This window comes from Astyanax mexicanus, chromosome 3 (genome assembly GCF_023375975.1).
Source record: "Astyanax mexicanus isolate ESR-SI-001 chromosome 3, AstMex3_surface, whole genome shotgun sequence".
NCBI lineage: Eukaryota > Metazoa > Chordata > Actinopteri > Characiformes > Acestrorhamphidae > Astyanax > Astyanax mexicanus.
This window is the reverse complement of record NC_064410.1, coordinates 16,712,097-16,784,185: the sequence shown is the minus strand read 5'-3', so window position 1 is coordinate 16,784,185 and position 72,089 is coordinate 16,712,097. Positions and strand designations below refer to the sequence as shown.

The window sequence follows — 72,089 nt, the reverse complement described above, 5'->3', positions numbered from 1 at the left end:
GACATCAAAAACAGGTTAAGTACATGCGATATGTTTCATCCTTTTCTTGGAATATTATCCAATCTTTACACATGTAATATTAATATTAAACAGTATGATTATACACATTCCACTTTGGTGAAAGAACAGAGCACAAGAAAAACACAAGGAACATAATGAGAAAGATAAAGCTATGTCTGTTCTGTTACAATTAGCTTGTGTCTTCTGACTATGATAACCACCCTATCCAGCTGGCTATGTTAGCCAATGTTAGCCAGCGACCAGCAGAACAAGCTTTTTTTTTTTTTAAATGTGCTTTTTTTTTGAGGGACACAAAATTTCTTTTCATAAAATAACTGAAAAGTTATTTGCTAATATTTATTAGCTTTAACACAGGAATGGTGCCAGATCAACACACTGCTGAAGTAATTATTAAAGTAGCTAGCCAGGCAAGGTAGATTGATTATTACATTTATTTTAGTAGCAGTAGAACACCTTAAACATGCACCTGGGAAAAAGGGAGGAAGGGAGGGGAGGAGATGGAGGCATGGGAATTAATACTGTACATAATTTGTATACAGTATTAGAATGTTTTATGTTTAGGGGTATTTATTTTCATGCCATTTAGATTTTTTATTTTACAATATTATGAACAGGGTTTTGATAAAACCTCAAGATAAGGTTTAAGTGACATATTGTGTATATTCTTTTGTCAAGCTACTCTTGGCAAAGAGTATCACTCACTTAAAGTCTTGGCACTTACACTATATTGCCAAAATATCTGCTGGCCTGCATTGTGTTTGGTAAAGTGAGGTTTGGGTGGAGCTGCTTAGCCATGGAAACCCATTCCATGAAGCTCTGTATGCTCTACTGTTCTTGAGCTAATCTGAAGCTAAATGAAATTTGGATGTCTGAAGTGATTGAAACTTGTTGACTTGTGGAAGAAAAAATGTTGGACATCTACAGTATACTACATTTTTAAAAACATTCTGAGAATATTTTTTATGGATGTGTTTTTTCTTGTGGGAAGTTTACACCATTCCATGTTTTTTTTGTAGCTCTCATCCAACACCTAGTTTATCTTATCAGTCCTACATTATGTTTATGTAGATTTATTTTAATGTTATATAGAGTCATTTACAGGTATACACAGTCAGAACACTGACTTCATGTTTATTTGGGTTTAATCCAATGCTATATAGACATTTACAGGAAAAAACTCTCACTGTTACAATATTCATGTTTTACTGTCTTGGTTAACCATCTGGGCTATCTTGTTTCTGTACTTCATACCAAGACACAATGTTACAGTGCTAATACAAACACTCTGGGGTCCTCTTGCTCAAAAATTACTTTTGCTATTTTCCAAGCCTGAGGGACAAAACTAATATAAAACAAAACATCTGATATAGGGGGTGTCACGTGACCCTGTGAGAAATGGCTGCTTAAATGCGAGCTCCGCTCCAGTAAATTTTTATTTCTTCCTTTTATCCCTGCTGCAATCCTTTAATTTGAGTTATTCTCCAACAGATATAATAAGATATAATGTGTGACATGTCGGAGGTGCGAGACTTTCCAGTTTTTGCAGCGTCTAGACGTCAACGAAGCGCTAAGAAAAAGAACATCGAGGCTAGGCTTGTCCCGATCCGATATTTGGATCGGATCGGCCGCCGATATTTACCAAAAATACGTATCGGTATCGGATCGAAAGGCACGTGAAAATGCCGATCCAGACTCCCGATCCAGTTGTTTTGAAAGTCCGATCCAGGTTTTCTAGCGCATCCATTTAGATAATCCATTCCAGTTTTTGTTGTATTTTCGCCAGTGAGAGAAAAATCCGGTCCGCATTTTCCAGCACACCTTCAGCACATGAGCATAGCATCTCAGACGGAGCCTGGAGTTTCTCTACAAATGTAAGTAATTTTCTCCTGTATTTCCACTCACCGCTGCGTGTGTTTCTCAGACTAGTATATTTTAGACTGTTTTAAGTTGTTTTCCAGTGTTTTTGCCTGTACTTTATTTAATGTAAGACCTGACCGGGTGACGCTACCGTTAGCTTGTTGGGCTAATTTACCGGGGAAGCTAACACGTATCTAGCCGAGTTACAGAGTACCAAACGCGGCTGCAGCGCTGAAGAAACCCTGCTAGGAAACTAAGATTACCCGACCGTCCAGTGTAAAACATTTCACTATTTTAAGTCACTGTTACGTATAATTACGTAATTTAATGTGTAAATAGTTTAACAGTTAGACTGAGTTACTGTGGATTACAGTGTTACTGAGTGATTTAATGTGTAAATAGAGGAATTAAGCGCTGTTAGTTCTGTTAATAATTCAGATTATTTTGTTCACAGGGATGAACACGGGCCGGTGAAGATGAACTCCGGTCAGACCGGCTGGAGGCAGCGTTAGCTCCCTTTATGAAGAGTTTTTTTCTTTGAATTTAATAAAGTTTTCTCTCTTAACATTATGATGTTTGCTTGTTGTGTTTTTAGTGTCATTATGCTTATTGTAGTATCACATCTCAACTAGTGGATATGGGTAAATTTCACAATTACTTGCAAATTAAGAAGTTTATGAAACATGTTATGTTTCTTATTTATGCAACGAAAAGGTAAAACTGTGTGAAACGTAGCTTAATTTGATAATTTAGCTTTGATGGCTTATACAAAATATTAAGTATATGATGGTTACATTACTAACACAGGAGCAGAAGCACCAACCATTCTGTATTATTCAAACACACCTAATTCAGCTGGCTACTTGTTATCAAGAGTAAAACGCTTTTCAACATGAGTTTGACAACAAAGTAAGTTGGCTAAATACATGCTCGGATAGGCCGGTATCGGTATTGGCCGATATCGGTATCGGATCGGAAGTGCAAATAAATATCAGTATCAGATCGGAAGTTCAAAAAGCTGGCTACACCGCAACCTACAGCCGCTAGCGATTTGCTCGCCGAGATTCGGGAGGTGAGTTCCCGTCTGAGTACAATCTCAAATCGCCTTGATGCTATGGACAGTCGCCTAGACGCTATAACTACCTCTTATCTGTACAAACATCACTTGATGGATTATCAGAGAGAGTAGCATCAAACGAGGCTCGGCTAACAGAAGCTGAGACTAGTGTTTCGGCTACTGAAGATGCTGAAGAGAATTGGTTCTCCAAGCGGCACAAAAGAAGCAAGATGTATTTCATAAAGACAACCGCTTACGTGTTTTCCAAGATCTCTCATCTGAGGTACTAAGGAAGAGAAGGGAGTTCAACACTGTGAGAAAGGCTCTTGTGGATCTCAACATGTTCCGCGGATTCATTTATCCTGCGAAGCTGCGCTGCTTATACAAAAGCGAAATGCTGGTGTTCCTGTCGCCAACCGCAGCACAGGCATTCTTGGACTCTATTAGGAATCCTAATAACCCATTAAAATGCTGATCTCAACAGTGGAGATACGTTGGAGCCACTCTGAACACAGGGAATTTCAAGTTGTCCAGACGAAATGATGACAGACTGAACCAGGTTAGACAATAAGCAGCTGATATGTTTACTCAGTGGTCTAAGTAACTATATAGATGGGGTTTTACCCATTGGCGTAGGAACCGGGGGGGATGGGTGGGACATGTCCCACCCAATATTAGAAAAAGGTGGATTTGTCCCCCCTAAAAATAAAATGGTTTCGCTCAGATCAGCTGTACTATTAATGAGGAGACAGGTGACCGCCTAGTAAATGGGAAATCTCTTAAGGCCAATCACGGAGCCGGTTCAGGAATTAAGTTCTGCCTCTCAATAGTAACAGCCAATCAGCTTGCTGGTTTTGCGGCGCGCACAGGAGAGTGTGAGGGAGAGTGGTGGTGGGGGGGGGTTGCTCCCCCCCCCCGCTGTGAGATTAAGCAGCGCGATCGGGATGCAGCAGATGATTTTAAACCAGGTATGAAAATACAGCGATTTTTCTAACAGAAAGATAACGGTAGGCTAACCATGTAAACTTCTATGTTTCTGATAGCTGGTTAAAAATGCACTAATCAAAACATACAGATCAAACCAACTCTGCGCTTAATAAAATACAACCTGTGACAGTCAGTTAGCTTAATTTTGGAATTAGCTTAGTTTAAGAAAAACAAAACTATATAATGTTCAGTTTACCCTGTACCTGACTAGCTAATAACTATTTAATTTTCATTAATGTAGATAACTAGTCAGCTAGAAGCTGGATGTAGGGGATAGACAGAATTTAGTACAACACTGGGTAATGTTGGTAGTTTAAAGCAGTTTCTTAACCCTGATCACTCCCCTAAAATTGTGTTTTCCACCAGATCTAACTGATTAGCTAATAAACAGTCCTTTACTAAGTTTACCTGTTAAAATCTCTTAGCCCCCTATGGATCATAAATCAATCATTATGTATGTCCAGCAGTGTATTAGACACATCATACCATCATACCACTTACTTTATTATGTTCATTTAAAGCAGGGAAAGCTCTACAATATGCAGAACACTGGGAGTATGCAATAGAATATGTAAGAACAAGGTTAAGAAACACTGATCTAATCTGACTTCTGTTTATTTGTAGTTTACAGTAAGAACACATGTCCTGACGTCTAACGTTTATATTAACTTCTGAGAAAAATCCCTATGAAATGTAAAGTTACATTCTTTTTCATAAAAGGACACCATCATAAGAAGTGCTTTCAGTAGAAACAATTAAAGGTGCGGGACACAATGCTAGTCAGTTTGGAGAAAATGTAAATATACAACATACAATACATAATAATAATAATAATAATAATAATAATAATAATAATAATAATCAAATCTGTTATATTATGTTAAATATTAGGTGATAACTGATCAGTTTTTGTCATATGTATATAATTCAGACCTTTCACATATAATTTTTTCTAGCAACAGTAAATGTAATGTGGAGTAACATGTTTAGGTTGTAAAATTACCTTTATTTGGATGTAACTAATAATAAATACAGAATACAGAAAAAAAGGATTATTTAGGATTAAAAGTAATTTCGCAAATGTTTTTCTAGGAAACTATAGGGTGGGCTTTGGTTCATATTAGCAAATGTGTCCCCCCCAATATCAAACCCACTCCTACGCCCTTGGTTTTACCCCACTTTTTACTTTTTCATTTATGGTCTCTAAATCTCTATTTAATTCAAGCTAAACCTTACACTTGAATGGCTGAGATATCTGGTTAGTGTAACCTACGCACCATTACTGAAAATACTGTTAGTCTAACCCCATGTTATGTACTGGACACTAATATTCTGATATATTTTTTTATTATTATTTTTTTTTTATATATATATATATTTTTTTTTTTCTGGAGTGAAATGCATTATGTTCAACCAAAAACTTTATTTAAAAGCGTCCCTTTTCCTTTCTTTTCAACATACTTTATACATACATACTGGTGGAAGTTACTTGTTTGTGGTTTGTTAGAGTAATACTCGAGTTGACGCTGGTAGGGCAGTGTGACCGGTTAGATTCTAGGGTACCTTGCTGTTCAAAAACGGGGCTGGAGTGGGGGAGGGAGGGAAGTTATTGTTACTGTTTTTGGTCTTACGATTTAAACTCAAAAAGCACATCAGGTTCTAAATATTGCACAGACAAATTTTCTCTGGTACATGTCAGTAATAGTTATAATATGTTTATGTATGTATGAATAGTTCTCATAAATTCATTACTTGAAATGTAAAAGGTTTAAAACAACGTGATTAAAAGGAAAAAAATACTTACGTCTTTAAAAAAGGACAAAGCAATGATAGAAAGATTTCATCAGGAGACACATTTATCAAGACAAGAACATCTCAAACTCCTTAAGGGCTGGGTTGGACAAATATACTTCTCTTCATATAGACCTAGTCCTCGGAGAAGAGGGGCAGCTATACTAATTCATAAAAATCTACCATTTATTCTCGAACATCAGATAGAGGATAGTAAGGGCAGATTAATTATAATCACTGGTCACCTGTATGGGCAACACATTAAAATGCTTAATGTCTAACTTTATGTCTAACATCATTTTACAATTCAATCAGTCTTGTAAAGGAATTGGGATTTTGGCAGGGGACTTTAACTGTGTGCTTGATCAAGACTAATAATGGATAAAACATCTATAACCTCTGTGAATGTTAGGTCTTCCTCTACTCTTAAACAGCTGTGTGGTAAACTTGGTATTACAGATGTTTGGAGAGAATTAAACCCCACGACAAAGGACTATACATTCTACTCAATTCCTCACAATTCATACTCAAGGATTGATTATATATTTATGCCAAATAATTATATACATTTAATTTCTTCATTTGAAATAGGTTCAATTGTGTTATCTGATCATGTCCCAGTACTCATGGATATTAATCTCACAAACCTAATATATAGGAACAAAGCTTGGAGACTCAACTCATCCTTGTTACTCAATCATGAATTCACTAACACTGTGCGACAATGTATTGTTGATTATTGGAATAATAATAAAAATTCACCAGTTTCATCTGCCACCCTCTGGGATGCTGCAAAAGCTACATTATGTGGACGTCTAATATCTTACACATCATTTTACAAAAAGCCTTCTATAACAAATCGCAGAGAATTGGAAACTGAAGTAAGAAACAATTACATAAAACAGTACCTAGTCAAGCTAACTGGATTTCCTTGTGCAATGCAAGAGCTAATCTAAATTTGGAGCATACTAATCATGTTTAAAAACCTTTAAAAATCTTTCTCAAAGCAAAAGTACTATCAATTTGGCAATAAAGCAGGCAAACTACTAGCACACCAAATAAAGAAGGAGCAGACTGAAAAATCAGTAACATCTCTGTCAAGTTTCGATGGTACTGTATTATACGATCCCATAAAATAAATGACATGTTCAGGTACTTTTATAAGTCTTTATATAAATCACAAACTAGACTTACCGAAAATGAGATATCATCGTTTCTGGACAATGCGCAGTTACCAGTAATCTCTAATTCAGATAGAGAAACACTTAATGCTTTTCCCCTGAAGAGGTCCTAGAAGCAATTCAGTCCTTACCTCCCAATAAAGCTCCTGGACCAGACGGTTATCCGATCGAATTCTACAAAACATTTTGGCCAGAGTTGCAGCCTATTTTACTTCCTGCTCTCCAGCACTTGTTAGACCAAGGCTCTGTCCCAGAAACTTGGAATTTAGAAACAATTTGTCTAATACTTAAAAAAAGATAAGGATCTGCAAGATTGCTCATCTTACAGACCTATAAGTCTGCTCAATGCAGACAAAAAAAAATTGGCCACAGTCCTTGCTAGAAGATTAGAGGTTTTTTTACCCAAGCTTGTCAACCCCGATCAGTATGGGTTTGTTTCAAAGAGATATGGATTTGATAACATACGTAGGTTGTTAAATATAATCGATCATACACAAAAATATAAAAGCCCCTCACTTATAGTTTCACTAGATGCTGAAAAGGCATTTGACAGAGTAGAGTGGTCATTTTTATTTTCTGTCCTTACAAAATATAATTTAGGGGATAATTTTATCAAATTGGTCAAACACCTGTACACAGATCCAAAAGCAGCTGTTACTACTAATGGTGTTTTATCAAAGTCCTTTAAAATTGAGAAAGGAACAAGAAAAGGGTGCCCCCTGTCCGCTTTGGTCTTCACTTTGGTTATAGAACCCCTGGCCCAGATTATTAGAATGCAAAAAGAACTTTCAGGAATAGTGGTGGACAAGGAAGAGCATAAAATCTCCCTTTATGCTGATAATGTCCTTATATATATGTCCAAGCCAGCCCAATCAATTCCTGTTCTGTTAAAATGCCACACAGTATGGTTGTGTCTCTAGATACAAAATAAATATCTCTAAATCTTCGGCAATGCCACTAAACATTAACACAAGTAACTTTTGCTGTCCATTCCCAATGGTACAAAATGGTTTCAAGTACCTTGGCATACATGTCAGTCCATTTCTTAAAGATCTTTATATCAATAACTATCTTCCCCTTATAAATAAAGTAAAGGTGGAGCTAAATAATTGGTGCTCCCTTCCAATTTCACTTTTTGGTCGGATAAATATTTTGAAAACGAACATCCTTCCACGATTTCTTTACCTATTTCAGTCAATACCCTGCTATTTAGACGCACCATTTTTTGCTAATCTTAACAAACATTTTTCTAAGTTTATTTGGAACCAAAAAAGGCCCAGGATCAAATTTGAAACACTAATGAAACACAGAGAAACCCAGTGGAGCTGGGGTCCCCAATTTTCGTATATACTATTGGTCTGCTCAGATTAAAAACATGCTCACCTGGTGTAGTGATAGAAGGGAATCTCTGTGGTTAAATATTGAGTCCACTGTCTGTTCACCTTTACCAATTAAGTCACTACCATTTATATATAGATTCCATAAAATTACACACATCACTGAGAGATTTGTAATATTTAACACGCTTTTAGCATGGAGAGATGTCAAGTCACATCTTAAAATTCCTTCATATTTTTCCATGCGATTTCCAATTGTAGGTAACCCCGACCTTCCCCACCAACTATCAAACATAGGACTCTCTACACGGAATTCTGCAGGTATTACACAAATATCTAATTTATTCTCAAAACACTTCTTAAAGTCTTTCTCGCAGATTCAAGAACAATACTAAAAAAGTTTTTCAGATACTTGCAAACTCTGCATTTTATTAAATCTATACAGGACCAAGAACAGCTGAGATTAGAACTGACTGAGATTGAAGAGCTCCTAGATTGCCACAGTAGTTTAAAAGGGTTGATTTCATTTTTATATAATTTACAGTCTAATGCTTGTGTCTCATCATTACCTCATATGAAGCGCTTATGGGAAAGACCTTGAAATAAGTATAAGTGATGATAATTGGAAAAGGATATGGCAGGGCCTTCACCCTATATTATGCTCAATATCTCTTTATGAAATTAATTTTAAATTTATGATTATAACTTATCTTACACCAGTCCGTCTTCAAAAGATCTTCCCAGATCACTCTGATCTTTGTTTCAAATGTAAACTGAACTGGTTTCTGGTCATGTGATAAGATACAATTCTTTTGGAAAGGGATACATCAAGAACTTCAGAAAATGCTGAAGGTCCGATTAGCCTTTATTCCTGCCCTTTTTCTTTTGAATTTTGATACAGAACATGTGCTTAATTATAAAATAAGGCATTTGTTTTTTATTTTAGTGTCTTTAGCTAAGAAATGTATTTTACTTTTATGGTCAGCCCCGCAAGTTCCATCTGTCAAAAAAAAAACATCTGATATAATTGGGTAAAAAAGGTTCCAAGCTGGATGGAACATTCCTTCAACATTCCTTAACACTCTTCAGACTGCTCTATATGAACTCAAGTTGGTTTTAAATGCGAATAAATCCAAATTCATGCTGTTTTCCAGATTTTCAAATATTATTTTAAATTCTGGAACTATTACTACTCTGACAGGATCCACCATTGAACAAGTTAGCGAATATAAATATCTCGGCATCTAGCTTGATGAAAAACTTTCTTTTAAATCCCACATTAACAAACTCGCCATTAAGTGCAGACAAAAGCTTGGATTCCTTTATCGAAATAAATCCTGTTTACCCGTGCACGCTAGAAAAAGAATAGTGGAGGCAACCATACTAGCAGTGCTGGACTATGGTGATGTAATTTATAAAAAAGCGTCTGCCAGTGCTCTCAAATTAGACTCAATCTACCATTCAGCTCTGAGATTTATTACTAGTGACCCTTACACTACTCACCACTGCACACTATACGATAGAGTTGGTTGGTCCTCACTATCTGCACGAACACAATCTCACTGGCTAATTTTTATCTATAAATCACTTTCTGGGCTTTTGCCATCTTATATCTCTTCACTGATCTCACTTAATAATAATGCATATCAGACTCGCTCCAGTGGCAGGATCACCTGTCAGATACCAAGAGTTTTTAGTGAACTGGGAAAATCTGCTTTTAGCTACAGTGCACCAGCGAGCTGGAATTCACTACAGGAAACATTGCAGCTCAGCTCGCTGGGATCACTGAACCATTTTAAACTTTTAGTCTCTGATCACCATCAGAAAGCCAGTGACTGTTTTAAATGATTTTTTTTTTTAGTTTATCTTTTTTATTATATCATTTATATATATATTTTAGTTATTTTATTCATTTATATTTTGTTTATTTATTATTACTTTTATTTTTTATTTCATTTCAATGTTTTGTATTTTCACTCTTGTTCTTAGTTCTATTACTCATTTAATCACTTATCATTTTTAATATTTTACTTTACTTCTACTTTTATTTATTTACTTATTTTATATTTTATACATTTTTTTTATTTTTATGTCAAATTTGTTTTTTTTTATGGTATTTTAGATTTTTTTTTACATATATATGTTTATTAAATGTTAATTTAAAATGCATACTTTTATTTATTTTTTTATTTTTTTACTATTTTACTTCTTATTATTTCTAAATTATCATTAAATGTGTTCAATGTGGGTCACCCTCAATGTTTCTTACCGAGTGAAAATAAAGGCTGATTGATTCAAGGCCCTACCCTCTAGTGTGTCTTTATTAGCTTTATGGGAGTCCAGTCATTGAAAAATTGAGATAACATCCTGAACAATAAATGTCATAGGAACAGGGGACCACCGGGGTATATCATGTTTATCCAATCTAGAATATATATATATATATATATATATATATATATACACACACAATTATTATATACAATTATTGTGGTTTAAAACCCATGTGTTTCCGTTTCATTGTCCAACCCCTGTATATATATAATATCTGAGGTCAGTCACTGAGGCCTGGAGTAGCTGGTGTTGCCTCACTGCACTGGAAAGTGCTGCTGTGTCTCTTTTTAGGCAGGCATTTCAGACAGGAAGGAACACCCCATATCAACTTTTAGCCTAACACACCAGGCCACTGCCCACAGTGCAGTCACACACATTTGTATTTATTTGTTCATATACTGTGCATTCTAGCAGATTCTTATTATACAGCTGGAAACTAACATTAACAGTCTGTGTGCTGGCATGTCAGTCTGTAAATGTTCTGTAAGCCTTGCCCCAATTCATAAGCCCTTCTTTGAAGTGCACACCTTGGTGGCAAGGTTGAAATGTAAAAAATAAATTTGCCGTTTATTTTTGGAATGCTCATCACTGCCGAGTTAGTAATCAGGTGTGACATGCCTGCTCCTCCGTTGTGACTGAACACAGTTCACATTAGCGTGTAAATCATGATTGTGTTGGCCAGCATAGTCCAGGGGTGGGTTTCCCGAAAACGATCAATCTTAGCGGATAACGAACGAACTAACGAATGACGTGTGTAAAGAACGAGCCAGTTCTGCGAGTGTTTCCCAAAGAGCTTCGCAACGTGAAAATTAACGAACGAGGTTAAAGAACATCTTTGTTGACTCCTCCCCCGAAACAGCGCGCTCAATCGATCCACAAATATCGATTCAACACTGCCAATATGCAGTATTTATTCACTATTACACCCTAAAAACGTAGAAATGTGTTGTAATTAACAACATTATACTCCTAAAGATACATATGACTAAATAAATACTCGAAAATCTAATCTATTTTAAAACATTAAACTTATTTTTTACATTTTTAAAACTATTATTGTTAATATATATTATATAAATATATATTATACTAATATTATTAACAGTAATGTTGATAGTAATATTAATTTATTATTATTCTAATTTTTAATATTATAAAAATAATATAATAATACATATGTTCCTGTGTGTGTGTGTGTGTGTATATATATATATATATATATATATATATATATATATATATATATATATATATATATATATATATATATATATATATATTACATTTTAAACCAACAGAATTATGTTTTGTACTTTATACTGTGAAGCTCCAGCTCAACCTAAATCACCATCTCAGTTGGGTTTATGTCAGGGGATTGTCAAAGCCATGCACCTTTTTGTCTACTAATTCCATTTGCGTCAATTAGTTTTCATGGTTTTAATATTAATCGACAATGTAAAAAAAAAAAAAACATGGAATGAGACGTGTCCAACTTTTGACTGATATTTGCGAGCTGACACACCCCAGAGTTTGCCCAGATGAACTTGGTGACTTTGCAGCTTTGCTTAGACCGTGAGCATCATCTGCAGGAATTGACTGATTGCATTTCTTGCAGCATTAATGTCAAGACTTCTATCATCGCTAATCTGGATTTAAATAATTTACTCGTGGGTTTAATTGCCCAGTTAGACTACAAGCCACAGTTGGCATTATAATATAATATAATATAATATAATATAATATAATATAATATAATATAATATAATATAATATAATATAATATAATATAACTTATTCACTCATTTACTCACTCGTCAACCGCTTTATCCGTTAAGGGGTGCGGGGGGGGGGGGGGGGGGGGTCGATGCTTGGTGGCTGGAGTCTATACCAGCTGGCATCGGGCTGAAGGCAGTATACACCCTGGACAGGATGCCAATCCATCACAGGGCAGACAGACACAGACAGACACACAGACACATTCACTCACACCTAAGGGGCAATTTTTATCCGACATCTAATTAGCCTGAACTAATTTCTTTGGACTGTGGGAGGAAACCGGAGCACCCGCAGACACGGGAAATAATATAATATAATATAATATAATATAATATAATATAATATAATAATTATATAATATAATAATAATTATATAGTAATATAATTGATTATAATTAATAGTAATATAATATAATATAATAATATTAATAATTATATAATAATATAATTGATTATAATTAATAGTAATGTAATATAATTGCTTCAAACACGGAAATTATAATTTTTCTTCCACAAAATTGGCGGTCCCTGGTGTTTAAGGTGCTGAACTGCAAGTCGAGATCCCCTAAAGAAGCTCGTTAAAAATAACGACTGGGTGAGAGCACTCGTTAATCTGCGATCGAGTTTACGTAGTACTTTAGTTACGCACGGGTTTGGGAAACACTCTTTAATTAACGATCAATCTTAAGTACGAGTTAACGAAGTTCTTAGCCTTACGAAGCTTTCGGGAAACCCACCCCAGATCTATTAATTGACTAAATTAGCTAGCCTATTAGCTTACCTGTTCAGGAGAAAAGTTGCCAGCGCTGTGTCGGTCTTGTAGTCTTTTTAAGCTCGAAATCTACTGTACCCTTAGAACTCACTGCCAATATTCACTCTTGTTTAATTCATTCTTTAGTTGCTAAACTTTTTTTACACATGCCAAAGGCTTTCTAGGCTGTGTAGAAGCTAAGGTTTTAGCTGAACTCTGCTTGCTATCTTCCATGATGTAACACCGATTGATGGCTGGCCACCTCAGGGGTGGGGTAAGTGTTGGGGAATGAGCAGCAGGTGGAGTCAGAGGACAAAACAAACAGATACCAGCCAAGATCTGCACAGTCCACATAGGGACATACTGGCTAAAGTGCTGCTGCAAGAGCTGCCAGTGCTTTAACTTAACATGTTTCTTTATTATCTGATGATACATACTGATCATTTTATCATTTACTACAGAAAATTAATTACAAATTGGTCCTTTAAGGTTGTTTTTCATTATCTACATTAAAAGCTGTAATGCAATTATTTGCTGTAAGGGTTAAAGGCCACATATGAAGTTGTATTGAGACAGAGGGTCAGAAGTTTGAAATGATGCTGGGATGAAAAACAACTGTAGCTGCGTGCAAAGCGCAACCGGAGGAGCAGCGACTGGCGCTTCTCGTGCAGAGACTGAAAATGGATCAGAAACTAGTTTTACACCTAAATTAACAAGATTTCACGAGGTCTAATCCACAAATATACTCCGTTTTGAACGTTTTGAAAATGTTTGGAGAGCTATTAAATAACAAATCAAATTGTTATCATATCACAGCACTAAATTTTTTAAGACCTTATTCTCATGTATCCCAGATACATGTTTTAAGTGATATTACTGTATCATTTTGGAGTAATTGGATACCAAACTTAGGAAAAATGTCTATTCGGTTTTGTATAAAAAAGATTTCGGAGTGCTATAAAACCAAAAAAATCAAATTGTTATTAAATCAAAACATGACATCCTTAAAGAATACCTTCCATACTATTAATGTCATGCATTTCAAGTGATTGTATTGTATTATTTTGGAGTAGTTGGATACCAAACTTAGGAAAAATGTCTATTTGCTTTTGCTTTTTTTTTTTTTTTACTTTTGATTTCGGTGTCCTATAAAACCAGCAAACCAAATTGTTATCCAGTGCCACCAAGACAGTCTTAAAGAACACATTCCATACTATTAATGACATAAGTAAGAAATTATATTACTGTTTTATGCTGGAGTAATTGGATACCAAACTTAGGAAAAATGTCTATTCGGTTGTGCATAAACCACATTTCAGAGTCCTGTAAAACCACCAAATCAAATTCTTATCCATTGCCACCAAGACAGTCTTGAAGAACACATTCTATACTTTCAAGGACTTGAGTAACAAGTGATATTACCGTATAATTTTGGAGTAATGGGATACAAACTTAGAAAAAATGTCTATGTTCTTTTACATAAACCAGATTTCAGAATCCTGTAAAACCAGCAAATCAAATTGTGACCAAATGCCACTAAGACAGTCTTGAAGAACACATTCAACATTATTAAAGACAAGAGTAACAAGTAATTTCACTGTATCCTTTTGAAGTAATTGGATACCAAACTTAAAAAAAATGTCTATTCGGTTGTGCATAAACCACATTTCAGAGTCCTATAAAACCAGCAAATCAAATTGTTATCCAATGCCACTAATAATATCTTGAAAAATACATTCTATACTATTATTGACACAAGTATCAAGTGATATTACTGTATTATGTTTAAGTAATTAAATACCAAATATAGGAAAAATGTTGATTTACTTTTGCATAAACCAGATTTCAGAGTCCTATAAAGCCAGCAAATCAAAATTGTTATCTAATGCCACTAATAAGGTCTTAAAATACATTCTATACTATTATTGACACAAGTATCAAGTGATATTACTGTATCATTTTGGAGTAATTGAATACCAAACTTAGGAAAAATGTCTATTCGGTTGTGCATAAACCACATTTCAGAGTCCTATAAAACCAGCAAATCAAATTGTTATCCAATGGCACCAAGACAGTCTTGAAGAACACATTCCATACTATTAATAAAATGAGTAACAAAGAATATTACTGTATCATTTTGGAGTAATTAAATACCAAATATAGGAAAAATGTTGATTTACTTTTGCATAAACCAGATTTTAGAGTCCTATTAAACCAGCAAATCAAAATTGTTATCCAATGCCACTAATAAGGTCTTAAAAATACATTGTATACTATTATTGACACAAGTATCAAGTGATATTACTGTATCATTTTGGAGTAATTGAATACCAAACTTAGGAAAAATGTCTATTCGGTTGTGCATAAACCACATTTCAGAGTCCTATAAAACCAGCGAATCAAATTGTTATCCAATGGCACCAAGACAGTTTTGAAGAACCCATTCCATATCAGTAATGACATGAGTAACTATTGATATTACTGTAAAATTTTGGAGTAATTGGATACCAAACTTAGAAAAAATGTCTATTCGGTTGTGCATAAACCACATTTCAGAGTCCTATAAAACCAGCAAACCAAATTGTTATCCAATGGCACCAAGACAGTCCTAAAGAACACATTCCATACTATTAATGACATGAGTACCGAGTGATATTACTGTATCTTTTTGGAGTAATTGAATACCAAACTTAGGAAAAATGTCTGTTCGGTGTGCATAAACCAGATTTCCGAGTCCTATAAAACTAGTAAATCAAATTATCCAATTAATCCAAAATGATACAGTAATATCCTTTGTTACTCACGTCACTAATAGTATGTAATGTGTTCTTCAAGAATGTCTCAGTGGCATTGGATAACAATTTGATTTGCTGGTTTTATGGGACTCCGAAATCTGGTGTATATCACCAGGGGTGTAGCAGCAAATGCTGGGCCCTGTACACTCTCAATGTCAGTGGGCCCCTATCCATGCCAGTATACAAGGAAGGTGAGCGAAAAAAAAAAATCTGGATTTTCATGGGCCCTTCTCCCTACTCGGGCCCTGGGTAGTCAGGTCCACTTTTCCCCCCACTACCACACCCATGTATATCACTTCAAACATGTATCTGGGATACATGAGAATAAGATCTCTAAGAATTTATTGCTGTGATATGATAACAATTCGATTTGCTTATTTAATAGCTCTCCAAACATTTCCAAAACGTTACACTGTTCTACAGATAAGCAGTGGTCTTTCTGGAGTATATTTGTGGATTAGACCTCGTTAAATCATGTTTATTTAGGTGTAAAACTAGTTTCTGATCCATGTTCAGTCTCTGCACGAGAAGCGCCAGTCGCTGCTCCTCCGGGTGCGCTGTGCACGCGGCAACCGTAAAACACGGTTTAGACGCGCACTCCAGTTTTCGGTGTAGATAGCGCGACCGAGCGTTTTCTAAGTGCAGATGGCGTGACCGCGGTCTTTTTTTTTATTCTACTACAACCTCTTACACCCCCGACACACTCTCTTTCACTCTCTCTGTCTCTCTCTCTCTCTCTCTCTCTCTCTCTCTCTCTCTCTCTCTCTCTCTCACCCACACCGTTCTCTCACACACTCCTTCCCTCCCTCACACACTTACTAAGACACACTAGCCCTCCCTCCCTCCCTCTCTCCCCCCTCTCTCCCTCTCTCTCTCTTTCTTTCTCTTTATGAGGGGACTTCAAGTTTCTCCACAGTTCAGTTCAGAAGTAAGTGAAGATCAGGATGGAGACTTCCTGAGAGGAGCTGAAAACGCTGAGCAGGTAAATGACACACACACACACACACATTGGAACCAACACTCTCTTAGGAGTCTGTTACCCACCTCTGTCCTCTCGCTCGCGGTTCCGTTTGTTAGAAGTTGTTTTCTTGAGCTCTGTAACCGGTGTTCTGTCGATTTGTGCTACCCTGTCAAACTGTGCTACCCTAGTGTATATTTAAAGGTAAAAATCCCAGAAAAGCACCATATTTTAAAAGAATTAATTAATATATAAGGATACAGTTAAAAGGGAATAGGCGTGATTATATTTTGTATTTGTATTACATTGCTCGATTATTACTTGTTATTATTATTATTATTATTATTATTATTATTATTTACTGCCATTTACACTCCATTCTACAAAAAAAAATACATAATGACAGAGGAGGGATTAAGGTTGTTGAATATGCACCACCTAAAATTCAGTAGAACTACCACAAAACATGGGAATATAAAATACATTTGGGTCCGCGCATGCGCACTTGTTTTGAGAAGCCCATTTCGACGTGTAGCACATGTCGACACCCGGTACCGAATAAACACCGCTATGCAGGTCTGTAGACGCTCTGATCTACAGAAATGTAGGTCGTAAATTGGGGTGACCAAAACTCAGCGTCAGGGACATATCTAATACTAACGTTTAAATAATTATGTCAAGGTAAGATAGTAGTCATGGTGACTAAAATTCAACGTCGGCCAAACGTCTGCTAATGATTGTAGCGCAAAAATCATTGATGATTGTTGTCTGTTTGGAAAATATGGTTTTTAGTAAACTAAGTTTGCATTTTGATATCAATCCTGTGTTGGAGGACAAAAATATGACAAAAATCTTCAAAACATCTCACGCGTCATTCAGTGTCATATTGATGTAAAATATCAACATTTAGGCTGTTCTTATTTCATTAGGTATGCTGACTACCTGTAACTGTAGCAAATGTAATGTAAAAAACGTTAAAATACCTAAATTAAATATCTACAGTCTAACTTTGGAGCTTGATGTCTGACGGATATGTGACTTTTATTCTAACTAAAATTCAAAATGATATTGTCATATCATAATATTGAGTTTTGCACTCAGCTTGATTTATTTTTTATTGCAAATTGATATCCTGGGTCCACACAACACCAAAAACACGACACGCAAATGTTTGCAGACATCTTTTCTAAAAACAGATAAACATTGAACTATGCCTAATGCCAGGCATGGGTATAAAATGAAAAGGGTTTTAGTGCACTTATGTTCTCTGGAATGATGGTGCTTCATCCAGAATTAAGATGAGTCCTGACCTTGCTAATGCTCTTGTCACTGAATGCAATCAAATCATCACAGCAAAGTTTAAGAATCTAGTAGAAAAGCTTCCCTGGGCAGACTTTTACTCAAACAAAAGCAGGATAAACTCTTTTTTAACACCATTGGTTTTGGAAAAACAATTGTAAACAAATGTTCCAATACTTTTATCTGTGTTGTTAATTTTATTTTCAGTTTATTATATGTAATAGATCATATTATGACACAGATGATTTCACATTATGATAGTAATTTTAATTTTGGTGTTATTATAAGCCTGTATTGTGTCTTTTTATTGTAAAAAAATCTGTTTTATACTTCATGATATGGCAGGATCACTGTTACTGTTGTGCAAGTGTTGAATTGTTTGCATCCTATACATGAGCGTTGAGTTGTCTTCCGCTTTTGGTTGATTTAATATTCGATTTAAGATTGAAAATCGCCCAGATTGCTCTGATAGGCTCTCATACTGCAGTGTATAGGTTCTGGGAAAGCGTGCACTTACCCCCATGGTTTTCATGCATATTGATAGTGGCTCCCTGATGGCTACAAATCAGGATATTGTATATCTGCTTGTGCATAGTGAGTGAGTGACGGATGTAGAGTGTGACTGGGGTGTATCTATGCCTCTTGACACGATGTATCGCAATGGAAAAATATGACAAAGCCAGAGCAATAGTGGACGAGAGGCAGTGGAAAGGGAGCAGAGAGAGAGTGGGGAGGAGGTGAAGATGGAGAGGCAGTGAAGAGGGAGAGGGAGCAGAGAGGAAGCAGAGATGGAGAGAAATTGGAGAGGGAGCGCAGCGGGAGCAGAGAGGGAGAGGGAGCAGAGAGGAAGCAGAGAGATAGAGGAATTGGAGAGGGAGCTTAGCGGGAGCAGAGGGAGAGGGAGCGGAGAGGGAGCAGAGAGGGGGAGAGAATGGAGAGGGAGCGAAAGGGGGACGGAGCAGAGAGGGGAAGGAGGCAGAGAGGGGAAGGGAGCAGAGAGGGCGAGGGAGCAGAGAGGGAATGGAGAGGGAGCGGGGAGCAGAGAGGGAGAGGAGGCGGAGCGGGGAGCAGAGAGGGAGAGGGTGAGAGCGATTGGAACGGGAGTGGGAGCAGAAAGGGAGAGGGAGCAGAGAGGGGGAGAGAATGGAGAGGGAGCGAAAGGGGGACGGAGCAGAGAGGGGAAGGAGGCAGAGAGGGGAAGGGAGCAGAGAGGGCGAGGGAGCAGAGAGGGAATGGAGAGGGAGCGGGGAGCAGAGAGGGAGAGGAGGCGGAGCGGGGAGCAGAGAGGGAGAGGGTGAGAGCGATTGGAACGGGAGTGGGAGCAGAAAGGGAGCGGGAGCTGAGAGTGATAGAGAGTGGAGAAGGATTGAAATAGAGAGATTGTAGAGGGAAAGGGGAGCAGAGAGGGAGCAAAGCGGAACGGAGAGGGGGCAGAGAGGGAATGGAGAGGAAGCGGGGAGCAGAGAGGAAGCAGAGAGGGAGAGGAGGCGGAGCGGGGAGCAGAGTGAGAGGTGAGAGTGGGTGCTGAGAGTGATAGAGAGTGGAGAAGGAGTGGAATAGACCAGAGAAGGAAATGGAGCAGAGTCGGAGCAGAGAGGAAATGGAGTTGGGAGAAAAGAGCAAGAGGAGAGGAAATGGAGAAGGAGAGGAAGCGGGATGCAGAGAAGGAGCAAAGAGGCAGAGGTAGCAGAGAGGAAATTAAGAGGAATCGGAGAGGGAGTTTACTCGGAGCAGAGGAAGAGGGAGTGGACAGCAACAGGGAGCAGAGATGGAGCAAAAGTGGAGAGGAAGCTGAGCTGGAGAAGAGAGAGGGAGCAGAGCGAGAGCAGAAACAGAATGGAGAGGGAGTGAGGAGCAGAGAGGGAGAGGGAGCAGAGAGGCAATGGAGAGGAAGCAGAGTGGGAGCGGTGAGGGAGTGGACAGGATGAAGGAGTAAAGATGGAGTGGGAACAGAGATGGAGAGGGAGCAAAGTGGAAATGTGGAAAGTGAATAGAGAGTGTGGGGAGCAGAGAGAAAGTGGAGAGAGAGCAGAGAGGGAGTTCACTGGGAGTGGAGAGAAAGAGGGAGTGGACAGCAAAAGGGAGCAGAGATGAAGCAGAAGTGGAGAGGGAGCGCTGAGGCAGAGGAAACGGAGAGGGAGCGAGGAGCAGAGAAGAAGCGGACAGGGAATGGAGAGGGAGTGAGGAGCGGCAAGGAAGCAGAAAGGGAGAGGCATCAGAGAAGGAGTGTAAAGGGAGCAGAGAGGAAATTGAGAGGCAGCAGGGAGCAGAGAGGGAGAGGGAGCAGAGAGGCAATAAAAATGGAGCAGAGAGGGAGTTGACATAAAGAAGGAGTGGAGATGGAGTAGAAACAGAGAGGGTGTGGAGAGAAAGCAGAGAGCCATTGGAAAGGGAGTGTAGAAAGAGTGGGAGCAGAGAGGGAGCGGCAGCGGAGAGGGAATAAAGAGGGAGCGGGGATCAGAGTGGAGGCAGAGAGGGATTGGAAATGGAGTGGGAAGCGAGTGAGAGCATAGACGGAGCGGGAGTAAAGAGTGATAGGTAGTGGAGGAGGAGTGGAAAGAGAAAGGGAGTGGAGCAGAGATGGAGCGGGAACAGAGAGTGCATCATTACACCACTATATTTACATATTTTACACTTAAAATAAATAATAAAGGATTTTCTTGATTCACATCTGTTATAAGAAAATCGAATCATGAACTCAGCATTGTGAATTGAATCTAAAACCAAGGGTTGGCCGATACGATGGTATTTCGGTATACCACGGTATTTAAATATGGTGACGGTATTGTAAAATAGTGACGGTATATTAACCACGTGCCGTGCCAAATCTGTAATAGGGTTGGGCGATGTCACCTTAATTGGCAGATGACGATGTTTACAGCTAAACATCATGATGGACGATGATATCGTTGCCGGGGGGGTTTCAAATAATTCAAACAGCTCACCAAAACCTCAACCTATCCTTTATATTTGACAATATTTGATTAAATTTACAGGTCCTCACTCATCTTAATTTATTTAACTAAACTGAGTTGTTATACTATTTATAGCCTTGCGCTGAGAGAGAGAGAGCGTAGCGCGGCACATTTTACCTGATTTCTCTTGATTGAATATCAATAAATGTGTGAATTTAATACCATTTAATACCATACATTTAACTACACTTCATAGGACCTTATTTATTAAAACGTTTTTTTTTTTTATCGCAACACTGCCCTCGCTTTCCTTATGACTGTTTGATCCAGCTGTTATATTATATTATGTTATATTAATACCATTTTAACGTTTTTCATTTCTATGTTTTGAAATTTGTTAGATTATATTTTTGTCAACATTTTGGGTTTATTTTCGTTTGTTATTTTTGTAATAATAATAGAAATTACATAATTTATTTTCTTTTGTACATTTTTTAAGGGGCGAGTGAAAAAGTAAGTCAATTGTTACTTTAACTGGTTACTACTTACTTTTATAGTGGAGTAACTCCGTTAGTAACTCTTTTTTGGAAAAGTAACTAGTAAATATAACTAACTACTTTTTCAAAGTAACGTGCCCAACACTGGCTGACAATGAGCAAGTTTCCCGACACAACGAGCAGGCTTATTCTATTTGCGTGAATAACATGAAATGTTTAAAATTAATACAGACATGTAGAAAAATAATGAAGACAAGCTATAACCTAGATATAGGGTTGCAGCGGTAACCGGTTTCACGGTATACCATGGTATTAAAATGCACGGTTATCATACCGTGTGTGTTTGCTTATTACCGGTAAAAGGCCAGCCAGCGGAGAAACTCACCCGCGCATGCGCAACTCTGCTCCGCTTCAGCTGCTCAGCACACAGCGGTGAGAACAGCAGAAAGTGCATCAGACTAAACAAATCTCCGTCCGCCTAAAAAAAGGCTAAACTAAAATCAGCAGTGTGGGACTATTTCGGAGACCCGCCGAACGCACCCGAGGATGGTTATCCGATTTGTAATCAATGTGGCCTTAAAGTCACAGCTAAAGGTGAACATACGTCAAACCTGTTCTCCCATCTCCGAGAACACCACCCCGCTGTGCAGCGCAAAGTATGTGTTTAGTTTATAATTTTACTCTGAACCTAAATAAAACCTCTTTGTAGTCGTGCACAACCAATGCGTTAAGCGCCCGCAAAAGCGCTGAGTTATCCAAAATTTGGGCACGGAGGTACAGGCGTGAAGTGCGTGCTACGATGGATTCACGTGTCCGTGTAAAGGTCCTGGCCGGACTGGATGTGAAAGACGCCATTCATTTACATGCGTTCATTTTCAAATTCTGACGTGCCTGTTTTTCATATGTTAAAACCAGACTCGGTGTGAAAGCCTTAAAATAGAAATCTCTATTGTGAGGATCATGTCAGAAATAAATCCCCTCTTTCTGCAGTATCTGGTTATTTACCAACTTGGCAGTAAAACGGACGTTTACAACAGTTGTTGATCAGACACTGACCCAGGCTCAGTTTATCAGATATTAAATAATTTAAACTTAAATAATTGTACTGAATATTTTAAATACAGAATCTTTACTTTACTTAGAGGACATGTAATGTGTGTAACATGTGTGTGTGTTTGTATATATATATATATTGTGGCGTGGAAGAGGAAGGAAGACCCGTGAGACTCATGCTGAATGCTCAACAGCTCCTTTATTGAACCGGCTTGCCACTCACTTACAGCCTTTAACAAGACTAGGAGAGATAAAACCAAACCCCACAGAGCTCAAATAGCCAAAGGCCACCAACCCAGCTGTGTGTCTCCCAGATGGCAGATCCAGAGTGGTGCCCACCCTCTCTGCATAACCCCTCCCAAGGGAGATGCCCCACCCCTATATATATATATATATATATTTTATATACACTCTTAATGCCCTTAAGAGTAGTGGAAAAAACTAATTTCCTTCACCTGATGGTGTACAGTTTATTTTTTTTAAGGAGACATTAAATTATAATTGTTCCAGGTTTCTACAATAAATAGTTAATTGAACAAAAAACCTTTGTTGTCATTTTAAGGGTCAGTTTAATAATATATGTAACAAACTGTGATACCGTGATAACCGTGATACCGCGGTATTTTCTGAGACGGTTATCATACCATGAAAATCTCATACCGTTGCAACCCTACCTAGATATAAATAATAATATCCTAATAATAGAATAATAATAAATAATAGAATAATATGCCAAGTAGGCATATTTGTAGCTAGAGATGGGACCGATCCGATACAATATCGGTATCGGGGCCGATATTGACGTAATCTGACGAATCGGATATCGGGCGGGCACTGCCGATCCACTTACCGATCCATATTCCAGTCCAAAGCTTGAGCTGAACAATAAACCCGCCATAACGTTAATACAAAACGCATCCCTGATCAGGATTCCAGTTTAACAGTTTACCCTGAACCCCCAGCAGCTTCAGTCTGCGGCTGACTGAGTAACTTTAGCTGTTTATCTACAAAAAAAGTCCATTATCTGGAGAGTTTTCACTTTGGAAACGCTGTACAGCAGAACGGTACACGTAAAGTCAGCGTCTGAGAGGTAAACAGATTAACACCAGCAGTCTGTTAGCCTAGCTAGCACTGAACTGACAGCAGCTGCATTCCGGTGTTGTGAAGGTATTATAACTACAGACTGGAGTAAACTATATTCATAATCCACATATCCTATAAAACCACAGCATCTACAAACACTAACCAGCACAAACACACCCATCTGTTATTAAAAAACAGTCATTAATTTAGTTCGGAAATACAGTTAGCGTTGCCACTTAGCCGTTAGCCATCTCCATTAAGATCAAAATCATTCCGGCATTGTGAATGTAATAAATAACTATCTTAAGTGAACTACAGCCATAATCCACATCTAATATCAAACCACAGATCCTACCAACCCTAACCAGCACTAAGAAATCAATCTGTTATTAAAAAACAGTGATTAATTTAGCTCGGAAATACAGTTAGCATCGCCAGTTAGCCGTTAGCTATTGCAGCTAATCCTCTACGCTACCTGTCAAAATAAAAGTCTCCTGCACAACCGTTGCAAAAAATGCCCTGAATTTAATATTTAACGTATTTAATATTTTACTTTTTTTATATTTAATAAAATTTCAAACATTTTATTTGAAAGGAAACTATTGTGTAATTGCATATGAAGTGTGTCAAATAAATGACTTTTGAATGCATTTACATTAAATGCACCTGTGGATACTCTTAAAAGGGCTGTGTGGTCTGTTTCAGCCTCATTATTTAACCTTAATCATAGTACTATTAATAAACTAAAAGTATCGGTATTTGTATCGGTATCGCCAATCTTATATCAGTTTTATATCGGATCGGAGCTGAAAAAAAGTGTATCGTCCCATCACTATTTGTAGCAGTAGGGTATTTTAATTTTCATCCCTGACTCTAATTCATTTAAGTTATATACTTGATTTGATCTTTTTCCTTACAATCCCTGCTAAAGTTTTAGGTGAAGGAGACACTAAAGAAGGTCAGTGCATGTTTCTGGAAAAACAAAAAAGTGGGCGTGGCATCGCGATGGATGATGTTGGGTCATAAATGACGATGGACGATATCACAACCCTAATCTGTACTTTGAAAAACGGGACATTTAAGACATTTTGCGCATCCACAATGAAAGAGCAGTGGGAGGGGTAAGCAGTTGGAGCTCACTGATTGGTTATGGGGTGGGGATTCTCACTGAGGAGACCATTTAGCAAAAACTCAATAAACTCTACAGGTTGCACTAATTTTCACAGAAATTATCAGATTTATTAGTTTATCCTGCCGCGTGGGGTGTTCTGGTGTATGAGTTACTTCCAGGTAAAGTTACAGCTGCTTCTCAAATGGACTAATAGCTGAGTGGAGTTTATTCTTCATCTCCTGTTTCCCCCGCTGAATCTTGCTGTTTAAAAGAATGGAAAATGAATAACAATAATAATATAGTTCTGCATACTAGAGTTTAGATTCCTGGTGCGCTGTCGGGTTCGGCTGTGGAAAATGGTCTGTGACGTGACGTAGAACTCAAACATGTGAATGAGCTCTCAACATCATTAAAAAAAGACCAGTGAGACCTTCTGTATGCTAAATAACAGAGAAGGCAGCAACAAGGTAGAACTAATAAGCTAACAACAACATTTAATAAAAACAGAAAAAATAGACATGAAATATGAAAATAACCAACTAAATTAAGCTCAAAATGCTAAAAGAAATAAAATCTAACGAATTCCAAAAGATCAACGAAATATTGAACAAACATAAAGTAATATTTAAAAAAAACCAAAGTAAATAAACTGCGTCTGGCGAAGAAACCAAACAAACAAATAACAAAAAAAAAAAAACAAGAAAAGAACAAAAACAACAATTTGAGAGCAACTAAAGTTGGACTAATCTGGGGGAAATTCATATATATTTTATTCAAAGTGTGATATTTTGACATAATTGAGCAGCCTTTTTAGTATAGTGTTAAAGACTAATATGTAAATATGTAATAAGTTTATTAAGAAATTTTATTGTTTATTAATCAATGTTAATTGTTTAAAAATAGCTTTTTTAACTTATCTGTAGATTTTTACCCCATAGAGTTTTGGTAAGCACCATCTACTATACAAACTCTGAGTTTTAATCTGTAACTAAGGTGTACTGAAACTTCAAATCACACCATTCTGTTCTATTTTCATACTACTATATAAGTTATAGCTTGTTTTATATATCTTTTTGCATTTCTACTTAATTGTATTATTATTGTCATCGATTCTACCATTGTTTTAGACCCTATTGTAGTGCGTCATTGTGTGTGCAAAAAAATGTTTAAAAAATACAAAAAGATTTTCAGAAAGAAGAAGCTTGGTTTATGGTGTGTAAAAAAGTAATTATTGCCACCTCTAGTCTACCAAGTTTTTGTAGCTCTGACTCTTAGTCTGCTAAATTTTTTTGAACCCACAACATTGCTGCTTAGGGCTATATGTTTGAATTGTGATTTCTGTTTTAGTTGCTTGTCTTTTATTTATTGCACATCAGACATGATGCCAGTCTTTATTTTGTACCTGCTGCACATAAAATAATATTATGTGTGATAAAGACTGAAATAATGATTATACGGTTGATGGTAAAGTTGGTCTCTCTCTACATTCAGTTATGTGGGGTGATGTTTTTTGTTGAGCACAGTTGCTTGTTCAGTCATTGTTGAACATTTTAATCAAGAAGGCATTTATAACTTCTGGATATAGCCGTACACAAATACTGTACAGTATGTTGCTTAGGGTTCTTTCACACCTGCCTTGTTTGGTTCAGACTTTGTACTTTTCAGTTTGAGTTCGAACCAAAACAGCAGGTGCAAAAGGGGCCACAAATCACTGCCCAGACCAAAAGACCAAAATTTTATGCAGCATGAGGTGACTACAGGTGTATAATACTAGCCACAGGTGTTTGATATTATCCAGCTAATGAATTTGCACAGTGAGGTTTGCAGAGTGTGCAGTTAGATAGCTGTTAATTTGCAGATTGAACAGGTCACTTTAGCCATTATCATAACCTGAGAGGTTTGGCAGAAGCCACCACTGGTCCTTAATCATCCTGCAAAATCATATCATAGGAGTTGCTTAGGAAAACTTGTGATGTAGGCCCCCTACACTTACTGCACTGTTAGTAGGCTAGCTTTAGCTGTTTTAATCTTAGCTGCTCCTTCAATTTATATATATATTTTAAAGGTGAGGCCTACTCGTTGTATGCACTGTCTATAATGCTAAAACATTACATCTTTATTCTTTTGACATAGTGTAATCTGACAGTGGTTCTTTATATTTTTTTTCAAAATGATACTAATATTAAGCTCCGCCCCTAGTAATTAGTGTTTCCACCTGTCTTGTTTGTTACCCCACCCCTCGTTACCGGTTCCAGGTGTTTCTCACTCTCTTTGTGTATATAAACCCCTTTGTTTCAGAGTTTCTCATCTAGACTTTTGTATGCTGTCTGTGCTCGTGGCAGGTTTGTCTGCTTTGTAAATCATATTGGTATTCTCTATGTTTCTTGATTACTAGTTTTCTTAGTTTAGTTTTCTTTGCGTGACTTTGTGATTTATTTTTTTCCTGCCCTTTCATATTCGTCCATGACATACATGGAATCAAACCTTTTTTTACATTGACTGCTATTGACAGTGTATGGTTTGTATGGTATTGTGGGAACTGTAGTGGTATAGCAGTATTGCTATGGTTAGCATGGTATCCTCCTTTTTTCCTATCTGCAATTTATAGATACTCATCACACTCATCTCTTATTGTTCTCACCTTGAAAAAAAAAAGTATTTCATCAATACTGTGGTGTTTAGTTTCTTATTTCAACTTTTGGTGAATTAGATAAGGATTTGTGTTGGTAAATTTGTGTATGTGCCATATATTGCCTGCCACCTGTGGTAGTTAATGCAGCCTGTAGTAATTAATAGGGGTGTGACGAGACACTAATATCACGAGACGAGACGAGAGGAGATTTAAAAATAACATTTTAAAGAAAATGTCAACAATGAAAAATGGCTTGAAAATTAGTTTGACAAAATCATATAACACAAACTTGACAGTTTCTCTCACACGTTGATTCTATAAGAAATAGAAATAAGAATAAGTAAAAATAAAAAATACAAATAAGTTTTCGAGTTCTTACATAGTGCAAACAATAACTGCAAACCACAACCAGTCATATTAAGCCTATGGTTTGTGTTTTTTTTCTCCTAAATCTCTTGTAATTTACTAACTATCATATATTTAACTATAATTTAACAGTCATAATAAGACTATGCTTGAAGTGCAAACAGAGACAGAACATTTTTTAAAATACAGTACAGAGCTAAGGGATTAGTAAAACTGCCTATGAAACAGTCACGTGTACGATTTACTTACAGTATTTACATATGGTTTCCACTGGAGCCAAAATGCAGCCAGACATACAACTTAAAAGTAGCATCTTCTATGTCAGGGGTATTTAATTAGAATTCAGTATGTTCCAGAGAAAATTTCGACAGGCCAAGGTCCGGACTGATTGTTAACTTGTGATATGATTAAGCGCTATATCGCGCACGCTCGGCGTGACTTTAGTTTCCGCCCGTTCTCGTTTTTCCCGCCCGTTCTCGGGCTCCCTATCTCCTTATAAAGTTTTTTTTTCACGGCCGCTTCCCAATTCAACAGCCAGAGCAGCGGGACTGCAACCCTGACAACACGGGTTCGGTCCCGCGTGAGGAGCAGTGTGTTTATTTTTTTTTTCCTTAAAACGTCTGCACAGATCTGATTGACTGAAGAGAGCATTTTGTGATCTTACCCCACACGTGATTGGTCTGTGAGTTTACTGCGCCGCAAAGCGTGTATACAATTAAATCCTTCTCAGTAGGTTTGGGTGTGCATTGGAAAACATTTGGGTCTGGACCGCGGTCCGCCCATTAGTGACCTCTGTTCTATGCAAATGCCCGAATTTTCCTCTTCTGCTGAGAGCTGCTCTCACTGCTCAGCAACTCGCTGTATCATTACTGTGTTGCCAGATCCCTCTTAAAAAGTCCACACTAAACTGTTTTTTCTTCCCGCGAGGTCTCGTCACACCCCTAGTAATTAATTATTATCATTACTTCCCTAGGGATTATATTGTGCAGTATAAGCAAATATATACCCCTTGCTGTTCTGTTTTATCATCATGACCACATAAACTATTACAAAATACTTTAGAACATGCACAGCATTTCGTAATAAGCTATTTAATGAGGGTAATAAAAATATTCTTGAATAATTTCAATGGTTGATCTGCGTTATTTCATCAGTCCGCTTCTCAGAAACTACCTCCACCATGTTTTTTTTACAGTGTAAGTGCACAGACGTTAACTACTAAACGATTGAGGACCATCCTGTGGTTCATGCCTCAGCAGTCTGTTCATCTCGGCTCTGCAATGCCAGAGGACCCTATTAAAGACGCCATGACGGTACCCACGGCCCCTGAGAGATCCCTCACAGACAAAACAAACAACAATGACCCACTAGCCAGTGCAGTCACTATCCCTATGGTCACGGAGGGTCAACTGACGGCCGCTACGGGCGGAGCGGAGCTTTCCTGCTACAGGTAGGTATCCCCTGAAAATCTGCACTCTCAACATTTCCACAGAAGATCCACTTTGATTTTTATAAAGAACCAGACATGTGAGTGAAATGTTTTAAATGTAAAATCTATGTCTTTAATATGCAAAAAAAGTAATTCGATTTTCTTTATGGTTGTTTTTAGTGTGTAATTCACGTCCATCTCAGTCTAAACACTGGCACCTGCATTGTGTAGCAGCTCAACTCTGTGCTTAAAACTTAATTTTACACATCTCTCCATCTTTGGTTATATCAAAGTTAGTACACTTATTACTGTTATTAATATCTTAACAATGAGGCCAGGTGAATTATGGGAGTTGGAGTGAGGTCTGGTAGTGGGTGCAGATGGATGGGATGTTCCATTTCTAAAATTGTGCGGGTATTTAACATTCTTCCAGCCACAGTGTAAAAGGCATTACCACCTGTAGTGGAAAGTGCAGTGGTTATGTGGTAATGATAGTGACTGGCGGTATCTGGCTAGAATTGCGACTCAGCAGAGATCACATCTATGTTAATTTTCACAAACCAGTGCACCATTCTTTAGGTTCCTTGGGGCATTTCAAATTAAATCAAATTAAATTTATTTGTATAGCGCTTTTTTACAACTGGTGTTGGCACAAAGCAGCTTTACAGAAACATGATTACAGGACAAAGAATAAGGCAAAAACATTAAACATACAAAATACAGAATACAGAACCCCCAGTGAGTGCGGAGGCAAAGACAAACTCCCTCAGAGCTGCAGGAGGAGGAAGAAAACTTGTGAGGACCAAGACTCACATTTAAGGGCGGACCATCCTACCACTGGTCAAACGGCTTTTAAATGAAAATTTAAAAAGTCTTTTATACATCCACATAGGTTTTATATATTCAGGAGAATAATAGCGCCACTAATGGCTTGGATGTAATCAGTAGTGGAGAATAAGATAGATGATGAGCAGCTGATGGAGAAAAGCTGACTTCAGAAACTTCTTGTCTGGCCGGACAGGAGACGCCAGAGCCTGAGGGTCCAACATCCATCGGTATCGGGTCAGACAGGTGGGCAGTCAGTAACTCGGAGGAAGGCAGAGAGATGGAATTAGTTTTGACTGGATTTATGTAAAACAGAGAATTTAAGATATTATCAGAGTGTGGCTAATGACTCCGGCAGAACTGAATACTAAAACAGCCTAACTAAAGGCAGAGAGCCAGAAGGTAACATAGACACGGAGGCTCCCTGAAACACTGGCATCCACCCACTCCACCGTCCACAAACCTGAGTGACCGTGTGCAGTGGGAGAACAACAGCACCAGCATCTCAGTTTACCACAATTCCCTCTGTCCATGAACCCCTGGATCTGCAGCCTTATCTAAAGGAAAAAATATTAATCACCAAAAGCTAAACTAAACAAGTAAGTTTTCAGTCTAGACTTAAAGATTGAGACTGTGTCTGAGTCCCGAACATATTCGGGGAGATTATTCCAGAGTTGAGGCGCTTTATAAGAGAAAGCTCTTCCTCCTGCAGAGCTCCTCTGAATTTTAGGAACTACTAAGAAACCAGCAGAGATCTAAGTAATCGTGGTGGTTCATAATAGGAGATGAGGTCTCGTAAATAATCAGGAGCGAGCCCATGTAGGGCTTTATACGTTAACAGGAGAATTTTATAGTCTATGCGGAATTTGACTGGAAGCCAGTGCAGTGCTGACAGGACTGGACTAATATGGTCAAATTTTCTCGTTTTAGTAAGGACCCTGGCTGCAGCATTTTGAACTAGCTGAAGTTTATTTAAGTTACTGCTGGAACATCCTGACAGTAGGGAATTACAATAATCTAGCCTTGAGGTAATAAAGGCATGTACTCATTTTTCTGCGTCATGCAGTGATAGGGCATTTCTTAGCTTGGCAATATTACGTAGGTGTAGAAAAGCTGTTCTTGTGACATTAGATATGTGTTTATCGAATGCTAGATCTGAATCTATAATCACTCCAAGGTTTTTAGCTGCTGAACGGAGACGGTGACGGAGAAGTCGGACAGATTTAGCATTAAGTCTGATAATTTATTTCTAGCAGCTTTGGGGCCTAATAGGAGAACTTCTGTTTTATCACTATTTAATAGGAGGAAGTTGTGCGACATCCACAATTTCACATCTTTTACACAATCCTCAATTTTCTTTATTCTCACTCTGTCATCAGGTTTGGCTGATATGAAGAGCTGCGTGTCATCCGCATAACAATGAAATTTTACGTCATGTTTTCTAATAACTTTGCCCAGTGGGAGCATATATAATGTAAATAATAACGGTCCTAAAATAGAGCCTTGTGGAATTCCATATCTTACCTTAGTATAACTGGAAGACTTATATTTATATATTTATCATTTATAATAACGATCGATTAAGTATGATTTAAACCATGCTAAGGCAGTTCCTGTTACACCGACCATGTTCTCTAATGTTTCTAAAATGATAGTATGATCTATTGTATCAAAGGCTGCGCTCAGATCGAGAAGTACGAGTAGGGAAACACAGCCTTGGTCGGCGGCTATAAGTAGATTGTTTGTTATTTTAACTAAAGCTGTCTCGGTGCTATGATGAGGCCTAAATCCAGATTGAAATTTTTCATAGATCTGGTTTCTTTGCAGGTAAGAGCAAAGTTGTTGGGCTACAGCTTTTTCTAAAATCTTAGAAATAAAGGGTAAGTTTGAAATAGGTCTATAGTTAGACAGTACACTGTAAAAAAAAACACCGTAAAATTTACGGTAAAATACTGGCAGCTGTGGTTGCCAGAATTTTACCGTAAAATAAACGGTTGCCATGTAAAAGATATTACAGTATAATTCTTGGCAACTGTTTATTTTACGGTAAAATTCTGGCAACCACAGCTGCCAGTATTTCACCGTAAAATAAACAGTTGTAAATGTATAAGATATTACAGTTTAATTCTTTTCAACAGTAAATTTCACATTCATAAACCGTTTTGTTTACAGTATATTCTTGTAAAAAAAAGTTGTGCAGCTGTGGTTGCCATTTTTTACCGTAAAAAATACAGTGATATTGTATATGGCTTTACAGTAAGGTATTTTAACACTTGTAAAAACAACAGTTTGAAAATGTACTAATAAAGAGGAGTTACTGTTAAAATAACTGTGAAATTGTGTATAAACTCATGGTATAGCTGTATAATTCACAATGTAACCCTGTTGCTTTTTAAGTGAAAAACTATCCATTCCACAGCATTTATTGTCCTATTTTATGGTCAATTTTTGTTAAAACACTTGGTATGTGGTTGTGCAATAATTTTGATTCTCGCTGTAAACGTGTGTTGTTAACAACATACAGTTTTAAACAGCATGATCTTTATCAAAATCACTTCATTAACTGGACTACTGCTCACTTACAGCACAGAGATGTGCTCGGAGAGTAAAATCACTTATATACTCATAGTGTAAAACCCAGCCAGGTGGATAAAACCGCTATGAAACTACATCATGGTGACTTCTCTAAACTAAACATCTAATTAACATAACCACGCCCCATAGACAGCTGTGTTACATCCCATTCAGACCCTGCGGATATCAATAAAATCCAGGAGCAAACAAACTCATTATATACAATGCCCTAATAATATCCTTCTCCTTCAATGTAATATACTTTTTTTCACAAGAATATACTGTAAACAAAACGGTTTATGAATATGAAATTTACTGTTGACAAGAATTAAACTGTAATATCTTACATTTGCAACTGTTTATTTTACGGTGAAATACTGGCAGCTGTGGTTGCCAGAATTTTACTGTAAAATAAACGGTTGCCATGTAGAAGATATTACAGTACAATTCTTGGCAACCGTTTATTTTACGGTGAAATTCTGGCAACCACAGCTGCCAGTATTTTACCGTAAATTTTACATTTTTTTCTCAGTGATTATACAGTAATATGCTGTTTTTAATATTACAATCTATTACCATTGCCATGTCAGTTTTTTAATTTATGGTAATTCAATGTTTATTCTACAACAATAAGCTAGTTCTTGCTTTACGGTTTATTTCTGTTGCCATTTCACAGTTTTTCACTGTAATTTTCACGGACATTTTTTACAGTATTCAATGGTGAAAAGAATATTATTCATGACAAATAAATGTAGAAATTACAGTTTTAGCCGTTATCCAAATAATATGGAAATTTATTAATGGCTTGTGTATTTAACAGTAAAAAAAATATTAATCACAAAAAATGAATGTAGAAATTACGGTTTTGCCTGTTGAGTAAAAATACGGAAATGTAATAATGGCTTGTATATTTAACAGTAAAAACATGTATTATTCACAAAACATGAATGTAGAAAATACAGTTTTGCTTGTTTAATAAAAATACGGAAATGTAATACTGGCTTGTATATTTTAATGTAAAAACATGTATTATGCACAAAAAATGAATGTAGAAATTACGGTTTTGGCTGTTATCTAAATAATACGGAAATGTAATAATGGCTTGTATATTTAACAAAGAAAAAATGTATTATTCACAAAAAAATAATGTAGAAATTACGGTTTTACCAGTTATCCAAAAATACGGAAAATTTCTGTTATAAACACAGTGCAAGAGAATTTTACGTGGAAATAATGTATTTTTTCCAGAGAAAATGTGTAAAAATTAGTGTATTGGATGATGTATGAATTTACGGTATTTTGTTGTTACCGAAACAGTATTTAGCCTTTTTAGCGTTTACAGTCTTTTACTGTCATGGTTTGACAGTTTTTCACCGTAAATTCTATGGACATTTTTTACAGATTTGGTTTCTTGATCAGAGGTTTAATTACAGCTGTTTTAAAGGCTTTGGGTACATGGCCTAGGGTAAGTGATGAGTTTACTATCATTAACAGAGGTTTAATTATATCTGGTAGTACCTGTTTTAGTAATTTTGTGGGAACAGCATCAAGTGTGCAGGTTGTGCTGTTTGAAGAGGAGGTCATTTTCTCTAGTTCTAGCTGTGGAAGTGGGTTAAAGACTTCCAACCTAACCTCAGTAACAGGGTTTTGTTCTAGATCAGCCACATCAGATGACAGAGAGGATGTGCTGTTTATCTGTTTAATTTTATCCTGTTTTTTATTTTATTCAATTTTACTATCGAAGAAGTCCATAAAAGCGTTGCTGGTGTGAATGGCTGGAATCTGAGGTTCAGTACCTGCCTGGTTTTTAGTCAGTTTGGAAATAACACTAAAGAGAGCTCTAGGATTATTTTTATTAATCTCGATCTGTGAGATATGCTGAGCGGGCTTTATTAAGTTCTTTTCTATATTTAACAAGACTGTCTTTCCACACAGAGTAAAACACTGCCAGTTCAGTTGATCGATATTTACGCTCTAAATTTCGAACTAACTGCTTTAAGGTTCGAGTTTGATCATTGTACCACGGTGCGAACTTTTTCTGTCTCTCCTTTTTGTGTTTAACTTTTATGACTGAGATGGAATTTAAATGAAATAAGGTAATGATCTGTAATTGTGGAGGTTTGAGAACAAATATTCAGGTTATTTATGCTAACACCCAGGGTCAAAACTAAATCCAGAGTATGATTACAGTAATGAGTAGGTCCTGTTATATTTTAAACAATACCAACTGAGTCTAAAATTGATGTGAATGCCTTTTTTAATGGATCATCCAACTTTTCTCCTACTATAATCACTTTATCACTACATACTGCTAAGACAAAATCACTAAATTATTTCAAAAATTCTAAATAGGGTCCTGGTGGTCTGTAGATATTAATTAAGGAAAATTCATTCTTTTTTGTAACTGGATTAATTATACTAGTATAAAGAAGCTCAAAAGAAGTAAAATTATAATAGTGTTTCTGATTGCTGACTAAGGTATTTCGGAAAAGTATGCAGACCCCACCTCCTCTACCATTTGGCAAAAGCCAGGGGCCATAATACTAGTGTATGTCCCATGATTTGTGGAATTTCAGGGTATTGCCAAGATATGCCAATTATTTACAGGAATAAAATGAACTAAACCAATTTGCTGGTGGTATTACCTTATAACCTGCTGTGGTGAACTGTGATATTACAGAAAGGAGCACCGGGTTACGGGATCTGCAGTTAGGATATATACATTTGTCACAATTGGAAATGTACAATGACGTTATATTTACGCTCCTAATATTATACAAAAACACAAGTGAAATCTGCTTCTTCTGCAGGTGCACAGTGCCGTTTGGTCTGGTGGTCCTCATTGCTGGCATCGTGGTGACAGCCGTGGCCTACAGCTTCAACTCTCATGGCTCCACAATCTCCTACTTTGGGCTGGTGTTGCTATCAGCCGGCCTGGGGCTGCTGGGTCTCAGCGCCGTCTGCTGGAAGGTCCGGCTGGAGCGGAAGAAGGAGAGACGGCGGGAGAGCCAGACGGTGCTGGTGACCAACCATCGGAGCATCTTTGCCTGACCTGGAGACGGTTCAACCAAACAGAAAGACACATTTGTCCTCACAGCACTGCTAACGAGTACACCAGTGACCACGGGAAATGTAAGGACACTCAGGGGAGGCTTCAGTAGGAGAACCTCACTGTGATTCCCTTCACACATTCTGCCTGCGATAGAACCTCTTCACCATGACTGCAGACACATGCAATGGGACTGAACCTGGAAACTGGCTGAGACTAACCAGCTCAACCTTTGACCTACATTCATACAGCATACTGCCCGGGAGAGCAGGCCTTTAGCTGTTGTAATGGAGAACAAGGAGCAATGTTTCTCTTGCTACCCTATAGACAAGCAAGGCTCAGGGAGCATCGCACAGCCTGTTTATCATTTGTTTACTGGAACAAACCTGCTGTTATTTGCTGTTTGTGCTCTGCCTGGGAGTTCTGCTGCTTAATAATTGTTACATATGTGTCACACAAAAAGTTTGCATCTTCAAAACAAGAAAAATCATTAATTCTAGACCATTTTGAAGCATTTTGGTTGGTCATTATTATAAAGTGTAAACTGCAAGATTAACAAGCAGAAACAACAAAAATAATAACATGAGTTTTTTTATCTGCCGAACAAAAAGTATTTCTAAATGTTTAGCTTTTAATTAAACACTTTTTGATATATAACTAATTCCACTTTTGAGTTTAAAGATATAATCAGTAATAATTAGTGGTTATAATCCTGCAGTAACACTCAAATGTTTTGTAAGTAATACATTTTTTATTACTTAATGCTCCTGGGCAGGATATGTCATGCTTAAATAGTCACTACATTTTATTTTATAGCAATGTCTTAAATCAGATAATTATTAGCTAATGGCTATGAGCATATAAGAATTCATATAACTGCTTAATTGGTTAATAATTAAAATGGATATACAATCCATATAAATGTAATAGCAATATAACTATTAACAATGCATTTGTTTGTGAGAAGCTTTGAAAAGAATTCCACTCAAGGTAATCAGAACCTGGGAAACTCAAGTCAGTGTCAATTCAAAACACATGTGAATTTGAAAAATCTTAAACACAGAGACCAGGCTGCTTGTTGAACTGGATTAGCGTTTTGAGTTTGAGAAGCAGCGCTTAACATGCTAATCCACCAATATTACCATCTTAAATCAAACTGTTAAATCAGTTACGCCATCAAATTCAAATTAAATCATCCGCTATGCTGGTCAAAAGCTATGACAAACCCTGTAGGCCCCAGATTGCACTGCTCAGCATTGCATAAAACATTTTATTTAATACTTTTTTGAACATCCTCAAAGAATTATACAAATCCAACTGTGATACCACAGTTAACTTATGTCTAACTTATGCAAATCATATTGACTTACTTGTAGAAATATTTATCCTACAAGTTTTAAACAACCTTGTAACTCTGAGGATCCAGTGATGTGTCTTGTGATGCTTTTAAGTGTAACCTATGAAGCATTTTGGTAATTTTTAATAAGAATCTAAAACTAATACTACTTAATAAGCTTGCAAAAATGTTGCACTAAATTTTTAATTATAACTATCAAAACATTTTTGGTCATTTTGACAGAATTCTGCAATTATAAATCTAAGTTTTCACTTTTTTTCAGTAAGTAAAATTAAGCTGTTTCTATTTTAAAGGTTACCTTCCGTCGTAAAATCGGATTTTCGCGGAAGGTGACCTTTAAGATGAATGAGTATAATTAATGTTACTGCTACAACTGGCATAAACAAGTTCTATAGCAGGCTGTAGTTCATTGTCATATACATAAACAAACAAAGAAATCTTAATTAATTTAAAATCAATTTTTTTGATTCAAGTATGCAAGCCATGACAGTATTACTGAAGTGCTGAGACCCCTCCACCCAAATAGTACCTGCTGTGGGTGACGGAGGTGATTCTGTTGCTTGAAGTGTGCATGCTGGTTTGCCAGCTCATCTATTGGCATTAGGGACCACTGTGACATGGCTTGTAGCAGCGTGCTAGTGTTGTTAGCAACCCCGACGACTGACCTTAGCGGACAATAGCAGCGGCCCAGCCAGGCTAGCCAACAATTTGCCTCCATGCTCCAACTAGCTAACAGCCAGCTGCTGAATTTATTATGGAACTAGCAAACTAGTTTAAACAAATGAGCCAAAACCTACAGTTTCAGGTTTAGGAAGTATTAAATTGCCCGTTTAATACTTGCCTGTAACAGTCTGTAAACTCTTATGTAAACATAATTCACTACATTGATATAAAACATCTATAAAACCCTCTTAAACTACACAGTAGTCACTTTGCTCGTACCATGTAATCCTTCTTTAAGACTTCTTGCATAAAGCTTTTCTTCAGTGTCTTGTTGCACATGGTGTCCTAAACTGTCTTAAATTATTTTGTTAGGCATGCTCAATTCATAATCAATCATAATACATACACATAATTTTGGGCTGTACTTGCTGTTTTATTTAAACAAAGTTTAAAATGTCTAATTTTAATTAGCAAAGTCTACTGGGTTCAAGAACCTTGTTTTTACAGTTTATTTTGAAAATCCTATTAGTTTCTAGGCTAGACATGTCATTGACTAGAAAATGGCGACTAGACTTCAGTGGTCTATTCAAAGCTTATCCAACCTAGAAATAGTTGTAAAAAAAAATGCATTTGTTGGCGGGGCATTTAACAGTGGCAAGGATTACCAGTGTCTGTAGTGTATGAGATAAAGTGTGAAGCAGTAATACTGCCCTGTCTGCTACCTGGTGTTCTACACAGTATTTGGAGCTCCCAGTTCAACACAATCAGCTAGAATTAGTCCCCACCCCTCAGTCCTCAGGTGGAGGCAGTATGGAGACATATGGAGGTGAGGAAGATGCTCCTGGCCATTGCAGTGCAGAGGCAGAGAAGCCTGAATAAATGGTCTGGTCACATAGTGCTAACCTTCACATCCTCCAACACGAAAACTCTTTTGCTGTGACTGGCTTGGCCCCGGCTTTGAAGAGGAGAGGAGGGGTTTTTAATTCCTTCCTTCCCTCTCTCTCTCTCTCTCTCTCTCCTCCGCCTGTCAGGCAGATTGCTCGCATCTGGCCATCCGGGAAAGGAGCCAAGGAGAAAGTATCAGAATTAAGACAAATAACTGCTGTACAAACCAGCAAGAGGAAGAGCCCCATTAATCTACTGCTGCTTCCTATTCTCTCTCTCACTCTTTCTCTCTCTCTCTCTGTCAAATTAATGGAAAGAGATTTGGGCTGGGGCTGAAAGGAAATTTAACTAGGGGAAGGAAAAATGAACAATGACTTAGTGCTCATTGTCCCGCTGTCTTTTATACACCCTTTTTGAACTGAACGTTTGAGGCGTCTGCCTCACATGAAGCCATGGTACGTAGGTTGTATTAACACGTTACAATGAAAAAATTCCAGAGAAATAGTGAGTACCACGTTTTACATAATATCTCAAAATAGTGACTTTTTTCCATGTGAGGAGAAAGAGAAATGTCATTCTTTTCACTAAATTATTTCTTCAATCAAATTATTTAAAGTATTGCAGAGTGGTTTTTGTAACCTTGTTCTTAATCAGCATTATTATTTTTCTGAGTTATTTCTGTGATTGTTCTCTTTATTTTGTTGTGTATCAGTGAAATGTGAAAAGATGTTGATCGAGACTGTTGTAATAAACTTTTATAAAAGTTGTCATTAAGAATTAAAAGTCTTTATTTATGTCATCACAAATTACTGATACTACTGATACAAACAACTAGGCACTGTCCTGTAAAAACCTCGTATCTGTAAAACAGCAGCTTTAAAAATTTCAAGTCTTTTTATAGCTTTTCTATTGGTCTATTATTTGTGTATCCTATAAATTATGATATAGCTAAAAACAACTGCCAGATTCACGTCATGTAAAAAAAGAACAAAAAAAGAAGATATAAACTGTAACTTTAAAATTACTAATAGTGATAATATCTGATCTGAGGTCTGATATTTTTATGTGTACCAAAACTAATTATTGATTAATAACCGAAGCGACAGCAATTGAATTAATGTACGACTGTATTCTTAAAATGTTATTGTTGCAAGCATGTAGAAGCACACACTTGAAAATATCATATTAAATATGTCAATAGAATCGATAGGTTTTCACATGGAATGAGAACAGCGGCTGCCTCTGCAGCTGAGTTAAGAAGCTATAGCTAATGCTAAATAATGGTGAGACCATCAGCCTAAACTGTATTAATGTGTTCATACTGAAGATTAGAGCTGAATGCAGGACAAATAATACATTATTGATTATTGTCAGTATACTGAGAAAAAATGGATGCAGATGGGTTTTGGCATGAAAAAGATTGTTAGCAAGTTACCTACTATAATGTCTTGGTAAAAGATTTGATAGTGTGTGACTAGAGCTGGACATTAGTTAAAAATTGTTTTTGTATTGCTTAATATTTTTGGCAATATTTAGACCTGGTTATTCAGATACGTATTCATGCATAGAATAGTACTGTTTATTCAGTTATTGCTGCACATCATCCAGATAAACAGGCTTTTTTACACTTTCCGTAATAAAATGTACAGTTGGAAAAAGTATATTTTCGATATGATAAAAAAATGAATCACAATTCAATCAATATTTTCTTGCTGCCCATCTCTTGTGACCCCCTGCCACTGGTCAGTCATGTGAAAGGTTGCTGATTACAGGAGCACATCAGTGCAGCAGTTTGAGTGTGTATGTGGTGTATGGAGTGATGTATGGCGTGCAGCAGCAGCAGCAGCAGTTCATTATTCAGCACTTGAGAGTGTGGGAATTATGAGCTGTAGTTCTCACACACTCGCGCTGTAACAGTGTGATGCTGGGTTTATGTGACGTGGCTCAGCCGGTCTGGACCAGCCCGGTATTGTTCTGAAGCCGAACCCAAAGTACTCTGAGGAGATGCAGTGATTTTAACTTTCAGTGTTGAATTGAAGGAAGTGTTCATTTCTTTTCTGACTTACAAAAGTATTTCCCAAACTGCAGATCCTCCTGGCTCCATTGTGTGTCGGTTTGGAGGCAACTGGCTGTGGTGTGCTGGATTTGATATGCAGGTTGTTTTTCTGAGGGTAAAGAGGGTAAATGTGATCTGTGAGAAACTGAGCAGCAGTGAGCAGGCAGTGAGCCCTCGGGGTAAAGACCTTTCATGCACTTCCTAAACCAACTTACCTTACAAACTTACTTAGAATGTGCAGTTAGTCTACTGAAAATGTTAAAAAGCTAGTATGTTTTTAATCATTAATTAAGTTTTATTCTTTTCTATTTTTGTTTCAAATTTCCCTTTGTGAAAAAGTCAAAGACAATATATTAAATAATCTTTCAAACAAGTTGAACACAAGTGTAAACTTTGTTTTCTTGTAAATACCAGATATTTATCTTGAGCTTAATTAAAACTCTCCAAATCATATCAGATATATACTGGACATTAGGGATTGGCTGGTCAGCTGTGTGAGGACCCTTTGCATTAGAAATGGGGGGTTTAAAATAACCTGGCTGTGGAATTGTATTTTTAGCTAGCATGTGCGTTGCTATGTGTCCCGCTGTCACCAGACACTACAACCAAACGCTGTGCTTGCGTCAGAACAGCGTCTACGACACACTGTGTCACATTCGATGGCTGACCTTTACCCCTCAGTCGGACCGGGGAAGGGGGTTGGTAGAAAAGAGGAAAACTGCAGGACATAATGATGCTTGTGTATAGTTCAGTTTCTCATTACTCTCATCTTTTATAGTCAATTTTATAGTCAATGAACACTCATAATTTAGGAATAGTTCCTAGAAAATAGCGGATGAATCACAGTGGAGTCAAAATGATTCATAATGGACAGAATATATTTTTGCGTTAGACACCAAATAGTGAATACTAAATATTAAACTGCAAACACTACTTAATAATTTGGTAGAAATCATTTTATTGTGAAATATTTCTGAGAGAAATTGTCTAGAATTTGCAGATTTTAGATGTTTACCTAATAAGACATGATGAACCAGAAACAAACCCAATTATTTCTAATCCTCACCACACCTCCCACCATACACATCACACAAAACACCACACACCTCCCACCATACACTCACACAAAACACCACACACCTCCCACATTACACTCACACAAAACACCACACACCTCCCACATTACACTCACACAAAACACCACACACCTCCCACATTACACTCACACAAAACACCACACACCTCCCACATTACACTCACACAAAACACCACGCACCTCCCACATTACACTCACACAAAACACCACGCACCTCCCACATTACACTCACACAAAACACCACACACATTACACATCACACAAAACACCACACACCTCCCACATTACAATCACACAAAACACCACACACCTCCCACATTACACTCACACAAAACACCACACACCTCCCACATTACACTCACACAAAACACCACACACCTCCCACATTACACTCACACAAAACACCACACACATTACACATCACACAAAACACCACACACATTACACCTCACACAAAACACCACACACCTCCCACATTACACTCACACAAAACACCACACACCTCCCACATTACACTCACACAAAACACCACACACATTACACATCACACAAAACACCACACACCTCCCACATTACACTCACACAAAACACCACACACCTCCCACATTACACTCAAACAAAACACCACACACCTCCCACATTACACTCACACAAAACACCACACACATTACACATCACACAAAACACCACACACCTCCCACATTACACTCACACAAAACACCACACACATTACACATCACACAAAACACCACACACCTCCCACATTACACTCACACAAAACACCACACACCTCCCACATTACACTCACACAAAACACTACACACCTCCCACATTACACTCACACAAAACACCACACACATTACACATTACACTCACACAAAACACCACACACCTCCCACATTACACTCACACAAAACACTACACACCTCCCACATTACACTCACACAAAACACCACACACATTACACATCACACAAAACACCACACACCTCCCACATTACACTCACACAAAACACCACACACCTCCCACATTACACTCACACCACACACCTCCCACATTACACTCACACAAAACACCACACACCTCCCACATTACACTCACACAAAACACCACACACATTACACATCACACAAAACACCACACACCTCCCACATTACACTCACACAAAACACCTCCCACATTACACTCACACAAAACACCACACACCTCCCACATTACACTCACACAAAACACCACACAGCTCCCACCATACACATCACACAAAACACCACACACCTCCCACATTACACTCACACAAAACACCACACACATTACACATCACACAAAACACCACACACCTCCCACATTACACTCACACAAAACACCACACACCTCCCACATTACACTCACACAAAACACCACACACATTACACATCACACAAAACACCACACACCTCCCACCATACACATCACACAAAACACCACACACCTACCACATTACACTCACACAAAACACCACACACCTCCCACCATACACATCACACAAAACACCACACACCTCCCACATTACACTCACACAAAACACCACACACCTCCCACATTACACTCACACAAAACACTACACACCTCCCACATTACACTCACACAAAACACCACACACCTCCCACATTACACTCACACAAAACACCACACTCATTACACATCACACAAAACACCACACACCTCCCACATTACACTCACACAAAACACCACACACCTCCCACATTACACTCACACAAAACACCACACACCTCACCACACACATTACACATCACACAAAACACCACACATCTCCCACATTACACTTAAACAAAACACCACACACCTCCCACATTACACTCATACAAAACATCCCACACCTCCCACCATACACATCAGACAAAACACCACACACCTTACCACACACATTACCGATAACACAAAACACCACACACCTCCCACCATACACATCACAAAAAACAGCACAAACCTTACCACAAATATTACACTCACACAAAACACCACACACCTCCCACATTAGACATCACAAAAAACACCTTACCACAGACATTACACATCACACAAAACACCACACACCTCCCACCATACACATCACAAAAAATACCACACAAATAACACATCACACAAAACACCACACACCTCCCACATTACACTCACACAAAACACCACACACCTCACCACACACATTACACATCACACAAAACACCACACATCTCCCACCATACACAATACACATCACACAAAACACCACACACCTCCCACATTACACTTACAGTTTTTATTGGTTGTTTTGACGCTGCCGTCGACTCAAATTCACATTTTTCGAAACAGTTAACACTGAGACCTAAACAGTGACACAGTGTTCAAAATTACACATTTTGTTTGCAAAAGGCCAAACCAGTGTCAAAACCTTTAAAATATGCAACAAAAGCAAATTTAGCCTTCAAACAACTCACATTTGACACAAGTGTATGAACACCTCCAATCAATCATTACACATTGGGCAACAAAATACAAAATACAGCACTCATGTGTGAATCAGTGACCATTGCTTGTCATTGTAGTCTATATGTGACTGTATGTAGTCAAATTTACCCTCTAGCAAAAACAATGCATCCAGAATCAGATATGCTTTGATGCAAATTTTATTAATTAAATGCTTAATTTTTTTAGACTGTGGCTGACAAATGAAATATTCCAACTGAAAATACATGGAAATAAAAATAAAATCCATTACTGTGTAAGAAATTATGAAAAAACACAGAATTTTACAGTAAACAACGAAAAACTATAGTAGGTCTATACTATAAGAGTATAAGCGATAGCCACAAGTGATACTCTTCTGTCTCTTCTAGTCTCCTCTTTCTTGAAGCCTGGGCCACAAGGCCTCATCCACATCGCATTCAATATTCTCTCGTGCAATGCACCGAGGGAAAAATCATCTAGCATGCCTGATCCATCCTTGACATGCCTCTGCATCTATATCTTGGGCAGCAGCAGTCATTGCATTGAGCAAGGGCATCTGTTCATAGGGTCGGTGATTATATACCTTCCATCTCCATGCACTAAAGAATTCCTCTATGGGATTTAAAAACGGAGAGTATGGAGGAAGAAATTGTACCATCATCCGACAGTGCACTGCAAACCACTCATTCACAATACGAGAGTGGTGGAACGCCACATTGTCCCAGATAATCACGAACCGTGGCATGCCAGGCCTCAACAGGCCTCGCTCCTGAGGTGGGATCAGGATGTCATAAAGGGCATTCAGGAATGCTATGAGACGCTCAGTGTTGTATGGGCCAATGGTAGGAATATGGCACAGGACGCCATCATTGGAGATGGCAGCACACATAGTTATATTGGCACCCCTCTGCCCTGGAACAGTAATAGTGGCCCTATTCCCAATGAGGTTCCTTCCTCGTCTCCTTACTTTACAAAGATTGAAGCCGGCTTCGTCGACATAAATGAAGATATGATGTGCCCCCTCAGCTTCAAGCTCCATTATTCGCTAAATAATACAAAGGCAAAATTACAATTATGTCAAAGTGACTTCAGTTCACTCTACAGTAACTGCATGATATAACAAGGATTACGAGGATAGTACTGTTGTGTTTCCTTACCTCCACATATTGGCATCTGGCCTCCTTCACAGCTTCAGAGTTCCTCTGAAAAGGAACTCTATAGAGCTGTTTCATGGCCATATGATTCCTTCGGAGGACGCGGTCAATTGTGGCCTCACTCACAGTATGGATGTTCCTAAATACTCCCTGATCAGCAATCACTGCTGCCTTGATTTCACGCAGCCTAATGGCATTATTTGCCAGAACCATGTTGACAACGGCTGCCTCCTGTTCAGCATTAAAAATTCTCCCTCTACCACCACCGACTGGTAGTCTTTCGATTCTATAAAGAATACATGAAATGTGGACAAAATTACACGAAGTAATGTATATCACTGCAGATACTGTATTTCTGTATATACTGTATAGCAACATTACCTGTTCTCCTGTTGAAAAACTCTAACAATGGATGCAACAGTGTTTCTGTTGAGAACAGGTTGGACTCTCTGTCCAGCTTCTCTCAATGAAAGGCCATGGTTTACAACATGATCAATCACAGTTGCCCGAATTTCATCGGTAACTTGAGCCCTTCCAGCTATACCTCTACCTCGCACACAGACTCCTCTTCCTCTGACCCCTCTACCTCTTACTCTCACTCTTCCTCTCATCTGCATTAGACCTCCTCGATCCATGCTTGCAAAGAACAACACAGGCCTGCAGACTGATTGCAAATTTAAATATTCTGTGAAGAAGTGTCAACCAGGTGCTTTCAGTGATGTAATAATGATCAGGGAGTGTCTAAGAGTTTGGAGCTTATGGTTTCTGTTCTGTAACCAAAGTTAAACTCCTGAAGTTTGGACTTCTTGAATGACATCTGCGTTAACTGTTTTGCAAAAGGGTGTGAAAACTGTGTTAATCCAATGAGAATGGGTTAACACATTTACAAGAGGTGTCTTCTGCTCTGCTGAGATGGTGATGATGAAGACTGAGAGGTTCCCAGTTTCTTCAAACAGGTCAAAGCAATCAATAAAAACTGTAAACAAAACACCACACACCTCCCACATTACACTCATACAAAACATCCCACACCTCCCACCATACACATCAGACAAAACACCACACACCTTACCACACACATTACCGATAACACAAAACACCACACACCTCCCACCATACACATCACAAAAAAACAGCACAAACCTTACCACACATATTACACATCACACAAAACAACACACACCTCACCACACACCTCACACATTACACTCACACAAAACACCCCACACCTTACCACACACATCACACAAAACAACACACACCTCACCCATTACACTCACACAAAACACCCCACACCTCACACATTACACTCACACAAAACACTCCACACCTCACCACACACATTACACATCACACAAAACACCACACACCTCCCACATTACACATCACAAAAAACACCACACACCTTACCACACATAACACATCGCACAAAACACCACACACCTCACACATTACACTTACACAAAACACCCCACACCTCACACATTACACTCACACAAAACACCCCACACCTCACCACATACATTACACATCACACAAAACACCACACACCTTACCACACACATTACATATCACACAAAACACCACAGACCTCACACATTACACTTACAGAAAACACCCCACAACTCACCACACACCTCACACATTACACTCACACAAAACACCCCACACCTCACCACATACATTACACATCACACAAAACACCACACACCTCCCACATTACACATCACAAAAAACACCCCACATCTCACCACACACATTACACATCACACAAAACACCACACACCTCACACATTACAATCACAAAAACACCCCACACCTGCCACCTCACCACACACCTCACACATTACACAAAACACCACACACCTGACACATTACACTCACTCAAAACACCCCACACCTCACCACACACATTACACATCACACAAAACACCACACACCTCACACATTTCACTCACACAAAACACCCCACACCTCACCAAACACCTCACACATTACACTTACACAAAACACCCCACACCTTACCACACATTACACATCACACAAAACACCACACACCACACACATTACACATCACACAAAACAACACACACCTCACCACACACCTCACACATTACACTCACACATAACACCCCACACCTCACCACACACCTTAAACATCACAAAACACCACACACCTGACACATTACACTCACACAAAACACCCCACACCTTACCACACACATCACACAAAACACCACACACCTCCCACATTACACATCACAAAAAACACCCCACACCACACACATTACACATCACACAAAACACCACACACCTCACACATTACACTTACACAAACCACCCCACACCACACCACAAACATCACACATTACACTTACACAAAACACCCCACACCTCACCACACACCTCACACATTACACTCACAAAAAACACACCACACCCCACCACATACATTACACTCACACAAAACTCCACACACCTCACAAATTACACTCACACAAAACACACAACACCCCACCACATACATTACACTCACACAAAACACCCCACACCTCACCACACACCTCACACATTACACTTACACAAAAAACACACCTCACCACACACAATACACATCACACAAAACCACACACCTCACACATTACACTCAAACATAACACCACACACCTGACACCTTACACATCACACAAAACACCCTACACCTCACACATTTCACTCACTCAAAACACCACACACCTCACACAAAACACCCCACACCTCACCACACACATTACACATCACACAAAACACCACACACCTCACACATTACACTCACACAAAACACCCCACAACTCACCAAACACCTCACACATTACACTTACACAAAACACCCCACACCTTACCACACATTACACATCACACAAAACACCGCACACATTACACAAAACACCACACACCTCACCACACACCTGACACCTTACACATCACAAAACACCACACACCTGACACCTTATATATCATACAAAACATCCCATACCTCACCAATCACATTACACATCACACAAAACACCTCACTACACACCTCACACATTACAATCACACAAACCACCCCACACCTCACACATTACACTTACACAAAACACCCCATACCTTACCACACATTACACATCACACAAAACACCACACACCCCACCACAAACAAAACACCACACACCTCACCACACACCTCACACATTACACTCACACAAAACACCACACACCTCACCACACACCTCACACATTACACTCACACATAACACCTCACACCTTACTACACACCTCACACATTACACAAAACACCACACACCTCACCTCACACCTTACACATCACAAAACACCACACACCTGACACCTTACACATCACACAAAACATTCCACACATCACCACACACATTAAACATCACACAAAACAACACAAACCTCACACATTACAATCACAAAAAACACCCCACACCTTCCACCTCACCACACACCTCACACATTACACAAAACACAAAACACCACACACCTGACACCTTACACATCACACAAAACACCCCACACCTCACACATTACACTCAAATGAAACACCACACACCTCACACAAAATACCCCACACCTCACCACACACATTACACATCACACAAAACAACACACACATTACACTCACACAAAACAACCCACATCTCACACATTACACTTACACAAAACACCCCACACCTTACCACACATTACACTCACGCAAAACAGCCCACACTTCACCACACACATTACACATCACACAAAACACCACACACCTCCCACATTACACATCACAAAAAACACCACACACATTACACATCACACAAAACACCACACACCTCACAAATTACACTTACACAAAACACCCCACACCTCACCACACATTACACTCACGCAAAACAGCCCACACTTCACCACACACATTACACATCACACAAAACACCACACACCTCCCACATTACACATCACAAAAAACACCACACACATTACACATCACACAAAACACCACACACCTCACAAATTACACTTACACAAAACACCCCACACCTCACCACACACCTCACACATTACACTTATACAAAACACCCCACACCTCACCACACACCTCACACATTACACTCACACAAAACACCCCACACCTCACCACATACATTACACTCACACAAAACACCACACACCTCACACATTACACTTACACAAAAAACCCACACATCACAACACACATTACACATCACACAAAACACCACACACCTCACACATTACACTAAATCATAACACCACACACATTACACATTACACTTATACAAAACACCCCACACCTCACCACACACCTCACACATTACACAAAACACCACACGCATCAGCACACACCTTACACATCACAAAACACCACACACGGGACACCTTACATATCACACAAGACCTCCCACACCTCACCAATCACATTACACATCGCACAAAACACCACACACCTCACTACACACCTCACTCATTAAAATCACGCAAAACACCACACACCTCACACATTACACTTACACAAAACACCCCACACCTGCCACCTCACCACACACCTCACACATTACACATCACACAAATCACCCCACACCTCACACATTACACTGACACAAAACACCCCACATATTACACATCACACAAAACACCACACACCTCACTAAACACCACACACATAACACATCACACAAAACACCACACACCCCACCACACACCTCACACATTACACTCACACATTACACCCCACACCTTACCACACATTACACATCACACAAATCACCTCACACATTACACTCACACATAACATAACACCTGCCACCTCACCACACACCTTACACATCATACAAAACACCCCACACCTGTAACTTCACCACACACCTCACACGTTACACATCACACAAAACACCCCACACCTGCCACCTCACCACACACCTTACACATCACAAAAAACACCCCAAATCTGAAACCTCACCACACATCTTACACATCACAAAAAACACCCCACACCTCACCACACACCTCAAAACTTACACATCACACAAAACACCCCACACCTGAGACCTCACAACACACCTTATACATCACACAAAACACCCCACACCTGACAACTCACCACACACCTAACACATTACACAAAACACCACACACCTGCCACTTCACCACACACCTTACACATCACACAAAACACCACACACCTGCCACCTTACCACACACCTTAAACATCACACAAAACACCACACCTGCCACATCACACAAAACACCCCACACCTGACACCTCACCACCTGCCAACTCACCACACACCTTACACATCACACAAAATACACCACACCTGCCACCTCACCACACACCTTACACCTTACACATCACACAAAACATCCCACACCTGACACCTCACCACACACCTCACACCTTACACATCACACAAAACACCCCACACATGACACCACACCTCACACTTTACACATCACACAAAGACCCCACACCCGCCACCTCACCACACACCTTAAACATCACACAAAACACCCCGCACCTACCACTTCACCTTACACATTACACATCACACAAAACACCCCACACCTGCCACGTTACCACACATTTCACACCTTACACATCACACAAAACACCCCACACCTGCCACCTCACCACACACTTTACACATCACAAAAATCACCCCAAATCTGAAACCTCACCACACATCTCACACCTTACACTCACACAAAACACCCCACACCTCACCACACACCTCAAACCTTACACATCACACAAAACACCCCACACCTGACACCTGCCACCTCACCACACACCTTACACATCCCACAAAACACCCCACACCTGCCACCTCACCACACATCTCACACCTTAAACATCACACAACACACACCCCACACCTGACACCTCACCACACACCTTACACATCATACAAAACACCCCACACCTGAAACTTCACCACACACCTCACACCTTACACATCACACAAAACACCCCACACCTGCCACCTTACCATATCATACACTACAGAGCTCACACCACAAACTCCACACAACACATCATACACTACACAGCTCACACCACAAACTTCACACCACACATAATACAATACACAGCTCACACCACACACCATACACTACACAGCTCACAGCACAAATTTCACACTTATACAAACACCATACGCTACACAGCTCACTTCACACACTTTACACCTTACAGCTCACAGCACAAAGTTCACACCACACATCATACACTACACAACTTACACCACACACTTCACACCTTACAGCTCACACAACAAACTCCACACCACACAGTTATGGCCTGAACAACTTGCTGTAATAGATGGAGCCAGCAATTCTGCTGTTTGCCAGACAATCCTGAAGGAGAATTTCTGGTTATCAGTTTGTGACCTCAAGCTCATGTGTACCTGGGTTATGCAGCAGGACAATGATCCAAAGTACACAATCAAGTCCACCTCTAAATGGCTTAAAAAATAAAATGAAGGTTTTGGGGTGGCCTAGTAAAAGTTTGATTGAGATGCTGTGGAAGGAACTTAAACAGGTGGCTCATGCTGGCAAACCCTCTAATGTTTGAATTAAAACAATCCTGTGAAAAATAGTGGACCAAATATTCCTCTACAGAGATGTAAAAGACTCATTGCCAGTTGTTGGTAAAACTTTAGGAGATTTAGAAGAAATTGCACAGGGCTACATTGGTTTGAATATTTTTTTTATCATTTAATTAATAAAATTATAATTTAACAAGTGCTTTATATATTTAGTCAGGTTCTCTTTGTCTGATATTAAAGTTTGTTTCATAATCTAAAAAATACTAGTATGACAAAAAGTAAAAGCAAAAGAAATCTTTAAGGGGGGGGGGGGGGGGGGCAAATCTTTTTTTGGTCACTATATTTACCCAGAAATAGTAACATATGTATCTTATTATACTTTGTATTTTAGGGGCAGTAGTGGCTCAGTAGTAAGAGCACTGGTCCATCAACAAACAAAGTTGTGGGTTTGATATGTTGTGTGTGTTTAATGCACAGATGGTTTACAGGCAGAGGCCACATTCCACATCTTTGTCTCTATATAGGCTTTTTTCCAGACCAAAAGCTTAACTGATGCTGAATAAGGAAAGTTTTGTTTTATTCTATTCATCATAAATATATACAGTACAATAAAAGCCTTTTTTTCATTATATAGTTTTATTATGTGTTTGTAAATAGCTTCTTGGTGGGATCAGGTTTTATTTAATCTTGCAGCATAATCCCTCACTTAAAGAAAATACAGAATGTATACATAATAATCACAGAAAATATGCACAGCAACGTACACTGTTACACTCAGTTTCAAATATTAAACCTATCATTATATAAGCTACATTATACAGTGCTGGCCAAAAGTATTGATACCCAGGAAGACCCCACTTCTGACCAAGAGACATGAAAAAGCCTGGCTGGAGTTTGCCAAAATAAACCTGAGAAAGCCAAAAACGTTTTGGAAGAATGTTCTCTGGTCAGATGAGACAAAAGTAGAGCTTTTTGGGAAAAGGCATCAACATAGAGTTTACAGGAAAAAAAAGAAAAGAACACGGCCCCTAGAGTCAAACATGGGAGAGGTTCCCTGATGTTGGGGTTGCTTTTCTGCCTCTGGCACTGGACTGCTTGACCAGCAGGAAAATGACCCAAAACACACTTCAAAAAGCACCAGAAAATGGTTTGAGAGAAAGCACTGGAGACTTCTAAAGTGGCCAGCAATGAGTCCAGACCTGAATCCAATAGAACACCTGTGGAGAGATCTTAAAATGGCAGTTTGGAGAAGGCACCCTTTAAATCTCAGGACCTGGAGAAGTTTGTCAAAGAAGAATGGTATAAAATCCAGGAGAGCATTGTAAGAAACTCATTGATGGTTGCTGGAAGCGGTTGTTCGCAGTTATTTTGTCTAAAGGTTGTGCTACCAAGTATTAGGCTGAGAGTGCCAAAACTTTTGTCTGGCCCATTTTTGGACTTTTGTGTAAAATGATAATTGATTTTACTTTTTTTTTCATTCTCTTTTGTGTTTTTTCATTGCAAGCAAAATAAATTAAGATATTAATACCAAAGCATTTGTGATTGCAATAATTTTCTGGACGAAATTGAGTATTATCTGACAGAATAGCCAATAATTTTGGCCAGCACTGTAGGTACTAAAATAAATAGAAATGTAGCAATTTTGCACATTTGAAGGCCGTTAGCCCTTTGAATCCTAGCCTGTTTTGTTGTGTTTTTACTTCATTTTTGTCAATTGCTCTTTCAGGTCTTATAACACATTAATTATATCAGACATGAGCTCTTTTACTCCAGAAGACATACAGCTGCTCAAAAATATAATCATTTAAAATGTAAAAGGAAGCAGAATTTTTATATATTTTTTGAACTGATCATGTTTTGGTCAAAATTTTACCAAGTGCCTGTTTTTGTTTTACTTATTTTTGAATGTATAGACTTTAAATATATTCACACCTAAGATATCTTTTAAAAATTGTTAGATTAGAGTGTGTATGAGTTGAAACCATAAGAATATTGATGATAGTTCATTACATGGCTTATTACTTTGACCAAATACATGGAGAGCATCAGGCATCAGACTTAGTTTTCTTGATAATCACACCTCTAGGATGCATGTAGAAACAAAAGACCTGACACTCAGAGCAGCCTATGCCTTTCAGTATTTTGAGAACACACAAAGAAAACTATATACACAAAATATAAATCTGTGTAAATAAATACAAATGTTTTGCAAAAATTGTGCAAGTAAAACAAAAACTATATAAAGTAGTGCACACACCATACCTAGCTTTAATTTGAATGTAGGTAGTTTCACACTTTTTCTGTGGACACTTGAGGCATCTACTAATATTATTTGATTTGAAACATCATATAAATATGTTTGAAGCACTAAAGGTAAACAATATTATTTGGGCAAGGAGATCTCACTTTTTTAGATGTTGTTAATGGGTTTTTTGTAGATGCTTTACAGCACTGGTCATCACTATTTTTAGAAAGATTAAGCCCTTTCTAACCATATATGGATTATGTTTATGTGTGAAGGGATTCCTGAGTAATTAAGCTGAGAATACAAGCTGCGATTATGGACGGAAAAAGGGTTAGTGATCTAAAGTATAGAGGTGATGTAAAATCCTGCCCTTGACTCGCCCCTTAAAGCGGAGAGATGATTATTTGAGAGGTGCTGTCGTCAATTGCTTTAATGGTGGATGCTTACGTACTGGTTCGTGGAAAAAGAATATGGAGGTGCTAAACTTTTTCCAAACTCAATAAACACAATAAATATTCAGGCCAGGAGTGAAAAAAGTCCAGATAGCAAACAGGCGGTCTGGAGCGACGCCCATGTTTTGAAACTTCTGGCTCTGTGCTGCCGGATTGAGAAAGATTGTATTGAAATTGCCAGTCAGTGGGAAGGCGTGCAGATTGTAACCGTAAAAAAACAACAACTCCAGCAGAGTTGGATGAGCAGCAGGGGGTCAGTTAGATTCAGCCCGACATTTTCTGTGTGTGTTTGTGTGTGTGTGTGCGTAATTACTGTGTAATCTGTATATGGTTTTGCCTTTCTGTTTGTGTCCATGCAGGAGTGAAAACACACATTTTTAAGTTCCTCAAAATTCGATTCTGAATTAGAAAGTTCTGAATCAGTGACACAGTGACACTCAGAATCATTTGCACAATTCTGAATCAGTGAGATAATTTAAAATCAGTTATGAATCTCAGAATATGTGAGACAATTCAGTTATAATTGAGACAGCCCTGAATCAGCAAAAAACTTCTGATTCAGAAAATGTCAAACAAATGTTTTAATTAATAATTTCCTTGAAAACATAAACACATCACTGAGTGATTAAATAAATTGTTGAGAAATCCGCACTACCCTCAACTGCTCCAGTGCGTTCCCCTTGAATTTTTTGATGGAAGCCCAAAGTGGTGTTGATAGAGAAACAGGATACTTAGATATTCAGCAAATTAGCTTTTTTTTTATAACAGAGCTCTGGGAATGTCACGTCCTCACTATGTTTCCCTGTGTTTTTCCCGTTTCCTAGTGTGTTTCCACAGTGATTTTCCATCACGTGTGTCTAATTTGAAGCTCCGCCCCTCCCCCAGGTGATCAGTGTTTCATGTTACTATATATAGGTTCCCTTAGTCTATGTTTGCTGTCGGTCTTTGCTATCCTCCCTGTCTGTTTATATTATTATTATCATCTCTTGTTTGTTTAGGTTTATGTTCTTTGTTATTTGTTATTTATTTATTTATTAAAGTCTGTCTTTACCTGCGTTTACGTCCGCCTTCGTCTGCTCCTACGTTACAGAAAGACCGACCTTTAAAATGGACGTAGCGGGTAAATCTCTGTCTGGGTCCGGGCCGGCAATCCGCCGCCCCCCTTTTGGGATCCCGGCACAGGAAAATACGAGGCCTCGAGGCCGGAGAGGGCCTCAGTCTAGGCGCTCTAAGGGATCCCGAATTCCGGAGGATTTTCTTGGGGGGGGGGATCACCGTTGGGGCTCGCCCCGGACCGATCTCCAGCAGCGCCAGCCCTCAAGACGCAGTCTTCTGTCCGCCCGTCTCCCATGGCGCGCTCTGTTTCAGCAGCTCCTTAGCTAGCTTCGGTAGCTAACCAGCTATCATTTCCAGCAGCTGCAGCTCGAGCTCCAGCTTTCTACTCGGCTGCGCAGCTAACGCAGTTAGCATCCCCAAGTTGTTCTTGTTCCCCTGTCTCTCCCTGTTTTGGTCCCCGTGTCTGTCTGTGTTCCTGTTCCTATCTTGTCTGTTTTTTCTGTGCCTGTACCTGTCACCGTGTTCGTGTCTGTTCCTGTTAATGTTTTTGTTCCTGTTCCCATGTCCAGTCCTGTCCAGTCACCAGTTATGCCCCATGTCCAGTCACCGACCCCTTCGAGCCCGCGGGGAGGCAAGGTGGTCAGAGACGCTGGGGATGAGGACTTCTGGAACTACGTGGCAGCCGCGGCCAGTTCGGAAGAAGAGGATAACCCTCTACTGGAGGAGGCCACCCTCACCCCGGACCGATCTCCAGCAGCGCCAGCCCTCAAGACGCAGTCTTCTGTCCGCCCGCCTCCCATGGCACGCTCTGTTTCAGCAGCTCCTCAGCTAGCTTCAGTAGCTAACCAGCTATCATTTCCAGCAGCTGCAGCTCCAGCTTTCTACTCGGCTGCACAGCTAACGCAGTTAGCATCCCCAAGTTGTTCTTGTTCCCCTGTCACTCCCTGTTTTGGTCCCCGTGTCTGTCTGTGTTCCTGTTCCTATCTTGTCTGTTTTGTCTGTGCCTGTACCTGTCACCGTGTTCATGTCTGTTCCTGTTAATGTTTTTGTTCCTGTTCCCATGTCCAGTCCTGTCCAGTCACCAGTTATGCCCCATGTCCAGTCACTGACCCCTGTCTAGTTCCCTGTCCAGTCTCCAGTCTCGTCCAGTGTACAGTCTAATGTCCAGTCTCTGTTCATGTCCAATGTCCAGTCTACAGTCATGTCCCTGGTCTAGTCTCCTCTCTTGGTCCAGTCTCCTGTCCAGTCTTCAGTTCAGTCTCCATTTCTGCCCACTGTTAAGTCCCTGGTCTCGTCTCTTGTTTTTCCTGGCCCCTTCCCGCCGCCGGCCCCCGGGGTTCGTTTTTACGCATAGTTTTCTGCCTGTACTCTGGCCTCATCTCTGCTGCTTAGTCGCTGACTTCTGCATGTCCTTTGCACACTCACCCACGTACACAGTTCAGTTCAAATATCTAGAAACAACTCACTAGTTTCAGACACTTGGGACAGCACAAGCAAGATTACTCACATGGCACTTCATTCTCTTAATCATAATAAGGTTTTTGGATTAAATGTCATTATGCATGATTAACTGAAAGCATACATTTAAATTGTAATATTTCTTAACAAAATAATGGATGTTTGTTAAGCAGGAATGCTGTGATTAGTCGAGGGATTTCCTATAAATCAGGGCTGTAACAGTGGGTGTGTGTGTGTGTATGTTGGGGGGGGGGGGGTTAGTGGTTGGTGTTGGGCTGTGTGCGTCAGCTCCTTTTCCTTAAAGGGGCTGCTCGTGTTATTATTCCCCTCTCCTAATAAACACACACACACAAACACACACACACACACACACACACACACAGCATAGACTCAGCCCAGCCCCAAACAGGAATTAGAATTAGAGAGAGATACAGAGAGAGAAAGAAACAGGGAAAGTGAAATAGAGAGAGAGATACAGGGAGAAATAGATACAGGGAGAGAGAGATACAGGGAGAAAGAGATACAGGGAGAGAGAGATACAGGGAGAGAGAGATACAGAAAGAGAAAGAAACAGGGAAAGTGAAATAGAGAGAGATACAGGGAGAAAGAGATACAGGGAGAGAGAGATACAGGGAGAAAGAGATACAGGGAGAGAGAGATACAGGGAGAAAGAGAGAAATAGACTGAGAGATACAGGGAGAGAGAGATAACAGAGAGAGAGATACAAAAAGAGAGAAATAGAGAGAGAGATACAGGGAGAGAGAGATACAGGGAGAAAGAGATACAGGGAGAGAGAGATACAGGGAGAAAGAGATACAGGGAGAGAGATACAGGGAGAGAGATACAGGGAGAAAGAGATACAGAAAGAGAGAAATAGACAGAGAGATACAGAAAGAGAGAAATAGATAGAGAGATACAGGGAGAGAGAGATACAGGGAGAGAGAGATACAGGGAGAAAGAGATACAGGGAGAGAGAGATACAGGGAGAGAGAGATACAGAAAGAGAGAGAAAACAGAGTGAGATACAGAGAGAGATATCTCTCTAGAGAGAGAAAGAGAGAGAGTAACAATATACCACTTTTTGAAAACAAATCCAATATACTAACTCGAATATGAGGAATTAGGAATTAGCCTTAAAAAACAGCAAAGACAGACAAGGATCTGGAGCAAGCTGGATGCAGTATGACTGGAGCAGTCCCGGTGGGGACGTGATACAAGAGCAGTACTGGTTCTCTGGAAGGTTATTGAAAACAGACGCTGCGCTGTGGAATGTGCTCTGAGACATGATGGAAGTGTTTACACAAAGAGAACGGCTGACTACAATGTTAATTTTTATACATAGCCGGAAACAAATGAGCTACAGAGGGACATGGCCTTACTGCTTGTCTTTGCTGAGATTAATATTGGATTTTTTTTATAAATGTTTTTGCTAGGCTATATCCTTAATAAGGAAATCTGTAAGAAAGGAAACACACCGGTTACATTTTAGTCACTGTTTACTGATTTTAGTCATTGTGCAGCAGTGAGCTGGAACATGGTACAAAGTCCTCTTAAACTTGACTCGCTCGTTTCTCTTTTAAATTATATTATTTCTGTTTCTAAAAGTTTTTAGTAGTTTTAAATACATTTATTTTTTTATCTTTTATTATTAATATCTTTTTATTATTGTATTGTTCTTTTTTACTGTTTTGATATTATTTTATAAATTGTATTGCTTTTTAGTCTTAACAATCTTAATTTGAAAATGTTCTTTTTCACTTTTCCTGTGACTCTTAGCTTCATTGAAAATGAGGGCCCCCCTCAGTGTAAACACAAGCTTAAACAAAGCATGATATTTCTCTTTTTATTCTTCTTATTATTTATCTATCACACGTACATAAGAGAGAGGTAGTTAGTTTGGGGAAACTACTCTGTCTACTCTGTCATGAGAGACGAGTGCAGCAGCTCTCAGTCTTGTTTGCAGGGCTACAGCCCCAAACTGCAAAACCCTGTTAAAGGTCCCGTTGTTAAAAGCACATTCAGCAATGAGATAAAATAGGCGCCAGAAAGGTTATCCTGGAACATATTAGGGACTGTCTGAAAACATGTAATAAACATCTAATTGTAATATGGTAACATTACGGAAAATATTTAAAGTAGCATTACCACAATGAAAAAATAAAAAGGCTACATTTATTTAAACATAATGATAAAAATAATATTTAAAAAATAAATGCTGTAGTGTTTGGAAGACATTCTGCTAAGAGTTTGGAAGCTGGGATAGTGTAGGCATAACAGCACATTCATGCACACCCACTTTATATAGTATAATAATATTCTATAGAAGAAGAAGAATCTCTGTAGGATAATATCTATAATAATAATAATAATTAAATGTATCGCTTGGTATGACACATTATGTTTTGAATTGATTAATGCATGGCAATAAGTCACTGAATTATTTATCATTTGAATTACAATGGCAACAATGACCAAATTATTAAAGTAATTACAAGTTAAATATTTGTAACATACGATGTTAATGTTGTCCGAATCTACTGCTCTAGCTACAAGCTACCATGTAATTAACAAACTAACATGCTGCTTATAATTCAGTAATGCATCCAATCTCCCACTAAGTCTCAGAAAAGTCAAGACAGTTACTGATGAAACACAGCATAACAAAAAATCACAAACTGATAATATATGTAGGTGCTGGTGGCATAAATCTCATTAAGTAATCAGTCTCATAAAATTACTTGCACCTTACAAATATTGTAGTTTTAATTAATATTAAAACTACAATTGTTTTTATAAAGTTATTAATTAAAAAGCCACAATATCAGGATTTTAATCAATGACTAAAATTCTGATATTGCTGACTCAGATTCTGAAGGTTTTAAATTGAATTCTTTTATATGGTTATTGGCAGCAACCAGCATTCATGAAATCAACACAGACAACTTGGTGAAAATAAATGTACATTTATTAACACACAAACTAATCTAAACACAAATATTACAAACAGCAGTCAGTATAGTTACAATATGATAGCTAAATGGTTATTTAGCTAAGGGTGTGTGTATGAGGGAGAGAGAGGGAGAGAGAGAGAGAGCGAGCGTGTGTGCGTGCGCGTGTGTGCGCGCGCGATAGAGACGGAAGGGGGGGGTTCGCGTACGCGGAGTGTGCGCACGTGTTCTCGCGGGTGCGCGCGAGAGGAGCGTGCGTGTGTGCGCGTGCGCGCGGACAAAGGATAAATGGCGCTGAGTTTAAACGTGGAGCGTGGCTCCACTGTAACTGAATTCAGCTGTTCTTTGTTCAGGTCACTGTTGAGCCAGAACAAAGAACTGAAGCTGACTATTTAAAAGGACAGTTTTAAAGCTATTGCTAGATTCTAATTTTTAGAAGAGAGAAATACAGTAGCTGTATTTCAGTGTTAGAAAAGAGAAAGAGATTTGCATGCAGAGAAAAATATAGGTTGGTTTGTTCACAGAATTTAGTTTAGAGAATATAAACAGTTGCAGATTTCATAAATAAAATTACATTTATGTAAAATGTAAAATACAGTAAGTTAAAGATAAAATGTTCTTTATCTAAAATATGCCCAGATGTTTTAAAGTTCAGTCTTACGCAATGGATATGTTAGAAAATATCCATGTTTTCCGTCCTCACTGGATTGAGGGAATTTTCAGCCTTCTTGTAGAAAGGGTTTTGACGACGTCCAGGAAACTCTTCTGGGAATGATTCGTCCTTCTGGTTTTGGATCCAGGAAATTTGTACACAGTTAAGAGAAGGGTCGGGCTGCTTTTCTTGTCTTTTCCGAGCTGTGTATCTCGTGCAAGCTTGAAGAAGTCTTGAAGAAATAGCCGTGTGGAAACGTTGATCAGACGTTTGGCCATGGGCGCAGATGGCACTGGGGACGGGGGGGACATGTCCCCCCCCAGATTTATAGTGACCTCATCCGAAATCTAGCATCTACAAGCATAAACGTTGGGGTTTTAATTTAATTAACTGTACGTTTGTGGAGTTCTGTGTTCCACAATGCCCTCGTTTTTAAACTAGGAAGCGTTCAGTTCAGAGGTTACATTGTTCGGAGCTCCGTGTTCCAGTTCCAATGTAAATTTAACGCACCTTCTCAAGTCCGGGGTTCTAAGGAGCTGGTAACTGCCTGTACAGACTACAGACACAGGCAGTTACCAGCTCCTTACGGTACGTGTCCACTGGCACTTTTTTTCAACGCAATCCGCTGCGCTGGATCTCCTTGCTCGTTTTTGAGTTAAAATGAAGCAACAGAAGTAGACAGTCATACGTTTAATATTTTTATTTTTTTACCAACCTCACTGTAACCTATAGCTCTATAAATCCATATTCTGCCGCTTTCAGCTTCTCTTCTGTGGTTGAAAGGCGCCTGTTCTGTGTGTGTGTGTGTGTGTGTAAGAGGCTTGTGTGTGTGTGAAGACGCAGCCTGCTCTTCCCTCATTGGCTGGACGCAGCCTGCTTTTCCCTGATTGGCTGGACTGGACACAGTGCGGCGGCCGGAGGGCGGAGCTGCGTTAAACGCAACGCAACCCGGCATGCACCGAGGCATGCAGCGGCTCTCTCTATTGATTTTATGTATGATGTTATTATGATGTTATTTTAGTAAGCATTTGTTCTGGTTCTTATAATCTTATAATCATTTACATGAAGGCATGTTTGTGAATCATTTAAATTTTATTTTGTTATTTTGTTATTATTATTTTTGCACATAGGTTCTTTGATTTTTTGTTATAATACAGTTTCTTTCAGTTTTTTTTTCAAGTTTCTGTGCTGAGATTATGAATATTCTAAAGTTTATTGCAGCATATATATATATATATATATATATATATATATATATATATATATATATATATATATATATATATATATATATATATGATTTTACAGCTTGGTCCCCCCCAGTTCAAAATTTCCATCTGCGCCCCTGCGTTTGGCTAATGTTGTTATCTTAAAGATGTAGGCCTAAAGATGTTTTCTTTGTTCTCTTGGTAGAACAAAGGAGAGGCCTTGGTCTTGGTGTTCTTGTCTCTTTGTTGAGGTGTTTACCTGTCTATGGGCAAACTCAAAGAGGCTTTGTTCCTGTCTCAGGAGTGCTTTTGTTCCATGTAAAGCCACACCCCTATTTCTTCTTCTGGTCTTTCTTGCATTGGGCATTATTAGTGGTGCTGCCACCTACTGGCTGGCTAGGGTACCTACATATACTTCATGTCTGTCAAAAGTAGACAGTTTATAAAGCAGCTCAAACAATTGGATGTATATTGTATGAACATAATATGTATAAACTACTGTGGGATACCCAGTTTTATGCTTATAAAACAAAAGTTTTTACACTCAGCACACAGACGTTTTGAGGTGTGGAGCCGGGTGATGACTGAAGAAGATGTGTGCGCTTATATCAGGCTCTATGTTTCTCTCTCACCCAGCGTCTATACAAACACACACACACACAGACTAATTAAACCCAGAACTGTGCTGGTAAATGTCTTTGCCTTTTGTTTTTATGACCACACTGCTTCACCAAAACCTCTGTTACACACACACAAACATACACACACACATACACACACAAATGTTACTATGTAATAGTGTATCGCTTAATGATAGTGTATCTCTATGATGGACTTAAAGACATTCTGCACAGTTGATATACTTTGACATTTGACCGATAGAAGGATGGTTGTTTTGATTAATTGTCTGATATTTAGGTTGTGCATCACTCAGCCACTGTCACCTTTGTTAGCTGAAATGGCATGAATGAGAAACCTGCTTCAGATTCCATCCAATGATGGTCACTCTGGGAACTTGTGGTATATATATATATTCAAAGTCAAAGTGAACTTTATTGTCATTCAGACTTTACAACAAGTGCATAGCTGAACGAGATTCCAATGTGTGCGTATAAACATGGCAAAACAAAAAACATATAGTAACATGACAAAAATCAAAGCACAACATTGCAGACAAAAATATTTTAAACTGTAACCATAAAAATTATAAACTGTTAAAGTGCTTAATTATAGTCAAATAAATATATTGCACACAAATAAATTAAATTATCAGCATTAAATGATTAAGTGATACTATATGTTAAAAAGTTCATTAGACCTGGTAAGTCTGCATGTCACAAGGTCATACCTGTCAAGTCTCCCGTTTTGGCCGGGAAACTAACGTATTTTACTCCTCTTTCCCGCCGTCCTCCCGTATTAGTATTTTCCCGTAAATTTCCCGTATTAAATTAACATTAAAAAATATATATTATTGAGGAGACAGGGCACTGACCGCGCTGTGTCTCTTAACCAATCGTGGAGCCGGTTCAAGGAGAAAGTCCCGCCTTTCAGGAGAAACAGCCAATCAGCTTGCAAAGGAGGGTCAGTGTGGTGAAGCCCCTCGTCGCTGTGAGTTCAGGCAGCTAGTCGGAGCTGCTGATGTTAAAACAGATCTGGATATACAGCGATTTTTTAAAAGAAAGGTAACGGTAGGCTAATCATGTAAACTGTGATGAGATTTTTCTGATAGCTGTTTAAAAATACTCGTCTCCGAAATGAAACACACAGATTAAACCTTTTAAAATAAAAAGATTACAGCTTGTGACTCAGTGTAACGTTACAGAGCGGAGTCAGACGCACGCGGTAAAAACTAGATGAGGCTTTAATAAATGGGGCAAAAACAGAGATCGTAGTAGTAATACAGGCGAGGGTCAGAACCAGAGAGACAATAAACCAATGCATTAGAACAGAAACGATAGACAAAGAGTAAACCTGAGCCAAAATACAGAGTCGAAAACCGGAAGATCACAGAGTAAACAAAGCAGAACGGGCGAGACAAAAAACGGAGTCAAAAGGGAAAAAACGGGTCATACACGGTAATACAAAAAGATAGAGAACGCTCGGTATGTCGCTGGATAACAGTGGCAATACTTCGCGGAAAACAAGTGAAAATAGACTGACTTATATACAGTGAGATAATAACAAACAGCTGAAAGCAATCTCAGAATTCCGGAGATGACGAGCGAGAGAAGGCGCGCTGATTGGTGGAGTCCGGACACGTGTCAGACACAGATACATTCTGGGGGTTGGAGTCCTGAGGCAGAGATTGTCCATTGACAGATACAGAGGAGTCCTGGTTTTGGACTACACAGTCAGTAATAGACGTGACAGTTCCCCCCCCCAAAGAGTCCGGGCAGACTGAGGAACGAGGTCGCCCGCGACGACCACCAACCGACCTCTCAGTGACCAGTTCAGAATTCTGACTGTCGCCACTAAGTTGCTGGACAGAGACTCTCCTCCTCGGACGACCTCTGGATGAACAGGTGGGCCTGAGTCTAGGACGACCTCTGGGACGAGGGGCTGGCTTCTCAGGATGCCGGGAGTGAAAATCCGCTATTAAGCCAGGGTCCAGGACTTGGGGCGCAGGAATCCAGCTCCGCTCCTCAGGACCGTACCCCTCCCAGTCCACAAGGTACTGCAGGACACCACCACGCCGTCTGGAGTCCAGCAACTGGCGAACAGCAAACGCAGGGGACCCATCAATGGTCACCGGAGGTGGAGGGGTCCCGCCAGGCACAGCTTCATCTAACGGACCTGTAACCACAGGTTTGAGCAGAGATACATGAAAAGAATTAGACAAACGAGAATGACTTGGAAGGTCTAGACGGTAAGTAACATCATTGATACGTTTAACAATTTTATAAGGACCAATATATTTAGGAGACAGTTTTTTGCTTCCCTCAGTAGGGCGGAAATCCCGCGTAGACAGCCAGACTTTGTCTCCAGGTCGGTAGGGAGGAGCATCTCCACGGTGACGATCAGCCTTGTCCTTCTGGCGTTGAAGTACAGATTCAATGCGTTGGTGTGTATGCTCCCATACCTCTTCACTCCTCTTCATCCAGTCATCGACCGAAGGAACATCAGAAGTGATCCCGGACCATGGCATGATGGGTGGTTGGTAACCTAATACGCACTGAAAAGGGGTAAGTCCGGTGGTGGAACTAGTCAAAGAGTTTTGGGCAATTTCAGCCCAGGGGAGATAACGGGCCCAGTCTCTTTGGTTCTCATAACAATAAAGTCTGAGGAATTTACCTAGCTCCTGGTTCATCCGTTCGCATTGCCCATTAGTAGTGGGGTGATATCCTGAGCTAAGACTGACTGAAACACCTAAGTGTTCGAAGAAAGCAGACCAAACTTGAGACGTGAACTGAGGGCCTCTATCAGACAAAATATCCTCAGGTATGCCAAAAAAACGAAATACATAATTAAAAAGGGCTTCAGCAGTTTGAAAAGCTGTGGGAAGAGACTGAAAGGGTATGAAACGGACACTACGAGAAAATCTATCAATAACGGTAAGAATAGTGGTGTAGGATTGAGAATTAGGCAGATCAGTAACAAAATCTACAGCTATGTGAGACCATGGACGAACAGGGACAGGTAAAGGTACCAATTTACCGGCCGGCAAAGTTTTAGGAGTTTTACACTGGGAACAAACAGAGCAAGAGGAGATAAAATTATGAATATCATTAGACATATTTTCCCACCAATATCTATTTAACAGGAGTTGATGAGTGCGTGTTTCACCAGGATGACCAGAAGTGACAGAAGAGTGGGCCCAAGTGATTAACCGGTCACGAAACTGAGGAGGTACATACCTCTTGTCACGGGGACACTGGATAGGAATTTCCATATCCTGTAAAGCACTCTCAATCTCATCATCGACCTCCCATCTGATAGATGACACAACCACACCTGGTTGCAGGATGGTCTCAGAAGAAAGAGCATCTCGAGTGTTGTCGTCAGCATACAGACGAGACAAAGCATCAGCTTTACCGTTCCTACTGCCAGGTCTGTAAGAAATGGTAAAGTTAAAACGAGCAAAGAACAAAGACCAGCGAGCCTGACGGGGATTCAATCTTTTAGCTGATTGTAAGTATTCAAGATTTTTATGATCAGTCAGAATTAGAAACGGATGATTGGCTCCCTCTAACCAGTGTCTCCATTCCTCTAGAGCTAACTTAATAGCAAGGAGTTCACGGTCACCTATACCATAATTCTTCTCTGTGGGAGTGAGTTTGTGTGAGTAATAGGCAACAGGGTGTAATTTCAGAGGTTCACCAACTCTCTGAGAAAGAACTGCTCCGATACCAGTTTCTGAGGCATCAACCTCTACAATAAAAGGCTGGCTAGGGTCAGGATGTTTCAGAATGGGTGCTGAAGAAAAAGCCTCCTTGAGAGACTGCATGGCCTTCTCGGCCTCAATAGACCATGCCAAGGTTTTAGCTGATCCCTTTAAGAGAGCAGTAAGAGGGGCAGCAATACTACTGAAATTTCGGATAAATCTGCGATAGAAGTTAGCAAAGCCTAAGAATTTTTGCAAATCTTTGACTGACTTCGGAGTGGGCCAGTTAACTACAGCATCTACCTTATGGTCATCCATGGTGATACCTGTGGGACTTATAATGTAACCGAGAAATGTAGTGGATGAGAGATGAAATTCACATTTCTCACCTTTAACATACAGCTGGTGTTCAAGAAGTCTATTAAGTACCTGACGCACATGACTGACATGATCCTCAAGCGTATTGGAGTAGATTAAGATATCATCTATAAATGCAATGACAAACTGGCCAATCAAATCACGAAAAACGTCATTAATAAATGCTTGGAAAACAGATGGAGCATTCCGTAAACCAAAAGGCATAACACAGTATTCGTAGTGCCCCCTAGTGGTGACAAAAGCTGTCTTCCACTCATCACCTGCTTTGATACGGACAAGGTTGTAAGCACTTCTAAGGTCTAATTTGGTGAAAATGGTGGCTCCACGAAGTTGTTCTAGGGCGGCTGGAATTAAAGGAAGCGGATAAGGGTAAGGTTTGGTAATTTGATTTAAACTACGATAGTCAATGCAGGGACGTAAGCCCCCATCTTTTTTTTGTACAAAGAAAAAACCAGAAGCAGCAGGGGACGTAGACGGACGGATGAAACCCTGAGCTAGAGCCTCCTCAATGTATTCCTCCATAGCTCTTTCTTCTGCCTGAGTGAGAGGATACACTCTAGACTTGGGTAATGTAGCACCTTCAACAAGTTCTATGGCACAGTCATAATGTCTGTGTGGGGGTAGCTTGGTAGCATTAACCTTACTAAAGACCTCCTTGAAATCTTGATAGCTCGGAGGAATGTTAACTTCCACTAAACTGACGGGACTCTCAATAGAAGTGGACCCAACAGACAGACTAGGGAGCTTAAGACAGTGCTCAAAACAGTAGGGGGACCAAGACAGGAGTTCCTGCTTTGACCATGATATACCAGGATCATGTTTCTCCAGCCATGGCAGACCCAGAATTACAGAAAACTCAGAGGAGTCAATTACTAGGAAGCTAAGCAGCTCCTCATGTAAAAAACTAGTGGCTACCTTCACCAAGTCAGTCTTAAATGATATCAGTCCCATCCCCACAGGATCTCCATCCAGAGCAGAAATCCGCAATGCGTTGTTCAGGGGTTGAGTGGGGAGGTTCAGCTGTGCAGCCACATCTTGGTGAATGAAATTTCCTTCTGCTCCGGAATCAATCAGTGCTGCAAACACAGAAACAGAAGAGCGGTAGGAGAGAACAACAGGTAACAGGAAAGACTTTGAAACCAACCCCTTATTAGTGGGAACACTAACCACATTAGCGCGTGAAGTAGTCTCCACGCGCTTTCCAGGGGTTGGGGCCTGACGTCTATGCGGACGGGCCTGACAATCACGTATTACGTGACCAGACCCGCCACAATACATGCATAGACCACCATGAAGTCTGCGTAGACGCTCTTCTTGTGACAGACGTGATGTGTCACACTGCATGGATTCGGGAGCGCGGTCATCTCGGGAAGGAAGGACTGCTGGACGAGGGAGTGTTGCAGGACGAAGGAGATTCACAGGGTTGGATGGGGTCCGAACAGGGGACTGACTGAATGACCAACTTGTTTTTTTAGGTTTGCGTTCATGCAACAGTTGATCCAGACGAATAGCGAGTTTAATAAGATTATCTAAAGATAAATTTTCATCCTTACACGCTAATTCGGTTAAGACGTCAGAGTTAAGACCATTGCGAAACATTACTAAAAGAGCAGGTTCATTCCAACCACTACTGGCTGCGAGAGTGCGAAATTCTAGAGCATAATCTGCTACAGAGCGGTTGCCTTGACGAATTTTGGAAATTAATTCTCCACTAGACTTGCCCTCATGAGGATAATCAAAGACCGTGCGAATAGTTTCTACAAACTGATCATATGAGCTACTTTGTAAAGTAGGCCAAACAGCAGTAGCCCAATCCAGAGCTTTACCAGTCATACAAGACACCATAAATGCTATCCGAGCCTTATCAGAACTGGGTGGTGAGTTACTAAAAAAAATTGAGCACTGTAGCAGGAAGCCTTTACATAAATCAGGTGATCCATCAAATTTGTCAGGTTTACTAACCGGAAAAATGTGGTCATTAGTGCTTGAAGGAGTTACAGGGGATGGTACAGACACAGCAGCAGTAGTACCCAATGTTTGTAATTGTGAAGAAAGCTGTTTCATACCTTCAAGCATTAATGCGAGTTGTTTCTGTTGTTCAGCTTGTTGTTGCGCCATAGTAGTCACGGACTGAGAAAAACCTTCAAATAACTGTTGATGCTGTTGGAGAGTTTGATTTTGGTTACTCACGGCGTTTTTTAGAGCCTCAAAATCCGCCGTCTGCATGATGGCGAAGTATTCTGTAACGTTACAGAGCGGAGTCAGACGCACGCGGTAAAAACTAGATGAGGCTTTAATAAATGGGGCAAAAACAGAGATCGTAGTAGTAATACAGGCGAGGGTCAGAACCAGAGAGACAATAAACCAATGCATTAGAACAGAAACGATAGACAAAGAGTAAACCTGAGCCAAAATACAGAGTCGAAAACCGGAAGATCACAGAGTAAACAAAGCAGAACGGGCGAGACAAAAAACGGAGTCAAAAGGGAAAAAACGGGTCATACACGGTAATACAAAAAGATAGAGAACGCTCGGTATGTCGCTGGATAACAGTGGCAATACTTCGCGGAAAACAAGTGAAAATAGACTGACTTATATACAGTGAGATAATAACAAACAGCTGAAAGCAATCTCAGAATTCCGGAGATGACGAGCGAGAGAAGGCGCGCTGATTGGTGGAGTCCGGACACGTGTCAGACACAGATACATTCTGGGGGTTGGAGTCCTGAGGCAGAGATTGTCCATTGACAGATACAGAGGAGTCCTGGTTTTGGACTACACAGTCAGTAATAGACGTGACACTCAGTTTAACTAGAAATGTGGAGAAGACCGAAATGAACTGAACTGATCAGGGGTGGAGTGATCAAAAGGAAGAAGTATTAATTAAAAATGATTAACTGTGTAGCCCATTAGGACTAATTTTTACTGATGGAATATATGTGGTCCATGTCCTTTTAGTAAAAGCTCATAATACTATTTTTAGGTCACCTACAGTCATTTTGCAGAAATTGTGCACCCTTTGTTAAATTTTAAATCCATTAAATAAATAAAAAAATATATCATATAAAAGAGTGCATTTATGCCAAAAATACATGAATATATTAAATATCTAAAAAAGGGGTAATTTGGCTGTATTAAAAGAATGACATATGTAGGAATGTCCACAACATTTCAGATTCTGATAATCTAATTGTAGTTTATAAGTGGTTCACATGTGGTTATTTTAGATTTTTTGTAAACCTGTCTTAAAATGTAAGGAATACTGAACCTTCGTTGGGCTGGTGGGACGGCTTTAAGCGGACAGAGGAAAATATCCCTTATTTTTAAATCTAAAACTTGACAGGTATGCAAGGTGTTGAGAATTCTAATGGCTTGCAAAAGGGAATTTTTGTTGAGACTGGAAGTCCTGCTGTGGTAGCGTTTTTCAGAGAGCAGCAACCAGTCCATGGGCTGGATGGGTGGGATCTTTGACTATCCTGGTGGCTCTGCTGTGGCACCGTGATGAGTGCAGATCATGTACAGGTGGAAGTGAGATCCTGATGGTGCTTTCTGTCGTCCTCACCACTCTCTGAAGTGATTTCTGGTCTGTGATGGTGCAGCTGATATACCAGACTGTGAGGCTTGTCAAGATGCTCTCTATTGTTCCTTTGTAGAATGTTATGAGGATATGAGGGGGAAAGTTTGCTCTTCTCTTCATTTGTAGGAACTGAAGGCGCTGCTGTGCTTCAGGGAGGTGGTGTGTGTGGTCCACGTCAGGTCGTTTGCAATGTGTACCCGCAGAAACTTTCCACAAAGTCCACAGTTTTGTTGTGGATTGTGAGCGTTGTATGCACTTTGTGTTGCCTCCTGAAGTCAACAGTCATTTCTTTTGTCTTGTTGACATTCAGTGTTCTTGTTCTCCAGAAAAGTCAGGCTCAGGTGGAGAGCTGTTGATATGGTGTCATCAGTGAAGCAGTTGGGCCAGTGTGTGAACTGAAGTGGGTCGAATGTTGCAGGCAGTCGGGATGTGATGTGAACTTTGACCAGTCTCTCACAGCACTTCATCACAATGGGAGTGCTATGTGGCAGTAGTCGTTGAGTGATGCTGCTAGTGACTTCTTTGGCAGTGGTACAATGGTTGTAGTGTTAAATCACTAAGGCACAATGGCTTGGTCAAAGAGGTGTAATAGATGTCCGACAGGACATGTGCCAGTTGTTCAGCACATTCCTTAAGTCCCCCCTTGAAGGTTGTCAGAACCTGCAGCTTTACAAGGGTTGACCTTGCATTTTTTTTTGTTCTATCAGTTACGGCACGTTGTCCTAGCCCTGAAGCAGCAAAGCAGGCCCAGACCATCACACTACCACCACCATGTTTTACGTTCAGTAAGATGTTCTTTTTCTGAAATTATGTGTTAGTTTTACGCCAGATGCATCGGGACACACATTAATTTTTTTCAAGTCAGTCCAGAGAATGATCCTGGGGATCATCAAAATCATTTCTACTTCTAATCCTAATCCTATTTTTTGCCTTAAATTGTGTTCTTTTTGGGCAGCAGGATTTTTTGCCTTGGAACTCTTCCATGGATACAATTTTTGGCCAGTCTCTTACTTATTATTGAATCATTAACTCTGACCTAAACTGAGGCAAGTAAGTTCTTTAGCTTGGCATTGTTTTGAAATAAGCAGTCTGGAAAAAGACACAAAAAATGTATATACCTTTGTAGGTACCCTAGCCAACCAGTAGGTGGCAGCACGACCAATAATGCCCAATGCAAGAAAACACCAGAAGAAGAAATAGGGGTGTGGCTTCACATGGAACAAAAGCACTCATGAAACAGGAAGAATGTCTCTTTGAGTTTGCCCATAGACAGGTAAACATCTGAACAACGAGACAAGAACATCAAGACCAAGGCCTCTCCTTTGTTCTACAAAGAGAACAAAGAAAACATCTTTAGGCCTACCTTTTCAAGATAACAACTTTGATCGTCTGATCAACGTTTCCACACGGCTATTTCTTCAAGACAAGCTTGCACGAGATACATAGCTCGGAAAAGACATGAAAAGCGGCCAGATCCTTTTCTTAACTGTGTATAAATTTCCTGGATCCAAAACCAGAAGGACGAATCATTCCCAGAAGAGTTTCCTGGACGTCGTCAAAACCCTTTCTACAAGAAGGCTGAAAATTCCCTCAATCCAGTGAGGACAGAAAACATGGATATTTCTAACATATCCATTGCGTAAGACTGAACCTTAAAACATCTGGGCATAGTTTAGATAAAGAATATTTTATCTTTAAACTTGCTGTATTTTTAACATTTTACATAAATGTATTTTTATTAACGAAATCTGCAACTGTTTAGACTCTAAACTAAAATCTGTGAGCAAACCAACCTACTTTTCTCTGCATGCAAATCTCTTTCTCTTTTCTA

At 39.3% G+C, this 72,089-nt stretch overlaps 2 protein-coding genes across 2 annotated transcripts; both read left to right on the top strand.

The window, feature by feature from the left end:
• The first annotated feature begins 16,740 nt into the window (after positions 1-16,740).
• Positions 16,741-39,349, top strand: tmem100a (transmembrane protein 100a). Its single transcript, XM_022664479.2, has 3 exons — positions 16,741-16,869; positions 28,997-29,251; positions 35,440-39,349. Exons 2-3 carry the CDS (start codon positions 29,049-29,051, stop codon positions 35,678-35,680), a joined length of 444 nt encoding a protein of 147 aa, XP_022520200.1. The 5' UTR covers positions 16,741-16,869; positions 28,997-29,048; the 3' UTR covers positions 35,681-39,349.
• On the top strand, positions 18,933-19,442 carry LOC125799370 (octapeptide-repeat protein T2-like). Its single transcript, XM_049475914.1, has one exon. It carries the CDS (start codon positions 18,933-18,935, stop codon positions 19,440-19,442), a length of 510 nt encoding a protein of 169 aa, XP_049331871.1.
• Positions 39,350-72,089: the final 32,740 nt, after the last annotated feature.

Coding starts and splice junctions, on each gene's coding strand:
- LOC125799370 (XM_049475914.1), top strand. CDS start 18,933: ATGGAGAGAAATTGGAGAGGGAGCGCAGCGGGAGCAGAGAGGGAGAGG.
- tmem100a (XM_022664479.2), top strand. CDS start 29,049: ATGCCTCAGCAGTCTGTTCATCTCGGCTCTGCAATGCCAGAGGACCCT. Junction 29,252..35,439: donor GCGGAGCTTTCCTGCTACAG/GTAGGTATCCCC, acceptor CTTCTTCTGCAG/GTGCACAGTGCCGTTTGGTC.